A 72089-nucleotide genomic window follows, 5' to 3' on the forward strand; every position below is an offset into this window, starting at 1 on the left:
GAATATTGGCCCTCTTACTGTTTAGACTATCCTCCTCTCTCCACTCTTACTACCAGTTTTGATTAAAGTCGATAAGAGGTTATTTCATTAGTTGCATTTGTTCTATGTAAGCAATGGTCATGGCAGGATTATTTTGCTCTAGAAGTGAAGCAAAGCAATATTTTGAAATATTAATCAATGGTTTTCCCATGATATTTCTCATTATCTAACCCCTTCTCCTCATTAAAGCAAGTGGACATCTCGTCTTTACTATTACAGGAATGAGATAACGCAGCAAAATGCCTAGTTCAGTTTGTAGCTTTTGAGCTGTAAAAGTCTAGAAGGAAGAAAATCAGAGGGAATTGGAGAGAACTGAGAAGTGGAAGAGATTCCTGAGAAAAGCGCCCCCAGAAACACTCAAGTACAAGTACTGCGTGATACATGTTTGATACAGCCCCTTGCCCTCCCCCCCCCAATGTCCAAGCTTCAGAGTAGGCAGGACAAGCAGTCAATGGGGTTCCATGCTCCCAGGAGGGGCTCTGAGGCAGCAGAGAGTCAGACCTGGAGCAAAGGAGAGCACAGTAACAATCTGCAGGACTGATGACCCAGAACCAGACCAGATGACTGACATCACAGAAGACGTCCGCATGGACGGATGACAGTCAGAAATCAGACGTCGCTGTGCCCTACAACATGAGTTACAGAGTTTAGCCAGCATCCTGGGGGGAAGGGGCAGGACCTTGAACTGATTGAGATCTTAGTTCCTGTCATCAGGGGAATGAGGTCTTGAAACAGAATTATGTTGAGTTATAGAAAAACAAAGGTTCTGTTTCAGAAGAACTAAAACTTGAGGGTAGGCAACGATTCATACTCATTACTGAAATGTTAAAAACACTTTTTCAGAGTAATGGAAGCAACAAAAACATTTCAATCATTTATTTGATATTTACATTTGACATCATGGATCACCAAACTTAAGGTTTTCTGTTAAATAAAAAAACTCTTTTGTTGAAGACAGCACCCAAGTTTATGTCAGCCGTGGACTCCACAGCCCTGCGTCTCTTGGACTTGTGCCTGGGGATATTTCCTCTTCAATTTACCAGAGAATCCTCGATTCCAGGCTGGCAGAGCATAAAGGTTAACAAGCCAGAGGGAAGGCTAAGCTAAAGGTGGCCCACTCGGTATTCCTATCATACGACTGTCAACTCTAAACCCACCCACATCTTCAACGGAGTGTGGGCAGAACCCATCTGGATGGGAAGCAAGGCGTGAAGTAGAGGAAAGCAACTCCCTGCGCTCCAGGTCAGCATTGCCTACCACAAAGAAAAGACATCTTTGCTCTATCCAGCTATGATGACACATTTTCCTTTTCTTCATTTTAAGAACACAAAATAGGGGTGTCTGGGTGGCTCCGTCAGTTAAGCGTCTGCCTTCAGCTCAGGTCATGATCCCAGGGTTCTGGGATCGAGCCTGGCTAGGGCTCCCCGCTCAGGGAAGTGTCTGCTTCTCCCTCTGCCCCTCCCCCCACTTGTACTCTCTCTTGCGATCTCTCAAATAAATAAACCCTTTAAAAAAAAGAACACAAAATACGCATCAGGAGACACGCTAGCTGCTTTACGTGTGTCGTCTCATTTAATCCGCACGTCGGCACTGTGTGGTAGGTTTTATTATTCCCATTTTCAAATGAGGTGAGAGAAGCTCAGAGCGATTTAGTGACTGATCAGGTCATACAACTAATAAGGAGAAACTTGTTACAAGGTATAAATTGTGGCTTGATGACTTAGTATTAGCAAAAAATTGTTAAGTGCTATCTGTGTGATTTCCGCGAGCAACGCTCACCCTTACTATTCTTTGGTCAAGAATCCCCAGTCCCCACATATTCATACAGCTGGCTTTTCTCATTTTCAGGTCTAAGCCAAACTAAATTACTTCCTAAGAAAGACTGACCCTATGATGTTATCTAAAGCAAAAAAGTAGCCCCCAGTCCCCAGCCTCTATGACATCATTGTTGTTGGCCATTTTATCACTCCCTGAAATGATTTTTTCCCATCTATTTCCATCTCCTCCAGGTTTTTGACTTCTGTTCTTGTGTCTTTACCCTAATATCACAGTAGCCAGAATGATGCTTTGAAAATGTAAGGCAATGATGAAATTCCTCCTCTCAAGCTCCTCTGAGTCTTCCCACATCACTCAGAGTAAAATTCCAAGTCCCTGTTCAGTCCGATCTCTGAGCACCTCTCTCCACTTTCCCCAACTCACTCAGCCCCAATCACTGCTTCCTGAACAGACTTCAGAGTCTCAGCCTCTGCAATTTTTCTACTTGGGACAGTATTTGCTCAGGTCTCCTCACTCCTCGTTCTCTCATTTCCTTCAAGTCACTGTTCATTATACTGGTTGCCTAAAATAATAAAAAGTAACATAATATCTCTTCACTTTTAACCACGGTCCCTTTATAGGCATCTTGCAAGACTAATTACTTGTTTGAGTCTATTGACCTTGAAGGACACAGGCATTTAAAGGAAGAAGTAAGAATTTATTCATCTTGCTCTTTCTAGAAAAAATAAAAATTAAAAAAAAAAAAAAGATTTAGGGACGTGTGGGTGGCTCAGTCAGTTCAGGTCATGATCTTAGGGTCCTGGGATGAGTCCAGCATGGGCTCCCTGGTCAGTGGGGAGCCTGCCTCTCCCTCTCTCTCTGCCCCTCCCCCCACTCATTTTCCTTCTCTCTTTCTCTCTCTGATAAATAAATAAATAAAATCTTAAAAAAAAAGATTTAATCTATCCCCTAGTGGTCAAAGATTTAAATAATCTCATTTGGCTTTTTTACCTTTCTATTTGTCTTTCATTTCTGTAAGCTGCTGTCATATATTTCCTTCATTCGTTCATTTACTCATTCATTTACTTTTTTATTCAATGTACATTTTTGAGTACGTATGAAGTATTCAGCAATGGCTACAAAAATGAGCAAGACCAGGTTCCCGTCCTCAAAGACCTTGAAAATCTGGAGAGAGACATTCCTCCAGATTATTAGGAGGGACACTGCCCTATGCCACCTGGCGTTTCCAGAGGGGAATTCTGCATTAAACTATTCCAAAAACTCATTCTCAGTCTTACAAAGTAAAAAGGGCTTTCTGGAACCTCACTTTCAGGGGGCCAGTATAATAAAAGACATTCTACACTAAGGAAATTCATAGTATTCATATGGTAATGAAACCAACAAGAGTTCTTTTCTTGGTGAGTCACAGAAACTCTAGCAGGTGAGATGTCATACAAAGAAAACTTTATTTGTGGTAAATAAGGAGATCGTGAGGAATAGCTTTCAAAGCTGTGACTCCGCAAGAGAAGGTGAATGGGTACCTTTCGTTTAAGGTTAGAATGAATATTTAGACAGGGAAGCCTTGTCATTGGTATGCTGGGGCCTGAGCCTCCTCCTTGGGTGGAGGGTTTTGTATTCTAATGACTTAAAAGTAATTGCAGCCCAGGGGTTGCTCAATGGTCCATCGGCACCAGGCACCGGTCAGGGGTTTAGCTCAAAGGGCTGGGGTGGTCTGGGCTGGCTGGCAGTCTCGTCAGGGCAGTTGCTTCCCCTGAAGGGTGGTTTCAGGTTTCTTTTGCCTGCGTTAGGAGGTAAGCTGGAAAGAAGAGCTTAAGGAAAATCATAAGACAAAGGTTAGTGAATACAAGCAAGTGGGCTGTCAAGGTCAGGTCTCGGGGTCTAGGTGGTGACAATACCTAATAGCACACTCATCTTTATACTCGTAAGTTTCTCAATAGAGTTTTGACTATGGTGCCGTACGTTTCTGAATTCAGCGTTCAGTATTAACCCAGCCTGCTGCGTAATTGATACCTTTGATAAAACTGAAGGAGCACAGTAGGAGAGGGGCAAGAGCTAAATTTGGGCTCTTTTTGTTTGTGATGCTATGTAGCTAAGTGGTAATTCTCTTCCGAATCTCTTCCTGGGTAGAAAGAGCTAAGAGAGAGTAGAAGAAATTAAGGCTGGATCACAGGAATCATTGACACGTATTTTTCTTTCAATTGAAATTAATTTGTGACAAACAATTGCATTTAATGTCGGTGAAAAAGGACTGCAAGTAATTCAGAAACTCAGTTTATTTGAGTACGCTGGGTTATGAACACACAGAGGAGGCAATGCTTGGTTCTACTGGGGTAGAGTAGGCAGTAACTGCAGAATCTAGAATTATGAAGGTTCTGAAATATGGTTTCATTGCGTTGTAATTTCTGGGTGACAGGTTACTATAAAATACTGCCATATAAATAATAGTATATTGTGTGAATATGTTTATGGGTGTGTACACTGTGAAAGTTTACGAGGGTGCATTAATTTCAATTTGCATCCTTGGGACAGCTAGTTAGTACTTGAAGTACTGCAATCAAAAATCCACATTCCAAAGTGACTATGCCAGCATTTCAAATATTTAGTCTACATATATTCAAATAATACAGGTGTTAATTTACAAAAGACATGTTAATTTTCCCCCAGTGGTAAAAATAAGTGGCATTCACACCTCTTGTTGACTAGAAATATTTCACAAACTCCAATTCCTTTTCATGAACCAGATACAAAAACCTACCAAGCACTGTTGCTTGTGCTTCACGCCTTCAAAGCAACTCTTCTGGGCTAGAACTTGTTTGGGACCTGGGTCTCCCTGGCCTAATGAATATTCCTATGCCTTCACCAATTAGAAGGTTGTTGATGTGGAGTCCATTTCAGAAAGAACCGTTGGAGCATGGTACAGTGCCCGAGGTCATAGAGGGTCACATTACAAGAATGATAGTCTTTGTGTCTGCTCAGCAGTGAATATACAAGCAGTGAAAACATTTGGTAAGAGGCTTACGTTCTTGTGATAGCCCACAGACAGTGGGGTTGTGAACGAGAAAATATATAATAGCCGCTGTCTCTAACCTCAGGGCCTTTCAGGGCAGACTGCCTTACTGATTTAACTCAGCTCCCAGCGAGCCTCCCCAAGGGACCACTGTCTTTAATCTACTCTGAATATTAATTTAGGGGAAGAGGAGCTACAACAAACACCCGCTTCAACTGCAAAATGTTTTACAGTCTTAGAAATCATTTTAAACCCCCACAACCACCTGAGACAGCTCTGAGGGACCATCTTCCTTGAAAAGTGTCTGGGGTACGGTGGACATAACATAATCTAGATTAGACCTATCTCAATTATTATGCAAGAAAAACTAGTGTAGAAGGTTTGTGATTGGGACCGTAAGAAATGAGAGTACCAAGAGATACCCTTTTAAGGGTCTGTTAAAATAAGCTCAGACCAACCCACGGTTATTTAAATATGTAATCTCAGAGAAGCACAATTTTGGTTTAAAGTTTCTATAGAACAAACACCATCTATTTGTTGTCCCAATTTCATAGGCTCGATTAGTGGTGCTTAATAGGAACAAATGAATAAATAGAATGGAATTTCGAAGCACCTTAAATCTTTATAAAGTTTATCTGCTTCCAAAATGACATAATTAGAGGAGCTAAGGGCAGGCAGAAAGAGAATGAGATTGCTCCCTTAAGGTAATTGGTGTGTGATTATTACTTAGTAGGAAATTGTGTGTTGCGTAATTTTCTTATTTTTCATTGCTGCCACTTCATTTTAATCTGAAAAAGGTTGAACGAATTAAAAAAAAAACAATGAATTCCTAAAATGCCAAATTTTCCTAATGGCAGTAAACATCTTTAGATGTGTTTATAATCAGTAAAATATATTTTGAGCTTTGAAGGTGGGGGTTACATTGAACATCATCTCTAATGTGGGATTTAAGTTAAACTGAGTGTGCGGACGCAGAACAAACAAATAAAAGCACATTGCACCCACGAAGAGCACAATTGGTTAGCTACTGGTTAGCCAGTAGGTACAGTCAGTCTAGAATGGCAAATGGAAGAATTCCATTCTGGAAACTGATTTATTTTATTTATCTACAATGCTCAAATCAACTACATAATCAGGGAATCTCAACTTTACTGGAAAGCAGTGTATTAGGGTTCTCCAGAAAAACAGAATCAATAGGATGTATACAAATACATGTGAAGGGAAATTTGCTATAGGAATTGGCTTATGCAATTCAAAGGGCCGAGAAGTCTGCCATCTGTACACTTAACCAGGAAAGCCAGTGGTGTAATTCAGCTTGAGACCCAGGAGCACTGATATCTGAGGACAGGAAAAGATGGATGTCTCAGCATAAAGAGAAATTCTCCCCTCCTTTCTTGGCTTTTTTGTTTGTCAGGCCCCTCCATGAATTGGATGCTGCCCACCACATTGATGAGGTGGTCCTCTTTACTTAGTCTACTAATTCAAATGCTAATCTCTTCTGGAAACACCCTCACAGACTTAGGGGGAAATAATGCTTTACCAGCCATCTGGGCATCCTTTAGCCCAGTCAAAATGACACATAATGTTAACCATCACCGATAGTGTAAAGCCTAGAATGGATGCGATTGTCCACATAATTTAAATTTGAAAGAGAAACACAAGCACACATTTTAGCCTAAAATAATTGGAGATAGAGGTTCTAAATGTTTTGAATAAATAAATCGAATTTCTCTCTTTCACAGGCAATCAGAATAGTTTTTGTGATTATTCTGGTACAGTGACTTATTTAGACATTCAAAACAGCCATGCCTCCATTCATATGTAGACAGAGTTCCCAGATTCTATTATCTTTCAGATCCGGAACAATTGCTTTCAATCTTGAAAATTCAATTGCGGTAGTTTTAGGATGTTGAGACTTTTCCCTCTGTCCATGTTAACTTTGCTTTTAAATAAACTGAATCTTGTGATTAAAGGTGGACAATGAGAAGAGCTGCCAATCCTTCTGTTATGTTTGCTTTGATTATTGTTGTTCCTGTTGTTGTGGACAAAAATAGGGCCATACTGGGAGTTGATTTAGTGTTTTATGGAGCCTTTCACACGGATATTGGTGGTGTATAGAATATCAAGTGTCTTATTTACATGACATCTCCCAACCCACCCCCTCTCTACCCATTTCAGGGAAAAGTAAACCCTCGTTCTTTGAACTGTAGCAGCAGAACTACCATGGTCCTACATGACCGGACCTCTGCTTCAACTTCTTGTTCCAGGGAAGTAGTGAGACACATACTGAGCCAATCTGAGCCCTCACCTGGGATTTTTGGTATTCAGAAAGAGTGGTAGCTGCTGGCGGCAGAAGCTTAAAAACGTGAAACTCAGAAACTGTTGTGGCCATGTCAGTTATCACTCAGTAAAACTCTGCCTACAGTAGAAGAAAATGGAGCTCACCCAGTAGGAGAAAAGAGGAGAGAGAATCTTGAAAGTCAATGAGACTCAGTTCTATTCCTTCCCCAGATTTGTGTCAAAGCATTTTTTTTTGATTCTTTGAGCCAATGCATTTCCCACTTCAACCTTGAGTTTAGCTTGCTGATTTGCAGCTAAGCTAATACAAATTGACATACAATATCTGATTTTTTAAATCAATACCAGCATAAACCAAAGATAGCGCATTTATTACCACATGGAAAGAAATCTCCTAAATCACATTTCAATCTACTCTAAAGCTTACAAATAAACAAGATGAATCTTATTACATACCTCCCTCACCAAAAAATGGGCTATTTAGTACTCTATATCTGATTGAGCTAACCTATAGTCTAAATATGTAATTAGGATTTTCAAAATACTGTTGGTCTGGATTTCATTCTATAGTGTTTTAAATCTGTACAGGTTTAAAATCTTTAATATCTAGGGGTGCCTGGGTAGCTCGGTTGGTTGAGCATCTGACTCTTGGCTTCAGCTCAGGTCGTGGTCTCATGGGTTCTGGGAGTGGGCCATGCATCAGGCTCCGCACTCGGCGGAGACTCTACTTGGGGATTCTCTCCCGCTGCCCGTCCTCCCACTCACACGCTTGCTTGGGTGTTCTCTCTCTCCGAAATGCATAAATAAATCTTTTTAAAAAATCTTTAATATCAAGCTTGTTTTCGCCTCAGGGCATTTTCACAAGCTGTTTCCTCTCTCTGGAATACTCTTGCCCACATACTTTCATGGCTCATTCTTCCTCATTAAAGTCTTAGTAAAATATCACTGTCTTTGAGAGACTCTCTCTTATCTCTCCACAAAGTAGTAGATTTTTCCTATCTCTAGTTAAATTCTATTATGTTACCCTGTTTTGTTTTCATTATAGCCTTTTCTGAAATTCTGTTTCTTGTTTCTTTCATTTCTACTTTAACTAGAATATAAACTCCACGAGTAAAGAAACACATCGGCCTTGTTTATAAAGCACCCAGAGCAGTGCCTGGCACTGTAGTCATTCAATAAATATATGAAGAAAGGAAGGAAGGAAGGAAGGAAGGAAGGAAGGAAGGAAGGAAGGAAGGAAGGAAGGAAGGAAGGAAGTTAGGAAGGAAGGAGGGAAGGAAGGATCTGAATGCTTTTTTCTAAGCACTTGGCCAGTTGAAATCAGAGCATCACAAAATTAAACTCGGTTGATGAGTTTTTGTTCGTTGGGTCATTTGTTCTTGTTTCTGCTAAACAGAAATGACTTCCATATTGGGAATGCGTCTGGGAATATTATTCAGGATCATCAGCTGGTTATCAGCAAGGCTCTGAGGGGCAACACCTTTTGAAGCGCCACATTTTCAGTGTATGGATTTCCATCTTAAAATTCCAAAAGCTGCATTTCCTTATTCATCCTAACGTGATCCAATTTTCAGTGGAAACAGAACACCAAGTTAATCACACAAAACCATTTTAGCAACTAAAATGCTGCTGCATTGCCTAATAATAGATGAACATAGTGTTTGTATTCCATTCCAGCATCCCGTCCTCCCCCCACTGCATACCTAACCTCGCGTCCTACCAGTATATTAGTGTCGAGCAAGCCAAATGATTAATCAAGCCATTTCTTGATAAGCACAAAATCCAGAGAAACACGTGGTTGTAGGAAGCAACTGAGACCTCAGCAAATGCATTGTATCGAACTTATCTATAACCAGGAATAGCATACCAGAGATACACTAGCTTAGGTCCTTCTGATCCAGTATCTTCCTTTCCTGGGAAATACTGAATACACACTTTCAAACTCTTTTCTCTATGTAAGGCAATGTCTCACATTTTTTGCCCTTTTGTGTATTCATATTACATCCCTATTTGCCGCTAGCTCTGTCTTTTAGAGTTTAATTAACCTAACTAACTCCCATGGTATGGAGCACCCCATGACTTCAGTCTACACAAACTAATTTTAATAGTCACCTTTTTAAAAAAGCCTAACGAAGTACTTATGATCTTAGATATAATGGAACACAAGCAAAACCCCCCAAAAAACCAAAAGCCAAAATTCTAACACTAAAGAGATTTGTAACTGTATAGGTAACCTTCCAATTAGTGAGAAGAGGGTAATCATAGAATTGGAGAACTTCGAAATCATTGAATCAAGATTTCAGTTGTGTATATGTATGTGTGTTTGTGAAATTCTTCCTTGAAAGGGAGATTTGTATGGGAATATAATGTGTAAAACAAATAAAAATGGCTCAGAGGCAACATCAGTGCAAATATAGAGTAAGAAGTTCCAAAAATTTGTCCTTTCATAAAAGCAATAAAATAAATGGCAAAAATCATCAGAACCAACTTTTGAAGAACACTGAAAATTACCTAAAGCCTTATAACAACCCAGAAAACATTTATTCAAGAAAGACAACTGAATCCACAATTGGGTTTCTGTCATTGCATTATAAAGGGTCCTGAATTCATAAGTTGCCTGAATATAAAGGGTCCTATATACTCTGATGAAACTTTCAAAGACCTATTAGAGTAAAGGAAACAAAGCATAACCAACCAGCCTCATCAAGGTAGGATCTAGGGAGGAAGCATCCATGAGCCAGGCCTTGAGCATTGTATAAGGTGGGGACTTGTTTTTCTTTGTAAAGAGTTAAATATAATAACTCAACAGCAATTTATCCTCAAAAAGCATAAGCGATACTAAGGGAAAGGGAAAAGGGAGGTCCCCGATATCTCTCTACACTAATTGCTGTATTTCTTATTTCCCAATAATAGGGTTTTGGTATTTTATATGGTTCTTGCCAAGTCCCCACGGACTTAAGAAGGGATCCTGAAGTTCTCCATGTCAAAAGTTCTCTCCTACTCAGTTATTCAAGGTTGATCAGATTCTAGGGAACTAACTGATGCTAAGCAAACTCACTAGAGATTGATTAGTAACTTGAAAACTAATTTCTTGATTTATAATTAGAAACGTTATTGCTTCATGGACCATAATTTTCAAGTCAAGTGTAGAGTGCATTCTTTTCCTAGCAGGCAAGTTTTCTTGGGAACTGAATTAATATGAGAAAGTTGCTTGGTAAGTATGGAGATGAAGGAAAGGAAATATTATGATCTTAATGAATTTAGAATTAATTGCTTTCTCTTCTCTCTGTGGATAGCTCTTGACTTATTTGTTCATTCCACAAACAATTTACTCAGCATCTAGAAGTTGCTGAATAATTAGTTCCTTAGTCATGTTAAAATATATGAAAGCTGGCCTCTGTCATTAGTAGGAGGACAAATGTGGAACCAGCATTAATCAAGACGTTAGGATGTGCCAGGCCTTATACCAGGTGATTTATATCCATATCTCTTTGAATTTCCATAGCAAACTCTATGAGAAATTTGGATTTTATTTTGCCCTTTGAAAATGAGAAGTATTTTTTTAAAGGAAAAAATGCAATTTAAGCAACTTTCCCAAGATCGCAGAACTAAGTAGTTTCATGATTGTATATATTTGTCAAAACTCATTAAATCATACACTTAATTGGGGATTATATAATATATAAATTATACCTCAATAATACAGATTAAAGGAAACCATGCCAGAAGGCAGAGGATTTGGGAAGACAAATTTTTGAGAAAGGCTCTTACATGCTCTGAATTCCCAAACCCCCAAACAAGGGAAAAAACCCAGAACAGTACCTATTTTGCCTCAAGTCTCCTTAAGGTAGCTTCTGTGGCATCACTTAGAGAAAAAGAAATATATTTCTTGCAGTTCCCCCAGATGATTTGGTCTATGTGATGGTTAATTTTACTTGTTAACTTGGCTAGGCTATGGAGCCCAGTTGCTTGATCAACCATCAGTCTAGATTTTGCTGTGAAGATTTTTTTAAAAATTCGATTAACATTCAAATCAGTAGATTTTGAGTAAAGCAGATCACCCTCCATAACATGGGTGGGTCTCATCCAATCAGTTAAGGGCCTTAAGAACAAAGACTGAAGTTTCCCAAAGAAAGAATTCTGCCTCCAGACTACAACACAGAAATTCTGCCTGAGTTACCAGCCTTCAGACTCAAGACCAGAATATCAAGTCTTACCTGAATCTCTAGATTGCCACCTTACCCTATGGATTTCAGACTTGCTAGGCACCGTAGTCGTGTGAGCCAATTCCTTAAAATCTTTCTCTCTCTCTCTTTCCATATGTCTATACCTATATCTATATCTATATCCTATTGGTGCCGTTTTTTTTGGAGAACCTTGACTAATACAGATTTTGGTACCCAGAGTGGTTCTAGAGAACCAGAATGTTAAGGCTGAGTGTTCTGAATTGGGAAACCTAAATGCAATGGGGATAATTGTATCCCAGCATGCCAGGGGCTGAATGGAGGCATTTAATTGCTGAAGGCAAGATGAGTGTGGTTACTTTAATAGAAAGCAGAGTCAAAATAGTAATCAGAATAGTTTGACGCAGAGATACCTATGACATTGGTGAATTGATCATGGTATTCCTAGGAGTGAAATGTATGGGCAGTCCACAAAATTCTTACTCGATCTCTAAAAGTGGAAGAGTTCAAGGTCAAATAAACAAAAGTCTAACATGAATCACAGAAGCAAATTTGAACTATTCCCAAACATGAGCCGGTTTACAGATCCAGAACCCATGAATGAAGGGAAATCGAGGTTTCCTTGAGGAAGGACCCAGTATGCTGCCAAAGATTCATACTGTTAATCTCTCTCCCAGCTTTCCCCAAAGGCAAGGTCTTTTACCAAGGTGACTAGTGTATTGGGAGAAGGAAATAATCAGAATTTTTAGGGGTTACTGGACCGAGGCTCTGAACTGACACTAATTTAAGAAGACCCCACATGTCTCTATGATCCATTAGTCTGAGTAAGGCTTATGGAATTCAGGTGATCAGTGGAGTTTTAGCTTAGGTTTATCTCACAGGGATCTGGTGAATCACTGTGATTGTTCATTTTATGTGTCAACCTGGCTGGCCACAGTGCCCAGATAGCTGGTCAAGCATTACTCTAGATGTTTCTGTGAGGGTATTTTTGGTTGAGATTGACATTTAAATCCATGGACTTTGAGTAAAGCAAAGTACCCTCCACAGTACAGACGGGCTTCTGAGCAAGAGGGAATTCTGCCAATAGCCTGCTATCAGAGTTCATGTGCAAATCAGCTCTTCCTGGTTTGCCTGCAGACTGCCTTTGGACTTGAACACAACTCATACCTAAGTCTCCAGCCTGCCAGCCTCCCCTGTCGGGATTGGACTCACTAAGTCTCCATAATCACATGAGCCAATTCTTAAAAAAAAGAAACAAAACAAAACAAAACAAAAAAGAATCAAGATATTCTTGATTCTTTCTTCTTTTCATATATCTGACTTGTCAGAAAATCTCATTGGTTGCTATCTTCAATGAACATCCAGAATTCTCTACTCTTAATGTTTCTAGTGGAGTCTAAACCATCACCTTCTCTCACCTATATTATTGCCTCCTATTGGAGGCAGTATCTCCTATTGGTTCTGTTTCTGTTTCTCTGGATAACTGTAATGCAGTCCCCAAACCCACCCATCCAAATCCATCTTGTTTTGGAATACATAATTGGAATAGCAACTGACAGAATCCCAACATTAATTCCTTGATCTATGGAGTTCATGCTATTATGGTAGGAAAGGCTAAGTGAAAGCCACTAGAACTGCCTGCACCTATGAAAATAGTAAACTCAAAGCAATATCCCATGACTCGGGGAATTGCAGAGATTAGTGCTATCATCCTACTGGCTCTGTTTTTCTGGGAACTCTAACACAGTCTGACTCACACCTGAGAGTATAAAGCAGACTATATTAGCAGGATAGAAATGGTTTGGCCTGCATTTCCAATTTGTTGGGACAAGGAATGAATGTTTTCCATGGGTCAGAGGTGTACCTTGTGGTCATCTCTGTCCTAATGAATAGAGCTACATAAGGACAGAGGCATCACAGCAACAAGAAGCTAGAGTGGACAATGGATTGCTAAGAGTGCGAGAAGGAGCCAACAGCATCCACCCAGAAAACAGATCCATTTTCCAGTTCAAAGGAACTGTGGAAGAATAGTCCCTAGTAAGGGAAACTTTCAATATGCCTAAGAAAGTACATTACCTAATCCAATCCATAAATATTTATGGAGTTCCTAGACGGAGTTAAGTAGTTTGGGGTGCTACAGATACATAACACACAAGACAAACATAAATCATTGCCCTCATAGAACTTCTGCATTGTTGGGGGTGGGGGTTGGGGACACGTGATAAATATGAAAATAAAAGTAAGAACCAAGGGGATCAGAAATGCCAGGGTAGACAGGGTAGGTATCATTGAGAAGGTAATAATCTGAGCAAAAATGTGAAAGATGAGATGAAGTAAGTCACAGAGACATGAGCAAGGAAGAGACAGAGCATTCCGAGTAGAGGAAACAGTCAGTACGAAGACACAAAATGTGGAAATTTTTCTAGCATGTTAAGGAGTAAGAAAAAGGTCAAGGTGTCTGTTGCTAAGTTAGTGGGGAAACTTAATGATAGATCAAAGAGATAATGGGGTCCAGATTATGTTCGCCTTATAAGCCATTGTAATAACTTTGGCTTTTGCTGTTGAGTAAAACAGAGGTTTGTTTCAGGGTTGAACTGGAGTCACAGTGCCTACTCATTAAGAATAAAGGGGTAAGGGTGGAGAAAAGGAGACTAGGTAGGAGGCAATAATATAGGTGAAAGAAGGTGATGGACTAGAAACAGTAGGAGTAGAGAATTCCAGATGTTCATTGAAGGTAGCAACCAATAAGATTTTCTGATAAGTCAGATATATGTAAAGAAGAAAGAATCAAGAATGACTCCACAGATTTTGGCCTTATAATTGGAAGGAAGCTTTCTTGAGATGGGGCAAATGGAAGAAGTTTTTTGCAGGGGAGAGTTTTTTGTTTGGTTTTTTTGTTTTGTTTTGTTTTGTTTATAAAGGTTTTATTTATTTATTTATTTATTTATTTATTTATTTATTTATTTATTTGACAGAGAGAGACAGCCAGCGAGAGAGGGAACACAAGCAGGGGGAGTGGGAGAGGAAGAAGCAGGCTCCCATCGGAGAAGCCCGATGTGGGGCTCCATCCCAGAACACTGGGATCACGCCCTGAGCTGAAGGCAGACGCTTAACGACTGAGCCACCCAGGCGCCCCTGTTTTGTTTTTTTGAGAGAGAGAGAGACAGACAGAAAATCTTAAGCAGGCTCCATGCTCAGTACGGAACTGGATGCGGGGCTTGCTCTCACAAGCCTGAGATCATGACCTGAGCTGAAATCAAGAGTCAGAGGCTTAACTGACTGAGCCACCCATATGCCCCTGCAGGGAAGAGTTTAGTTCAGACTTGATGTCTTAGATTTAAGATGAGTGTCAGAAATCCAAATGGGCATGCTGAATAGGCAACTAGAAATATAAATCTAGAGGTTAAGGGAGAAATCCAAGCTAGTCATACGAATTTGGGACTCATTATCATAAATGTGATTTCACATGAAGATATCACACCGTTTAAAACTGCCTTGTGCCCTTAACCCTTCCTGCTGTTGTGTGAAAAACAGAAGAGGTGAGTGGAATAAAGGAGCAAGAGCTAACTACACCCCCATTCTTGAAGACTACCACTGTCTTTGCTTTGGGGTCACAGACAGGTGAAGTTGAGTCCTTCCTTTGAATGAAAATTGAAATGTTTAATTAATATCTTGGATTGGACTATCTAATCTCTGAATTAAAGCTGCTTGCAAATTCAGGGAGTCATAAATCTATTTATTATTTGAGTATACTGAATGAAGTCATGGGAAATGTTCAAGTTTTGATCTAAGGTCATAGAAATATTTCCCCTAGTGAATACAGTTGGAAAGGGCATTTAGAGAAAAAAACAAATTTCTCATCACTATTACAGCATAGCAATTGCAATAATAATTAGTTTGTGCATTAAAATCTTTTTCACGTATCCACTTAAGTTAATCCTTTTTTCTATAACCACATAAAGAAAGGTGTCTATTGGTGTCTAGATGAAAAAAGCTTCCAATTATGAAGGAGTTTGCTAAGGATGAAGCTTTTATGAATGTGTGAATGGGTGAAGCTTAAGATTTCTGTGATGTTCCCAGCTCAACACTGAACAAATTCTGATAACCAGTTGCTCCCCATTGATATTTCCATTTTTACTGCAACCACAGAAATAAATGCCCTTGATTAGGTGCTTCAAAAAATAGACCCAGTGATAAGGCAAGCTGCTTACAAAGGTATTTGACTAGCTTAGACCCTTACTTTTATGCAGACACAGCTCATCAACTCAGCCGATAAGCTATGGCACTAAGTTGTAGGTTGAAATGTCATGATGGTATACAACATCTTACTTGATGACTCAAAAAGCTCCCTGGCTTAATTTACTTCAATTTTCCCCTTTTATAGCATAGTTCTCTTCTGAAAAGACCATCAGACTTTATGACTGTATTAGAGGTGGAAATTATACACGTTGCTTTTACAAAGCACATAGAGAAAGCATCAGGTGTCAAGATCTAAAAAGGGCTGTCAGGATGATCTTGCATTAACTGGTGTTCTGGCTGCTTGAAGCAGCCTAAAAATATTCACCAGCATGCAAGCCCAACGGCCCAGACACACATAAGAAGATGAAGCAGAGCCAGAGGCCAGCTATTTGTTATTTAAATAGAACATGAACGTAATAGAAGGTATTTGCTTGTTTCAGCAAGACTACTATCATAAACTTTGCAGAGTAATACCTTGCCTTTAATAGCACAGCTCAGGGGTCATTATGGGCAGCAGCCACAATATGTCTAGCATAGTAATGGATGGCAGCTCAAGCCAGACTTTCCCATTCCATATTATCATTTTAGGAAGTTTCTAAAGGTGACCCGGAATGTTAAATATCAGGCACTCTACCATAGCACTGAGTTCAAAAACAGATTGAGACAGCAAGAGTGATGCACTCACCCAGGATAGCGTCAGCTCGCAGGACAGTAAGTTCCCAGGGTCTGGCCAGGATTTAGTTACTCGGTCTCATCTCTCCTTGGCCTCTGATTATAGAAAATGAGGCAAAGCCATTCCCTCAAGGATAGTCGAAATGTCTGCTTATGTTCAATCAAAGGTAAACGTGTGCAAGGTATGGAAGGCTCAGACAGGTATCAGCCTCGTTAAAATGTCTTTGTGCTCACTTGGTCCATGAGAATTGCTCCTACTCTCTTCTCTCTTTACAGAATGTTTGTTTCTTTATAGTAGCACATTTTCCTTAGAAAACATAAGCATTTAAAAAGAAAAAAAATGAAAGTTTCCCATAATGCCTCCAACCCAAGAAAACTGCCATTAGTATTTTGGTGTTACTTCTAGTATTGAATTATTTACTATAAATAAGAACATATAGTGTGTGTGTCTCACATAAATAAGGACATATATGAACATATATGCACACACAATAATGGTAAAACTATGACAGCACTGGGGATTTTTTCTACAAATTTCTCCACATTAAATACAAAACATTACTTCAAATTACATCCTATCCATATACTACACTTTGTCAAACCAAACTAAATGTTGCATATATATATATATTGGTCTCAACTTCTGATATTATAAATAATGCTGTAATAAATATCCTTGTATATAAATCATTGTTCACAGTTTTGCTGATTTCCTCAAATCATCAAAATTTTATAAATAAAATTGTCACATTCGAAAACACAAGTAATTTTAAACATAGAGACACATATAACTGAATACATTCCAGAAATGTATTACTAATATATCTTTCCAATAGCAGTGTATGAAAGAAATTATGGCATTGCCTCTAGACTAGCAATAAGTGTTATTTAAAAAAAAATAGTTTTTTGCAAATTTGATAAATTAATAAGGCATATTGTCTTATTTATGAATCAAAATTCATTTCCTTGATTACTAATAAAGTTGAGTATTTAAAATGTATTTATTAGATAAGTGCCAGAATTCTCTACTGTTGATAGTTATATAGAATCCATCAAGTTAAGAATATCTCTGTTACGATATGTGGAAATTTTCTTTCATTTGAAAGTTTATGAACAATCAAAATAATTTGTCAAGAACAAATTGACCCAAGCTATATAATATGAAATATATATGTGAAAAATACACATATTTGTACAATAACTATGGGAAACTACTAAAAATAACACCTAAAAATCCATGAAATAGGTATGACTATAAAATTCCATTAAGGCAGGAGTTTGGCATATTTGAAGAATTGAAATACTTATATCTGATATGAATGCTGGTTCCCACACGTTCCATCTATTCCTTTCTTGTTCTCTAATTGTAGTAACTATCTGAAATTCTCAGTCTTTGTGCACTTGCTTAGTTTTTTCACCTAGTTATGATTTCGGAAATTAGTTTCTTTTTTTTTTTTTTTAAGATTTTATTTATTTATTTGACAGAGAAAGACAGCCAGCGAGAGAGGGAACACAAGCAGGGGGAGTGGGAGAGGAAGAAGCAGGCTCATAGCGGAGGAGCCTGATGTGGGGCTCGATCCCAGAACGCCGGGATCACGCCCTGAGCTGAAGGCAGACGCTTAACGACTGAGCCACCCAGGCGCCCCTGGAAGTTAGTTTCTGTAGAGTGTTACCACTTTCAACTTTAGGTCTCTGTTATTTCGCACAGTTTTATGGAACTCTTTCTCTCCACCTTTCTGCTCTGTACTCCTGAATCCTATAAATGTTCCATAGGATTTGATGATGGGAGTGCAGTTTTAAATTCCTAATATTTTTTTGACTGGACTGGAATCCTAAGTGAAAATATCTTTTGTCTTGCTCATTGCACAGTGCCACGAAACTTTGATTATCACACTCTCCAGGTAATAGCTCGAGTGTCCCTGTGTCATTCCTCTATGCTGGCTACCCAGATACTGTTTGTTAAACAATTTCTGCAATGTCTAGTCATATGTTGATGAAAATTTCTGCAAATATCTCATCTAGACAAGTCCATAAGGTGTAAATTTGAATACCGCTAAGATAGTATTTGTGGATATTCCCAGAATTGATTATTCAAATATGAATTAGAGAAGGAGGAAAAGGAAGGAAGCAACAGATTTTTAAAAATATCTGTAGAACAGATCTATTTATTGTTTTTTTTATGAAGTAAAACCTGAATTAATCTGTTTGATGGGGAGAATGGAAGAGAAATAAAATTCATCAAGCACCTACCAAGTGCTAAGCTAAGCATATTATTATCTATTTGACGATTAAGCTAGAGAAAAATAAGCACTGCTGCTTTTTTTTAAACCCAGGCACTGTGTTAAGTACTTCATGATTGCTATTACATTAATCCATACAGCAATCTTATTATATATGTCTGTGCGTTATAGAGTCCATTTACAAATGAGAAAACAGATTTATAAGTTTTCAAGATCAAAGACCTAAGATTACGGACACAAATCTGTCTGACTCTAAATTACATGCATTTAATTAGTATATTTTACTATTTCTTTGTGAGGTATATTTAATTACTAACTTTATAGCTTAGTAATTAAGGGTCAGATCCATTAAGTAATATACCCAAGGACATTCAAACCCAGATATGTTTTGCTCCAAAGCTCTAAATTACCCAATATCAAGAGAAATAACAAACACTCAGTTGTTAAGAAGAGATCCCTTGGGTCTGAAAATATGGATGGCTAAAAAAAAAAGCTATCAAGCAATGTTAACTAAGTGTATAGGATAGGAGGCTCTGATTATAATTCTAGGTAAGGAAAGAAAAGGTCCTCAGGAATTCCAAATTGTAAAGATTTTTTTTTTTTTCCATTTCAGAAAGACCAGTGCTGAAAAAACACCTACTCTTTAGGGGCAGGATGTTAAATATAATTGATTATCTCTGCTTTGGTGTGAATAATTAAAACACACACTCATCAACAGGGCAAGCCACTTGAAACAAATCCTTTGGAAATGTCAATGATACAAGGAGGAAATTCTGCTCAGAGCAGCCCTCTGAATTTCCCTAATTCCCTGAAATATCAATCCCTATAACAAGTAATCGTTCCACCATGGAAATTCTGACTTGCCAATTTTAGGACAGCTACAGAATATGTCAGTATAAATACATGCCAGACTATCTCTTCCAACAGTGAGTCAGAAAAATTCTGTTTAAAGGATATTACAGAGATGTAAAATATTCAAAAAGTCAGAGGTTTTGTCAAAGTGTAGATTTACAGATTAGAAGTTCCATGATATCTTTCTTTTTTTTCTTTTCTTCCTTCTCCTCCTCCTCCTCTCCTTCCCCCTTCTCTTCTTCACATTTTCCTTCTCCTCCTTCTCCACCTCCCCCTCCTCCTTCTCCTTCCTCTTTAATTTACTCTCTCTTTCTCCTAGGTTTTATTAAGTCAAGTGAGTGAGGCCAGCTTCACTCCAGAACTTGCTTTTCTGAATTCTTAAAAGACTGTCTTAGTAATAAACTCTACCCCAAAAGTGAATAAAATCTAACCAAAGGAGTATGTAGATTTAATGGCAATCCTCCAGATTAAAAATATATTTAAAAATAAAAACGTTCTTTGGAACTGAATTGGTTGGGGGACATAGCTCACTTTCTACCTAGAGCTGACATATTCCTAATCTTGAGCCCTGATTAATAACTAACATACAAGAATGGGTTTCATCATAAGTGCAACTTACATTAATTATTAATAGCTATCCCTAATGTCTCCAATATAAATTTCTGCAGCATTAGAAATGTTCTGTATCTGTGTTGTCCAATATAGTAGCAACCAGCATGTTTACTTATTGAGGATTGTCCTCAATGTGCATTAGCATGATTGAGAAACTGAATTTTTAAATTGTACTGAGGTTTACTTACACTAAATTTAATAAACAATTTTACACCACCAAGCAAAGCTCACTCAAGAAGAAATAGAAATCCAGAACAGCTTTGCAACTATTAAAGAAATTGAATTTACAGTTAAAATCCTTCCCACAGAGAAAACTCCAAGATCAGATGGCTTCCCTGGTCTATTCAACATTTAAAAAACAAAACAGTGCTAGTTACACATAATTTTTTTTCCAGAAAATTGAAAAAGAAGGAATACTCCAAACTCATTTTATAAGACCAGCATTAGCTTGATACCAAAACCAGACAAAAATATTATAAGAAAACAAAATCACAGACCAATATTCCTCGTGAACATAGATGCAAAAGTTCTTAACAAATTTTTAGCAATTGAATCCAACAATGTTAAAAATGAAAAACACATTATGAACAAGTGGGGTATATTCCAATGTAAAATTGGTTTAATATTAAAAAATCAATCAATATAATTCACCATATAAGCAAACCAAGCCAAATAAAAAGCACAATTATATCAACAGATATAGAAAAGTGTTTGTCAAAATTCAAAACCCATTCCTTCCAGATAAACTCTCAGGAAAATTAAAATAGAAAGAATCTTCATCAACCTGATAAAGTACATCTTTGAAAAACCTACAGGTAACTTCATCCTTAATAGTGAATCACAGAATGCTTTGCAATAAAGATCAGAAATAGGGAAAGGATATATGCACTCTTTTTTTCTTTTTCTGGAATTTGTACCTTTTGATCACCTTCACCCATTTCCCTTCACCTACTCCCCACCCCCAACTCTGACAACTAGCTATCTGTTCTCTATTTTTATGAATTTGTGGTGTTTTTTTTTTAAGATTTCTACAGGTAGGTGAGGTCACACAGTATCTCTCTTTCTTTGTATGATTTATTTAACTTATGATAACGCCCTCAAGCTCTATCCATGTTGTCACAAATGGCAGTGTTTTCTTCTTATTTATGGCTGAATAATATTCCATTATCATTTCAATGGAATAATATTTCACATACACACATATACACACATCATACATACATATGTATATGTATGACATGTACCTCACGTTTCCTTTTTCCATTCATCAATAGAAACTTAGGTTGTTTCCATGTCTTGGGTATTGTGAATAATGCAGCAATGTGCATGACAGTGAAGATATCTCTTCGAGATCGTGATTTCAATTCCTTCAGATATATATCCAGAAGTGAAATTAATGGAACATATGGTAGTTCTTTTTTGAATTTTTTTGAGGCACTTCCATGCTATTTTTTAAGTTGATGTACCAATTTACATTCCCACCAACAGTGCCCAATGGTTCCCTTTACTCTCCATCTTTGCAAACCTTGTTATCGCTTGTTTTTTTGATGACAGTCATTCCCACAGGTGTGAAGTAATATCTCAATGTGGTTTTGATTTGCATTTCCCTGATAATTGGTGAGGTTGAGGGCATCTTTTCATGTACCTATTTGCCGTTTTTATGTATTCTTTGGGGAAAGAATCTATTCAGATCCTTTGCCAATTTTTTAAATTGAGTAATGGGGGTGGGTTGCTACTGAGCTGTAAAAATTCTTTATGTATTTTGGATCTTAATCCCTTATCAGATAGGTGATCACCAAATATTTTCTCTCACTCTGCAGGTTGCCTTTTCATTTTGTTGGCAGCTTCCTTTGCTGTGCAGCTTTTTTAGTTTGATGTAGTCCCACTTGTTTATTTTTGTTTTCATTGCCTTTGTTTTTGTTGTCAAATCCAAAAAAATATTGCCAAGACTGATGTCAAGGACCTTACCGATTATGTTTTTTCTCTAGGAGTATGGTTTCAGGCCTTAGGTTCAAGTCTGTAATTAATTTTAAGTTGATTTCTGTGTATGGGGTCCAGTTTTATTCTTTAGCATGTAGCTGTCCAGTTTTCCCCAGATCCTTTATCGAAGAGAATCTCATTTTCCCATTGTATATTCTTGACTCTTCTGTAGTAATTTTAATTGACCATCTACACATGGGTTTACTTCTGGCTTCTCTATTTTGTTTCATTTATGTGTCAGTTTTTATGTCAATGCCATACTGTTTCGATTACTATAGCTTTGTAATATAGTTTAAAATCAGAAAGTGTGATACCTCTACCTTTGTTCTTTCTCAAGATTGCTTTGGCTATTTGGATCTTTTGTGGTTCATATAAGTTTTAGGATTTTTTTTTTCTATTTCTGTGAAAAATGTTTTAGAACTTTAATCACATTAATAACATTGAATCTATAGATTGTTTTGAGTAATACAGGCATTTAAACAGTATTAAATCTTCCAACTCATGAGCACAGAATATCTTTTCATTATTTGTGTCTTCTTCAATTCCTTTCATCAATGTCTTATAGTTTTTAATGTACTGATTGTGCCTCCTTGGTTGAATTTCTTCTTAGGTATTTTATTCTTTATGATGCCATTGTAAATGGGATTGTTTTCTGAATTTTTCTTTCTGAGAGTTTGTTGTTAGTATATAAAAACACCATTGATTTTTGTACATTGATTTTGTATTTTGCAACTTTACTGAATTTGTTTATTAGTTCTAACAGGTGTTTCTTGCTTTGTTTTTGGTAGAGGTTTTAGGATTTTCTATGTAAAATATCATGTCATCTGTAAATAGAGACAATTTTTACTTCTTCCTTTCTGATTGGGGTGACTTTTATTTCTTTTTCTTGCCTAACTGCTCTGAGTAGGACTTCCATTATTGTGTTGAATAAAAGTGGTGAGAGTGGGCATCCTTGTCTTGTTTCTGATCTTAGAGGAAAAGCTTTCAGTGTTTCACTACAGAGTACAATCTTAGCGGGCTTGTCATATATGGTCTTTATTATGTTGAGGTACATTCACTCTCTACCCAGTTTTGAGAGTTTTTATCATGAATGCATATTGAAATTTGTCAAATGATTTTTCTGCATCTATTGAGATGATTATATTATCCTTCATTTTGTTAATGTTAAGCAATAATTATGCTGAGTTTAAAATTGTACAGACTCTTTGGCTTAATTTACATAAAATTCTTCAAAAATGTATTCATCTAAAGAGATATAAAGCAGATGAGTGGTTGCTGGGGAATTGGGGGCAGGGTAGGGAAGAGCGAGAGGGAGAAATGGGAACAAAGAAACTTTAGGAAATAATGAGTATGCTCTTCATTTTACTAATATTTTCTGTGTATATATATTTATATTTATATATTTATATATATTTATACATATATTTATATATATATTTATCAAAATGTATCAAGTTTTAAACCTTAAATATATGCAGTTTATTGTATGTCATTGAAACCTGAAAAGGCTGTTAGCATTTGAAATTTAGTCACACGTGGCAAGTGGGTACAGCATTGTTATGTGCGATAATATAAATCTAGACCATTAAAGCATTCAAGGTTATTTAAAAAGTTATGAAGTCAAGTGCCATGATCAAATATGATGTCAGCTCTGGATATGAGAGAGGAAGTGGAAGTACATATGCTACGCTTGTCAGTACTCATTTCTATGTGACTACTCCTAGGATTCCGATCACTCGGTTATCTGATCCAGTCAAAGCAACATGTAGCAGAATTTCCAGGCCATTCAGAAGGATAGGTGCCTGGGTGGCTCAGCTGGTTAAGCATCCACCTTTGGCTCAGGTCATGATCCCAGGGTCCTGGGATTGAGCCCCATATCGGGCTATCTGCTCAGGGGAGAGCCTGCTTCTCCTCCTTCTGCCTGCTGCTCTGCCTGCTTGTGCTCTCTCTCTCTCTCTGTCAAATAAATAAATAAGATCTTTAAAAATATATATTGGGGGGAAAAAAAAGCTAGGTTAGGGCACCTGAGTGGCTCAGTCGGTTAGGTGCCTGCCTTAGGCTCAGATCATGATCCCAGGGTCCTGGGATGGAGTTCCACATCTGGCTCCTTGCTCAGCAGGTAGTCGGCTTCTCCCTCTGCCCCTCCCCACTGCTCATGCTTGCTCTCTCTCACTGTCTTGCAAAAATAAAATAAAATCTTAAAAAAAAAGGATAGGTTAATGTCTTTTGTTGGGGTAAAAACTGAAGTCTGGAGAGGCAGATAATGAAATAATTATATTCTTATCCAGCTTGGATACCTTCCACAGCATTCCATATGTAGTCATTTTGCAATAAATCCTTCTTGACTTACGTCATAATTGTCATCATTTTATTGAAAATTTTATTGAATTTTATCAAAATTGGTGCCCAGTTAATTTCAATATGCTACAAGTTTTAAAGAAATGACCCTACCTACCTAGAAATAGGCTAACATATTTTTTTTTTCTTCAAGATTTTATCCTTATCACCTAAAACATATAATTGTCCACCTCAGAAAAGGTGTTATGGTTATTAGAATGAGAAACACTAATATAAGGTTATCTAGCAAAAGTTGTATCTTGTTTCTCAGTGTTCATAAGAACTGAAGTGTTCGCGCTGCAGGTAATACAGGAAGAAGGGACAACAAAGGTAAAGTGCACTCTTTATATCAATGAAAGATAATATTGCTTTCTGAGAGTTAAAACTGTAATATAACTATACGGTTAGGAACACTGGTATACAATGTCAGTATGGAAAGGAAAATATAAGAATAGCTTCCATGACAGCAAGACAAGAGTGTAACCTAATTTAAGGTATTAGGATAGCTAGAGAAACAATGTCAAGTGTTAAGGGCATTAAGCAGTGACGAAAGCATAGAGAAATGAAAGTCAGGAAAGATATACTTGGCCTGTGTCCCTCAACCATTCACCAGGGGAGAGAGTGCCCTGTCAAGATGACAGAAGTATCCTCCCACCTCTTAGGCTTTCCTATCCCTGGGGTGCATGTAAGAGCATCAGAGTGTCAGAACTCAAAGAAAACAAGTTGTTTTCCTATCCAACAACCATTGCTTGCCTGCTTTCTTCTTAAAAGAAACTGATTTTACTCGAGTATCAGGCAGCCATGTGTTTAGAGAAATTGAAGCCTGTTTCAAGCCCAAGTGGTGAACCATAATAGCTTTAAACTAATATTGGCAGAGAGGTTTGGAAGCCAAGGAAAGCATTCCCTATTGTCCTTCTGAGATATCGTCATCTGGAAGTGACACCTGGAGCTGTGGCAGCTCTCTTGACATTATTAGGTTAGTTCACTTGAGAGGATAAGCCAGGAGGATTGACAATGACAGTAAGAAACTGCATTTTTGAGGATATCATGCAGCCACTGAGTTTCCCAACTCTGGATCCCCACTACCTTTAGGCCAGGATTACTCAATCTCATCACTATGGACATTTTGGACTGGATAATTTTTTGTTGTGGGGGGCTGATCTGTGCATTATAGGACTATAGAATGCTTCGTAACATCCCTGGCCTCTACTCCAGAGATGCTAGTAGCACCTGTCCCTCAGTGGTAACAAGCAAAAATGTCTCCAGGCATTGCTAAATGTTTCCTGGCTGCCAAAACTGTTCCCAGTATTGGCCTTGGTTGAGAACCACTGCTCTAGGTTTATTGCTATATGAAATAATATGTGTTTCTCATTGTTTTAAACATTTTAATTAGGTATGCTGCCAGAAGCATCCTAATCCAGAACCTGATGGCATCAACCATACAATTTATTCATTTCAACCTCTGTATTTTTGTCCTTGTTTGCTAAATTAAAAAATCCAAACCAAAATGAAAAACAAAAACAAAAAAAAGGGGGTGCCAGGTGGCACAGTCAGTTAAGTGTCTGACTCTTGGTTTCAGCTCAGGTTGTGATCTCATGGTCATGAGATCGAGGCCTGTGCTGGGCTCCATGCTCAGTACAGAGTCTGTTTGGGATTTTTCTGTCTCCCTCTGCCCCTCCCCCCACCCTGTACTCTGTCTCTCAAATAAATCAATCTCTAAAATAAAAAAGAAACCTTATCCTTCCTTTTTTTGTTTTTTTGTTTTTAGATTTTATTTATTTATTTGACAGAGAGAGACAGCCAGCGAGAGAGGGAACACAAGCAGGGGGAGAGGAAGAAGCAGGCTCCCAGCGGAGGAGCCTGACGTGGGGCTCGATCCCAGAACACCGGGATCACGCCTGAGCTGAAGGCAGATGCTTAAGGACTGCGCCACCCAGGCGCCCCTGTTTTCTTTTCCTGAGTTCTTTTCTTCTTGCTTTAGACTATCCTCTTCCCCCCCTCTGCTTTTATTCTGTTCTTCCTCTTCTCTCATCTTTTCATTTTATCCGGCCCTTCACTCCTTCTTGCGCTCTTCCTTCCTGTCTCTTTCCTTCTTGCCTCCCTCCCACTTGCTTGCTTGCTCACTTCCTTCCTTTCTTCCTATTCAGAAAAATCATGAGTCTGAATAAAATAACTGTAAGAGTTAGCTTGGGTAAAGTTGAGACCATTATGATTCACGCATTAAATCAAAGAAGTTGGAATGACAAGGCCACTTATCAACTGATGGTTGAATAGAATGGCAACCAGTGCACTCCTGCGTCTGCTCGTCTTTCTCAGAGACACTGTCAGGCATGAGTCATGCGCACTGATTTTGAGGGTGAGGTGTAACCAAATATTCTGCTCACAAACTGGCTTGAGTCACTCCAGGCAAATCCAGAATAGCTACACGTATTGCAGGAAGAAACCACACACAAATGACATTGCCCTGGGATCATGTGTGAGAGGCCCTAACTCTTCCCTGCTCCTATAGACATCCTTTCATGACAACCATTACCTTTATTTTTACATGCTTGTGGCAAAGAAGTTTACAGGAAATTATGATGAAATTTAGCATTACTTTAAAATGAGTTAGCTTAAAGTGAGTGTAAGACATGCATTAAAATGGCTGTGTTACAAATTAGAGAATATTCTTTTCCCCCAAAAGTCTTCTATGGCAGATATAATGTAGATATAATTACAGATTGTCAGGATCAAGCCTTGCTTCAATTTAACATAATTAAAAGTAGTTCTACCAAATTCAATGTTCTTTTTTTGGTAGCAAGAATAACTTAATGTCTTATTCCTGTAGTTACAAAACCACACGTCTAATGGAGCATTTCTGTTTCAGAATTCAAGTGCCATGTTTGTCAAAGATGCATCTAAATCCAACGCTAAGGCTTTCATTAGCTATGTTATGACAATTAAATAACAGCTTTACAGTCTAGGAGGCAAGCAAATACCACATCTTGAATGGAATTTCTCAATAATTGAAATCTTAAAAGACATATATAGCCTTTCAAATACTGTGTATGATTACACCACCTGGCAGATTCGATCACCCAGACAATTCTCAGTTCCACTCCGCAACAGTTCTAGTAAATGGTTATTGACCCAGGGTTGCAATACTTTGTTGCAAAGGACTTCATTCCATTTTTGGAAAACCCCGATGCAATTCCTCCCTCTCGTCTTCTTTTTTCTTTCCTTCCTTCCTTCCATAAATCTTACTAAATGCTACTCTGGGACAAGGTCTATGTTGGGTTTGCGCAATGATGAACAAGATACAGTCCCTCACCTCCAGTAGCTCAGAGTCTACATGGAGGTACAGTAAAGTTAAAGGCAACCAGGATGAAAGTGCCAAGACAGAGGTATGCTCAGGTATTGGCAAAGATTACCCAACACTTCCTGTGTCATGTGCACTGTTCTTGGAGTTTGGGAGCCCACAAGATCATTCAAATTCACTTTAGAGTAAGGCAAAATCTTCCTCTTTGCAATTTTAATTCACTCAGTCTAGTTCTGTCCTCTAAAAACATGCAGAATAATTTTATCTTTTGCCATGTTCAGTAATCTTGACGAAGACTAGTTTTTCTTCTTTTCTTGGGAGGCACTTATGGGCAAACTCAATCTATGATTATTCCCAAAATGAGTCTTTGAAATTTTCCTATGATGGGAAACTTGAAGGAAAGGTTGTTTGGAATTTTCCACTGTTGTTAATTCTGGTTAAGAAGACAAAGCACTACAGGTTGTGGTCCTTCACGATTTCACTTTCTCAGAATATGTTCTAGAAACAACGGTATTTATGAGTCATCCTCACCATTGACACAAAAGTCGGATTAGCATTCCAGGCTGCACTTGCATTTCAGATGGTGAAAAAAGCCCAGGTCCTTAGAGGACCAAGGTTATCAAAGCTGAATTTTCTAGATGGTGTGTAATAGAGACTAGTTTACCATCATTTCCTTTCCTTTGGTAAAGGTTTTTAAAAGCATAACACAGAATTTAGGATTTAGTATATAAATTGTTAAGAAATGTGAATTAAATGAATAACCCTTGGTTTATGAATTAGGAGCCTTGGATTCTGCTCCCCATGTGGCCACTAATTAGCTGCGTGACCTTGGAAAAGTCATTTAATTATTTCAACTCTGATTTCATCAACTATGATAAGATGAACCTAATAGTCCCTAACATCTTCCTATGATTTTGAACTTTCTATGATTTTGAAAGGACCTTACTGAAGTAGTTAAAAAGTCCAAGAATCATTTGAAAAATTGGGGGTCTCCCCACCCTCCACCAGCTGCACTGTCACACTCAGTTAATCTAAAGAATCTTGTATTTCCCTCACATAAGATGTGTCTGTTAAATTTGTAAACCAAAAGGTGAGGGTGAAAATAACTGTCTTCTAAGCACAATATAATATACCAGATTCTTGAAATAAATTTGTTCATTCAATCTTGTAATCATTCATGTTGTATGTCTTTGTCCCATCTTTATCACACCAGTATTATTGTGTTGAATTAGAGAGACAGGGACGGTGAGTTTTTTTTTTTTTTTTTAATTATGTGGGTTAGTAGAGAAGCTGAGTTGAGATTCGCTTACCTCCTGCCCTTTCTTTCTGCTGACTCAGTGATCCCAAATAGACTTCAACTCACCCAGAAAATGTTTTATGACTTCTTCTTGATTTATCTACAATCAATACTTGTTTTTGTTTTCAAACACTCCTATGATGACTGCCTTCTCCTCTGATTCAGGAGTTATAAAATCTTGCTGTGGATCTGTTCTGACTGATGACCTAAGAAAAATGAGTAATAATTCTTCAGGTGAGGAGTTTGAGGGCAGCTGGCATGAATAGACCAAGGAAGAGAATTAAATGAAGTGGAGCTCTCTTCTGGAATGAAAATACTCTGACCTCATAGGAAGGGTGGTTTAGAAGCCACTGAGAAAGACTTGGCTCTAATGAAATTTGAGATAGTATAGAAAACTGCTCCAGAGTTTCTTTGTTACAACAACGAGGACCTATTACTCTGGGACCCTGAGTTCTAGAGTCTTGGAGTACTCTAAAGACGGACAGTCACCATTTGCTTGAGAGAATACTGAAAAATTACATTGATCTTATATTATTCCTCATGCTTAAGGAATTAAGCAGTATCTTCTTGGGACCAGCCTTAGACGGAAATCTTGATTAAAGATTTTATAGTTTGTGGTGGGGGGTGCCTGGGTGGCTCAGTTAAGCCAAAATTCAGACTTTTGGTTTCAGTTCAGGTCATGATCTCGGGTGTGAGATTGAGCCCTGAGTCGGGCTCTGTGCTCAGCACAGAGTCTGCTTGAGATTCTCTCCCTCTCCCTCTCCTGCGGCTCTTCCTCTTGCCCACCCACTCATGTGTGTGCGCTCTCTCTCTTGCTCTCTCTCTCAAATAAATAAATAAATAAGTACAATCTTAAAAAAATGATTTTATAATTTTTAAAATTACAACAAATTTCCAAGTGTCTCCCAGCTAACACAAGCCCCTTTTCAATGTAACCGTATAGTCACAGAAGTAGTTAGGAAGGGAGTATAAGAGCAAGGGGATGAGGAAGAAAAACTAGTCACTCTAACTTTATCCTAGTCCTGAGAGACTTTATCTCATCCTTTTAAATTCTGACTAAGCTGTGCTGAATACGAAAACCCCCAAATTCTTCATTTTGTTTCCCAAATTAAAGGAAAGAGAGATTCTTCACCTTTCTACTTCTAATTTTGTTCATAGGGGGTGGTGCCTGGGACCAAAGTTTGAAAGCATATTTAACAGGTGTAATCTAACTTGATTAGCTCTGAAGGAAAGGAACAAAGAAAAGCCACTGTGCAACAATGTGGTCATTTAATGCTGTTCTGCATAAAGATGACATTTTCTAGGCCCCTCTCAGCGTGCTAATAACTCTATCATTAGACTTCAATATGCTTGATTATCGCTCAACATTATTCTATTTCAAAATAGTAGCAGCCCATTTTTTTTAAAAGAGGACGAACTGTGAATATGGAGGTTGACGGCATGAAAGGGGTATTCATTAGGCTTTCATTTAGGAATAATAATGTCAACAATGGCTTTATTCTCTCTTGTTTTCCCTGATTGTTGACTTCTCTCTTCCTCCAAACCAATAGTATAACCCAAAGTGTGTGAGCCAAACGAGGCCAAACCAACTCTTGTTTGGATAAACACTCGGGAAAAGATTTCATCTTCTCCAGAGAGAAGATGACTCATTTTTGGAGCTTGGTTTTCTAGAAAACCAAATCTTTACTTTCATCCTATATTTTCAAAGTAAAGAAAAAAATGACAAATGATTTAATTTATTTTTGACAAATGCTGATGAGAAATAACTAAATCAGGGTTAGGAAAAAGCAAAAAGGGAAAGGGAAACCGGTCCCAAAGGTGCCTCTTTCCTGACCTATAGTTGAATGTGTCCAACCAGTATTCCATAATAGTCTGCCACACTGCAGGTGGGCTGAAGGTCTGCCCCGGTGCTGATCCCTGCAGCCCTCTTCACGGCCAGACGTGGCCTGGGAAAGCCAGAACTGATCATCTTTTCGACAGCTATACCTGTTAAGTTTCCCCAGTCCTGCCTAAAAGTGTTACCATTTTTTACATATGCCATTACAAGATAAAAGTTAAAACTGCTTGCCTATAGGAATCCTACTTAAAATTTCTCACAGAACAGACCATACCAATCTAGCCAGTCTATGTGTGAGAGAGTGTGTCTACTAGCTTTCAGAATTAGCCTAAATATTTTAAACACACCTAACATTCCTTGAGGGCAACAAATCAGGATGACAAAATTATGCTACCCCATGTTGCCTGGTACCTTGCTCCGCTCATAGTGAGATCTCAGTAATCAAATGCTGGTTGACGTAAGTTCATTCTGCGTCCACGTTAATACGGCAGAATACATTACCCGGTCACTCAACTGAGCCAGCGCTCAGACAAATCCAGATAAGGCAATGATTCTTACTTTCAGCATTTAAGCCACATTCCAAATGCTAGCCAAAGTTCTAGAAAAAACTTTGCATTCCATGTTTCCAGTTATATACGTGATGATTGGGATAACAATATTTTATTAAACAAGTAAAAGCAATGCTTAGTATGTAAGATACAACTCCAACTGGTGACCGGACAGCTAGAAGCTTGTTGCGGGTCCTCCAAATTGTATTAAAATTTTTTCCATGCATAAATTAAAAAAAAAAAAATCTATTCCTGTAGTTTTAAGTCACACAGTCTGTGGGTTCCCCCTGCTGGCTCTTTAACTGTTAGAATCAGAAGCTTAAAAAAAAAAAAAAATACTGATGATACCTGTCCACTGAAAACCAACGCCAGAGAGTGGAAAGCCATCAGAATGGTGCCTGATACTGGAAGACTCTAGTTCAGAAGGGCAAAGAGATGTGAAGATAGACCTGTTTACTTAAGCCAAGAACTAATGAGACTTTTATTTTATTTTTTTTATTTGACCTGTTCATCCACTTAATGTTTTTGTAAGTTGGTTGCCAGTATTTAAAATCCAGATCTATAGTTTCTCTTAAAAGGCTGCTAACAGTGAGCCAATATTGCACATGGGTAGGGGAAGGAGGGTTGGACCTTCTTGGCTAGAGCGTGCCCACTAAAGTTTGCTAAAGGTACCAGTGTTTCCTATGACCTGATCCACACTGATCTAATGTTAGTGGCCCCTTATCATCAGTAGCATGAGTAGTTAGTTTTTGCATACTTGATCCTTTTCACTCGTTACTGTTCTGTGTCCACATTTCACCAGATGTTTGAGTCTTAGAATTCTCCTTTGACACATAATTTGAAAACCACCCTCTCAAAAAACTACCACTGATTCCTCCATATCCTCCCCACCTCATCCTCTTTCCAATAAGCGTTTTTGTGATTTTGACATAAAGAGGACTAACAGGCCTGGGGGAAAGTATGCTATGAAAACCATAATTCAGGCTTACCTGCTTATAATGAGACAGCTCTTACCACTTTGAGTTTAAATATGAGAACAGGGCATGTAGAGAGTTCTCTCAATGGCGAAAAACTATCAAAAGAATACAGTTTAGAGTTACTGTTTCATGTCTGAATCCATTTCTATGGCTGCAACAAGGGAGAAGGGAGAGAGTGGGATCCAGAAAAATTTATCAGTTAAATAGCAGAGGAAAAAAGGCACTGTGACTAAGAAAGGGATAAAAGGAATATTTGAGGTCTTTCAAGAAAAGACCATATAATCTTATCAAGACCTGCTCAAGACAGGCTGGAGGTCAAGAAACCCAAACCTCCTTTTACACTGCATTTGGATGAAAGCAAAGCCTTATTTGGTACATTATAATTACGTGCCCCCAAGAAAGCTGAACCTGCCATCTGGACTCACTGCTCCTTGATAATAGACATTCCAGGCGCTGACGGGTCACCAAAGTGGTTGTTAAGTCTACTCTGCTTATATATTTGGCACGAAATGAGAAGTTTGGATATATATATTTCTTTTTCCACTGGAACAGTTAAATAACAGTGTTCTGAGAACTTTCTGTTGTGAGGCTCTCCCACCCAAGTTCAGTGTATTTCCTTCGTCCACCTCTCATTCCAAATACCTCTTTTCCCACATCTTAGTAGTTTTTTTATTAAGAGATGACAAAATGGAGCGGTATGAAAGTACCTGTCTGGGTTTCAGGATTTCTGGGTCCAAATCACATCTCTGCCACTGACCAGTTTCTGGGCTGGTTTCTCCCCAGGGCAAAATATAAAATTTGGAATGCAGTTAAATGCTTTTTTTTTTTTTCCTTTGGTGACTACTACATAATTAGATACCCGTGCACATAGGCTTACTTAGTTTAATATTTTTAACTGAACACAGAGATGAGTCAAACGGTCCACAGTGTGTGTATGAGAATGACGCATGACTCAAACACAAGGAAAGTGAATATGGAGAGCTTATCACTTTTATTTTCCTTTTGGCAGGCATCTTTCATAAGGATCCCTGTTGCTTTGTGATGAATGTTAATAAAATGAAACCTGAATGGTTCAAAGTGTATAATGAATTACTGTCCGTGTCAGATAAAATGATTCATTGATCCAACTCAGTTAACCGGATGCCCAGCCAGTCCGTGTTGTGGAGAAACAGATGGTGAGGTCCCAAAAGAGCATGAGTAGTAATCATGTTTAAAACAAAAATTCCCCAGACCCCCAGGGCCAAGCAGACCACATCTGGCTTATAGTGTGATTAGTGGATGCCAGGTATTAGATGAACATTAGTAACTTTTTGCATTCGAATACTCCCTTCCCGGTCTTTCTTCCTAAAGCAGTATTTTTCAAAGACCATTCTATGGGATCTCACTTGGTGTTCTAACAAAAAACAAAGAGGGCGGGGGAGAGTGAGGTAGATTCTGAGGTTCTGTATTTATTTAGGATATACTGAATTGAGGAGTGCCTGGGTGGCGCTGGCGTTAAGCGTCTGCCTTCAGCTCAGGGCGTGATCCCAGCGTTCTGAGATCGAGCCCCACATCAGGCTTCTCTGCTAGGAGCCTGCTTCTTCCTCTCCCACTCCCCCTGCCTGTGTTCCCTCTCTTGCTGGCTGTCTCTCTCTCTGTCACGCTGGGATCACGCCCTGAGCTGAAGGCAGATGCTTAACGCCAGCGCCACCCAGGCGCCCCTAAAAAGTATTTTTTAAGGGAGCTCTTCTCAGAGTCTTTAACATACCAATACACAATATGATCTGTGAGTTTGGTGACAGCTATACTTGTTTTCCATGAAATTTGGTACGGCCCAGCCAGGGTCATTTAGAAATATAATAGTTCTTGTTTGTTTGTTTGTTTTTGTTTGTTAAAGAGAGAGAGCACAAGGGGCCAGGGAGTGGAGGAGCAGAGGGAGAGGGAGAGAGAGAAAATCAGAATCCCAAGTAGGGTCCACATCCAGTGTGAGCCCTACACGGAGCTCAATCTCATGACCCTGGGATTATGACCTGAGCCAAAATCAAGAACCAACTGAGCCACCCAAAAAAGGCGCTCCCAAAAAAGAAAAAGAAATGTATTAGGGCATTTTGGTTATCATGACGGTTGAGGACCTCTACTTGCCCTTAAAAGCCAGGCAGCACGAATGCTAAACACCTGTGGTACTTGGGACAGTCCCACAGGGCCGCCAAGAACTATTTGGCCCAAGATGCTACAGCCTCTCATTGACATTGGCGGAGAATGCAACATTCCCCAAAGGAATTTGACCACAGAACCTTTCATTTGGAGAGCAGCTTGCGAACTCGTATTCCCTGGGATTCATTTTGGGAAAGTTAGCCTAAGGTGTGTACTTGAAGACCTAGGTTGTACCACTAACCAGCCTCCCCACCCACCCCCACCCACCCCCACCCATGAATTTCCCTTTTTAACTGGGACTTGTAAAGACTAAAATGATTTCAATTCCTTTAATCAAGGTGAAATGGAAACAGTAAAAGGGGGATAGGGATCTGTAAGTAGACATTCTGTCTTGAATCCACCGAGTCAGAAAGCCAGCTTTGCCCTTTAGGGCATTTATGGCTTGTTCCTCTTTCCTCAAGTATTAGGATGACTTAGGAAGCAAAACCTTTCCACAGAGTACGACAACTTGCCGACGTAGAAAGGAACCATCATTTAACTACTGGGACTGCTGTCAGGACTTTGACCAAGAAAAAGAAGATACAGAATTAGAAATGTGTTGTTGGTGTTGTTCTTTTTGAAAAATATCTGAGTCTTATATGTGCCTACACTGTGGCATCTTCCCTGCCTCTGCATCAAGAAGTCTGTCCCTAAGTGCTGGCGAGGATGTGGAGAAAAAGGAACACTAGTGCACTGTTGGTGGGGATGCAAAGTGGCACAGGCATCAGGAAGAATAGTATGGAGGTTCCTCAAATATTAAAAATAGAAATACCATATGATCCAGTAATTCCCCTACTGGGTATTTACCCAGAGAAAGCAAGAACCCTAATCCAAAAAGATACAGGTACTGGTGTTTACTGCAGCACTACGTACAGCAGCCAAGATATGGAAGCACCCTCAGGGTCCATCGGTAGATAAACAGGTAAACAAGACGTGGTATGTATATGGCACATATATATTGCAGTATTATAACAATACTGCATATATTTTGTATATGTACATATATAATATATATAATGGAATATAATATATGTATAATGGAATATTACTCAGCCATAAAAAGAATTCTTGCCACTTGTAACAAGACGGATGGACCTACAGAGTATAATTCTAAGTGAAATAAGTCAGAGAAAGACAAATACTGTATAACTTCATTCATATATGGAGTTGAAGAAACAAAACAAATGAACAAAGAAGAAAAGAGACAAACAAAAAACTAGACTTAAGTAGAACAAACGGGTGGAGGCTCGAGAGAAGGGGAGGATGTGTGAAACAGATAAAGGAGATTAAGAGTCCCTTTATCTTGATGAGCACTGAGTAATGGATAGAATTGTTGCATCATTATATTGTACACTTGAAACTAATGTAACCCTGTATATTAATCATATTTCATTAAAAAACAAATTTAAAAAAGAAGTCTGGGGGTGCCTGGCTGCCTCAGTTGGTAAAGCATGGGACTCTTGATCTCGGCATGGTAAGTTCCAGCCCCACGTTCGGTGTAGGGATGGCTTAAAGATAAAATTAAAAAAAAAAAAAAAAAAAAAGATCTGTTCATTTCCACTTTCGCACAAACCTTCTCAAATTGCTACCCTTTTGAGACTTCCCCCCACCGTCATTGTTGCTTGGATACAGTTCATCATCTGATTTCATTTCCAAATGTTGAAAGCATTTTCAGGAGAATAGAGGAATGATAAGCAAGGGACAGGATGTCCATTTTCTTTAAACTCTCCTGAAATAAAAGTTATTAACTTCTTTAGCCATTACAAAAACACTTAGCTGGGTCATCTTGGGCAAATCGTTAATACTTTTGTGGGAGTCTCAGTTTCCCTGTCTTTAAAATAGAATGACTAAAAATACTGACTTAACAGGGCTATACGAATGGACTGAGATCATGCAGCCAAAGTCCTTGGCCCTGGCATATAGTTAAGTGCTCAGTGCTGGTAAAACTGCTGTGTTATTATAAATAATAATGAAGCAGATTTTCCGCCTCTTAGTATTTGGCCACCCGCAATGCTCAAGAGGACCCCTGCTGCTTCCAGATGTGACTGAGAAGGTGGCTCGGGCAGGACTGGTGCAAACAGACAGCAGACAGTGGCTTCAGCTTGCCAGTCTGGGGCCTCGCTCACTTCCCCAGGCTTCTTTTTCTTTTTCTTTTTTTTTATTTTTAAAAAAGATTTTATTTATTTTTAGAGAGAGAGAGAGCACAAGTGGGGGGTGGGGGAGGGGCAGAGGGAGAGGGAGCAGCAGACTCCCAGCTGAGCAGGGAGCCCAACTCGGGGCTGGATCCCAGGACCCTGAGATCATGACCTGACCTGAAGGCAGACGTTAAACCACTGAGCCACCCAGGCGCTCCCCCGCGCCAGGTTTCCTTTTCCATCATTTAAATTTCAGTCAAGAAAGCAGCAGAGACCACCAAATGAACAACTTCTCTGATATTCAGTTCTGTGAGATTTACTACTTCATTTTCAATCAGACTTGATGCCTAGGGTAATTTCTAAATACCGTTTTATTATTTTTTTAGTCTCGAGTAGTTGGCTCAATTGGCCGCTCGTGGTTAATATTTGAATAGCATGACAATATGAAGGGTGAGAGGACCCACGGTCATCAGAACTGACCGCAGCTATATCTGACAACTAGCAGCCCCCCCTCCCCGCTCCATTTTTACAAAGGGGAATTCTAGGCCTGGAGGGGGGCAGTCACTTGTCTGGCCTCACCGTGGGTCCACTTCAGGTCTGCAACTGGAATCTGGTTCTCTTGGTGGCTTCAGACCTCAGAGTACTGTTTTAGCTCAGTGCTTCTTACAGCAATAAGCCAAAAAAGCCTGAAAAATTCCGCTGTAAGAATCTTAATAAACTATCGAGGCACTTAGCGTAAATTCAGAACGTAGGTATCTCATGGCGGGGACCCTTCCTACGTGTATTGGACTAAATAGTACTACTTCTACAAAACAAAACTCAGACCCACCAATACCGGTCATCAGAAGGAACATCCGGAAGTGGAGCTTGCCTCAGGGCTCTTTGGGGTGGCGGTCTCTTAACCAGCTGCCTACGGGCATCCTGCCTGGAAGCCCCAGCTCTCACACCACCTCCTGTTGAACACTTTGGCTTAAAAGCTATCTCCGATGGGGCTTAACCCAATGGAGACACAGGAGGGGAGGAAGTTTTAGTCTTTATCTAAGTAGTTAAGGGAGGCTAGGAACAGTGAATCTCTCTTCCCAGAATGCATCACAGAGCCCTTCTCCTCAGAGGTGTTGTAGCCTCTCCAGGGCACTTCCAGGGTCAGGCACTGGGTCCCCACAGCCCCATGAGCCATACAGCGGCCTCACTTTCCTTTTAGCCCTGGACTGAGAGAAGCCCACTTCTGCCTTCCATTTCTCCTGTCCTCTCAGCTTCTTTCATCAAACCCTAGCATTCCTGGGGCACCTGGGTGGCTCAGTTGGTTTGGCATCTGACTCTTGATTTCAGCTCAGGTCATGACCTCAAGGTCACGAGATCAAGCCCTGCCTAGGGCTCCTCTCTTACCTTGGAATTTGCTTGGGTTTCTCTCTCCCTCCCTCTCCTTGGCTCCTCCCCCTGCCTCAGTGCACAAGGTCTCTCTCTCTTCCTCAAATAAATAAATAAATAAATAAATCTTAAAAAAAACCCCAAACCCCTAGCCTTCCCTTGCATTTTTCTCCATTGACCTTGGTGGCTCATTAAACTCAGATCCTAAATTGTTCTCCTTTCTTTGAGGGAAAAGAGGACTTAATTTTCAAACCATCCAGGCAGTGAGGAGAAACATTTACATTCAATTCTTGCAAACAGCCAAGAAAGGCAAGAAAAGCAAACCAGTTAGTTTTCCTGTTAAGATGATCTGAATTTACATTGTGTCCTGATTGTAAATGTGAGGAGGGTGGAGGGGGGCACAAACTCTTAATCCAAATTCCCCACTACCAAAACTAGCTCTCTGCTCTCAGTTGCTGGTATGTTTGAGAGAGTTAAAAACTCTCACCTTGTGTAATCTTTACTTTCTTCCTTCAGTATTGCTTCTTAGGTTGATCGAGTCCAACTCTTGGAAGCTTATAGTAGGCCAAAAAAAAGGGGGGGGGATGGGACATGGATGCGTGGTGTCTAGGACAGGACAATAACCAGAGCATCTTCTCCAAAACGGGGTTAATGATGAGATCGGCGTAGCATCACTATGAGGACCAAAAGGAGATACGTGGTATGAAATATTTAGCACAGCCCTTGGCACATTAAAGTGTCCAATAAATGTCTATTCTTATTAAATTTTTATAAGAAAAGTTTCCCCAGAAACTAACCATTATGGCTCCTCCCTGCAGTGAGGAATTCACCTCCATAGTACATTCCCTCCCTGGTGACACTTTGCACTTGGCATTATCAGAAGAGAAACGTATCAGTTAATCCCTGTGCCTCAGTTCCACCAGCTATGCATTTAAAAAGAAATGAAAACAGAGAGTCTCTTCCATTCACTTAATGAGGACCTATGTTTAACCAAGTATTGCTCTAGGCCCAGGGGTAGAACAAAAGAAAACCATAAGCAAAATTCTTGAGATCAAGAAGCACGATGCCGCTAGAAAGTGAATGATGCTTAAGTTTTGGGATTTTTTTCGGAGGGGGGTGCCGCTCGATGTTGACTTTTCCCTTTTCTTATGTGTCATTTATATTTATATTCAGCAAAACTCCAGGAAAAGTATTACTTATAAGCCTCACCTCCCTAATGACTCTTGCTGAGAGTGTGGCTTCCTGTCCTTTGACTGATTCACGAGGTAATTGCCAAATGCTGATTTATATTGTTCCTGTTTCCCAAATGATCCTGTCCAAATGGAATTCGCCTGAGCTGTAAGGTTGCTGCCCCATTAGACATTTCCAAAAAATGTGTTTTTACTAAAAACTGGAATTAGACAACCGTCCTCAAAATATATTACTAGACTAAGAAGACCACACAAATAAAACTTCGTCAATTTCATTGAGCACTTAGACATCCTTCAGGAGACATGTATGTACGAACACTCTATAAAGTACTGTGTAAAGCACTATGTAAAATTTAGCTCTTTTATTCAATGCTCATTGTCAGTGTAAATGAGAATAATTATGATGAAATATATCTCCAAACACTTATCTGTAGTCAGAGTGCCATGGCAGAAAGCTCCAAGAGAAAACAAACAAAAAAAAAAAACAAAAAAAACCCCCTAAATTCAGAAGAGATGTTTCTAGAAATAAAATCCCTACCAAACAATTATGTATTTTGAGGAAGAAACAAGGGAGATCGTCAGAGAACCCAACTGGGGCCTACAGAGAGCATCCGATTGAGTTCTCATTTTGAAAACAAATGTAGAAAAGAGGGGTATTAAAGAAAAATCTCACTGGACAAGATGAACAGATAGAAGTTGATTCTATTCCAATACCATTACCAGCAACAGAAAACTTGTCATTGAATGCTGTGCGTAGACCTCAGTGGGGTTCACAGAGCAAATATGGATACCCAGCTCCTAGAAGGAAAAAGCTGGAGAGTTTTCAGGAGCTGCAGTGGGGGGTGTAGGCCATCTGAGTTTGCTCATTGGCCTTACCCAAAGGAAGAGTAAACTTTCTCATACCTTCATGACAGGAGCTAGTTTTGTAATTTGGAGCAAGCTGAAGTTAAGCTCTTACCCTCCCAAAGATACTGGGACACGGGGGCCCTATCTTCCTTGATAACTACATTTCGAAGAGATGATTCTCAAGTCCTGGAGAAGGTCGTTCTTGGGTTGTGAGACTAGCAAAGCCTTTTTAAATTTATATCTCCAGGGAGCAGGGAAAGGATTTGGGATTACATGTTTTCTGAAGCAAGTACTCCAAGTAAAGGGTGGTTGGGGCCTACAACCAGGAAGATGCCTGTCCAACATTTAGTCAAGTTGAGGGGAAGATTAAGGCCTTCCTGATCAAGGCCTGTTCTTTTGCACTTATGCAAGCTCATGTCACGGTGAGAGTAGTGTCAGAGAGGTTAAATCCCTGAGAGAAACAACCTATGTCCTCTACAGTTAAGACAGCTAATGTATTGGAAACACTTTTGACAAGTTGCAATAGGAAGAGGGTGAAGTCTTGCATTAGATTTGAAAAATGAACCCATTTTCCAGAAGGTAGACATTTTACCTAGCATCATTTCGGGTAGCTAAAACTTAGTGTTTCAATGGACTGGAATTCACTGTAAGCCAAGAGTTTTACTTGGCTTCTGAAAATAACTAAATCCACACTAAGTAAATGGAGGTGTAACGTGAACCTATTGCAAACTGCAGTTGAACTCTGCGGTCACGGGTGAAGGGGTATCAGACCCGAGGAGAGGCAGGAGTGCTGGGGTTCCTGAGAATGGAATGAGCACAATCACAGAAAGTTCCAAACGCCTCCGTTTGCCCCATAGACTGACTGGTAGCCTTCATTCAAGAAATGATTACTGAATGGGTAATATGCCCAACACTCTTGGTTTTCTGACTTCTGTTCGCATGGGGCTTGCATTTATTGGGTGGACACACAATAAAACAAGTATATAAATATATATCAAACGGTTCTAGGTGCTGTAAATGAACACAGCGTAGGACAAGGAAGAAGGACAGAGGCAGAAACGATGGCGAGGGAGCAGGACCCACTGGGCTCGTTCTCCATAGAAACAAATTCATCCAGGCTGGGTTTTCATCACAAGGAACTAGTTCTATATTCTGTTTGTCTTTCTGACAAATTAATTTTTGCCATGATCCTAGAAAGTGTAAATAGCGTACAGATAATTGATAAGATGATTCAAAAGTGACAGATTATGCGCCACAGGGCCCTAAAATAGAGGAAGGCTTGCACACATTCCAAAACGAGAGCAGTGACTTTGCGCTCCGGTAATGCTGATTCGTACCAATTTATAGCAAATACTGCGTAGATTTGCCTTAAATGCTGCCTGTTTTCTTTGGAAGTCGGCATTTCTAAAAATTGAATTTCTTGGGGCGCCTGGGTGGCTCAGTCAGTTAAGCGTCTGCCTTCAGCTCAGGTCATGATCCTGGGGTCCTGGGATCGAGCCCCAAGTTAGGCTGTCTGCTCAGCAGGGAGCCTGCTTCTCCCTCTCCCCCTGCCTACTGCTCCCCATGCCGTGCTCTCTCTCTCTCTCTCAAATAAATAAAATCTTTTAATAAATCAATCAATAAAATAAATAAATAAAAACTCAATTTCTTTGCATAAAAATAAAGCCTTTACTCAGTGCTTAGAATTATCTAGGAGTTTTCCTTTGAAATAATGAAAACAATCCTACTCCTATTGCTTTTATCTATAAGTATACAGTGTACTCATTTTTATTTTTGTGACTTGGTAGTATACCACATTTTGAAACTACTTTTCTAGTTACTAATTCATTTAATCCTCACAACAATCTTATAAAAAATTATTATCCCAATTTTATAAAGGAGATAAGTGAAGGTCACTGAGGATGGTGCCTGGAGTCCTACATCTAGCAAATGTCAGAGCTACTAATGGAAGAACGGGAGAAATCATTTACGGTCTTGGCTTAGAGAGACCTCTAGCTTAACAGAGTTCTCTTTCCTAATTTAGAAATTAGGAGTTTAGACTCAGCGAGGTTTAGGTCCTTTTTATCTCAGAGTTTTTGGTTTTGTTTTGGTGGGTTTTGTAATTACAACTTCAACTCTGTGTCTATATGGTACATTATGGGGTAATATATTTGCATTATTAAAAGAGTTATGAAGACAAAGTTGTTTCTCAAAGGAAAAACCCAACTTTCATGTTCCCCTCGTGTGAAATTAAGGGGATGGATGAAAATATATCTAAGATGTTTTCCTGTTCTCTTACTCTACAACGTGTTTTCCTAGAACTGCAGTTTTTGTAAAATTTTGTTGTTTTTTTCTTGTACAGTATTTTTGTTTTACTTGTCTCTTTTTACCATAAATATGTTTTTCAGTACTTGGGCATTTTTTCTGTAAATTCACAAGAAAATCTGTTTGCCTTCCCTACACACACATGCACAGCAATGTTTGGGGGCTCAGAAGCAGCCAATCTGAGTCCACCAACTAGTGATGAACTGGAAACCTTCCTTTCCTGGGCAGGGCGATTTAAATACAGCTGATTCAAAAATATTAAAGTATTCCTTTCCCAACCTCAAGTGACATTTCATTCATTTCACTGAAAATTTATTTCCCATCCGAGCACTCAAATGAAACCACGCTGAAAGGTTTATGCTCTATGGAAAAGGTTGTACCTATATTGCATGTACCTTCAGGAACTTGGCAAAATTTCCAGACCCTTCTGCACTGAGAATGCGATTTGTGGTGGCATTATAAAACGAGGGTAATTGCTCAAATCCATATCCTTCCCTTACGAAAATGATGTAACTACCCACTTACAAATATAAAAGTCAGATTTATAGTGCACAGCTAAAGAAAGAAAACAAAAAGGAGAGAAGACGCGCTACCACTGCTGAACCACTGCGCAGCTGTACCGAGGAAGCAAACCATGAAGGAGGCCTTGAGGGTCTGCAAAGGCCTCTAGGCTCCTGCAGTCCTACCCAACCCTGGCTGCCCACTGCCTCCCGGCTTCTGCCCAGCCACCAAGAAGCAGCATTTCCTCAACGTGCACCTGTCTATAGCCCTCTACCCCTCACTCTCATCCTTACGTGTGCAAGTAAGCAGCCCAGCCACGCTGGTATAGCTTTTGCTTTATAATTGTCTGTCCCTTCCACGCTTGTCCCATAATGATCCCTTTCCCCCTATCTTAGGAACACTCCCAATCGACTTAGGTAGGAATTTCTTGACTGTAATTAATAAAGTATTTGATTCAACTAGCGTAATGATTTAAAAGCCAGGTTTTGGAATCAAACCAACTACTCTACCACTTACTGTCTGACATTAAGTACCTCACTTAACTTCTCTATCCCTTCCTTTCTTCATGTGTAAAATGAAGATAATATTACCTTCTTCACTGTTTCTTTTTTTTTGAGTACAGTTTCTGTAACATTGTTTTTGTTGCCATCACATCAAAGAGAGAAAATCCTTCCAGAAGAATATAATTTGGGCGAAAAAACAATTTTCAGTTGGATAATGTCTTGGTAAAAAAAAAATGTTTATATAATTCTGGATTGGGTATTGAAAGATGGGACCTGGTCCCATCCCCTCATTAGTAAGCTTAGGCAAGCCCCTTACCATCCCAGACAGTAAAATAAGCTATCATATAGCTTTTTTTTTTTTTAAGATTTTATTTATTTATTTGAAAGACTAAGAGACAACCAGCAAGAGAGGGAACACAAGCACGGGGAGTGGGAGAGGAAGAAGCAGGCTCCCAGCGGAGGAGCCTGATGCGGGGCTGGATCCCAGAATGCCAGGATCATGCCCCGAGCTGAAGGCAGACACTTAACGATTGAGCCACCCAGGCGCCCCTCATATAGCTTTAAACTTTCTCCAGTTGTCAATTTCTTCTCAGGTTCAAATTTATAAGTTATTGCCAGCTGCGTGAAAACGGACACGGGTGTTTACACCTTTTTTCTTTGCCAGCTGGCGCAATGTTAAACATTGTCAGTAGAGGGCGCCAGAAAGACATAGCAGAAGGAAGGGAATTTTCCTCCTGTAAAGCTGTGCTTGCTCAGCAAGCTTCTGCAGCACGCGCGGCTTGTGTAGCACCCAGCTGCTGCAGCAAGCACAGCTTCCCCAGCTCTTGGCTCCTGTAGTGAGCAGTGGACAGGAGAACCTAGCGGCAGCAGCTTCCTCCAGCAGCCCTTCAAAAACGCAATTTTACACAATAATGCCTCAGGTAAGACCGTTTCTGTGAACTAACTTTCCCTAGCCCCTTAACGGTCAGTTTCCTGCAAGCTCTGAGGGCCGATTCCCAGCAAGCTCCGCCAGTGAGACACCACAGCAATTTCTCTACCATCCTGTGAGCCACAGCAGAGCCTCCTCCAAGATCTGGATCTCAGCCCTGGGGTTAGGGGGAGGCTCTCCTTTGGGTGTCCTATCTCAGCCCTAGAGGTGCTAGCTGGTCCTTGTATGTGCTCTGTATTCTTTGGAACTCTCTGTACTTCTTCCTCACCAAACCCTCATTACTTGAATCCCATTACAGTTGATAATTCTTTAAATTACATTTTCCCTGTTCAATACTGTGTAGTTTCTGTCTTCTGATTGGTCATCGACGGATAACACAGCTCTAAGATTTTGATACATAGAAATACTGATTTCAGAGGTGACGATATTAGGAAAGGGATCTTCTAATCTCACTGCTAAGCCTCCCAGAGTGGCATTATTTCTGAAGATAGATGTTAGCAGAGATTAACAAGGCCTTTGGAAGAAAACCACATTTGAAGAGCAGATAACCTTCACTTCTGATGCCAAAAAAAAAAAAAGATAAGCCTTGTAGAGTCCAAGATCATCTACATAGTCAAGAGGGGCATTCAGAAGCTTTGATTTGGACCTACATCATTAGAAATTGGCTAAACTATGAGGTTGAGGGCGCAGTCCTCCAGAAGGCCAACTTTGCTCAAGACTTCTGGCACCAAGTACACATTTGGGGGTTCCAAAACCACACTTGGGTTTTGTAATTCACTAGAAAGCTCACAGAACTCACTATTATACTTAAAATCACATGTATTACAGGAAAAGGATACAAATTAGAACCAGCTAAAGGAAGAGATACGTAGGGCAAAGCCTAGGAAGCCCAAACACGGAGCTTCTAGTCATCCCTCCCATCACCCTAGTCCGTGGAGTCATGGACAGAGAGTGTTACCTCCTCGGAGCCATGATGTATGACAATACGCATGAGTATTGCCAACCAGGGCAACTTACCTGCGCTTTGGAGGCCAGAATTTTTCATTGGGATTCATTACACAGGCACGATTGACTGAATCATTATTCATGTGGTTGAGCTCACTGTCTAGTACCTATTGCCTCCCTGGAGATGAGCTAAAATCACATGACCGGAAGGGCCCACCATGAGCCATCTTGGTAGCGCAGCATAAATTATCAGGTGAGGTTCCAAGGGCCCATCATGAATAACAAAGATACTCCTATCGCTCAGTGAATAATGAAGGTTTTAGAGGTTACCTCCTCTGGAATCTGGAACAAAGCCTGAACGTCTCTTTGGGCAGGTCAAATTCCCAGCTACACATGCACCAAATACATTGGAAAGCTGAAGTAAAAGAAGGTGCAGTCGTCATTATACTAAAGCCAGATTTTATTGGAAACAAAAAATAACCGCTTACATAAGGTCAGTCTCATCAAAAAGATAATAGATTGCATATAAAAAGGAAGAGGCAGCAGCAAGATGTTATAGGATTTGCTATCTCACCATTTTTTACCTGTTCTTTTAGCTTCGGGGCTCAGGGTTTCGTACAAGGGCATGAAAAATTGATTTAGAAGTGAAATTAGTCACATGAAATCCCCATTTCCTTGCTTTTGCATAATAACATTTTCATCTGTATATACTAGCATGCTTCATCTCACTTTTTTTTTTTTTAAAGATTTTATTTATTTATTCGACAGAGATAGAGACAGCCAGCGAGAGAGGGAACACAAGCAGGGGGAGTGGGAGAGGAAGAAGCAGGCTCATAGCGGAAGAGCCTGATGTGGGGCTCGATCCCATAACGCCGGGATCACGCCCTGAGCCGAAGGCAGGCGCTTAAGCGCTGTGCCACCCAGGCGCCCCTTCATCTCACTTTCGATTTGCCTCCACACGCCTTCTGAAAGCAGGAAGAAACCACTCTTCGCCTCTTTCATGCCTCCCCACCCTCAGGAAGGGTTAGTATATCGAAATGTCACTGCTACATTAGATACCGGGGTCATGTGCTTCTTTTGTCCTCTTTCTTCTTGTTCTAAATGGCTTTATATGCTAAATGGTTAGATCCCTGTTTTACATTTGGTGGCTCCAGGGGATTTCAAAATGTTAGATAGAGTGAATGTTCAGAACACCGTCCAAACTGTTTGAAATAGACATAAAATTTTATTTCCATGCTTGCCTTCTTATTACGTTTGTTACAGCTGAACTGTATATGGAGGCAAAACGAAATAAAGGTGAGTCAGTCAAGGAGAGCAGATTGGATGCCCATAAATCCATGGTAACCAACCCTGATATACAGTCAACACTGACAGTCTCTTCTCCTACATTTGTCTGGTCAACTTCTATTATTTTGACCTAATCCTCAAATCTGAACTCTCCTTTCTCTTTCTCAAAATTAAGCCGATGACGTCATCATTTACTTTACAGAGAAAATACAAGATTTATGTATATACAGGCACACACACACACACACACGCGCACACACACACACACACACACACACACCTGCTTCTCTTGCCATCAAACATTCGAACTTGCCATGTATACCGAAGTAAGCTAACAATGTTCCTTCCGGGTTAGTGAAGATGTGCAGCCCCTTTGCCCATCCAATGGCAGTACTCCTTATATGTTTTCAATCTTATCATCTTCAGTCTTCTCTGGAAAATTGCATTATTGATTATCCCCCTTCTTCCTTTTTTTTCTTATACATTGTGACATCTCTTTGGATTCTTCCATTGGTGTTCAAACATACTCAAGCCTCTTTTATTTAAAAACTGAAATCCTTTCCTCAAATGTGACCATCCTGCACCAGTTAGGAGTCTCTCTCTCTCTTCACCTTTAAGGGCAAACGTATATAAAGAAAAAGCTCAACTCATTTCCAACACACTCTTCTAACTACAGTACTCTGGAGTTTGGACTCCAGCATTGCACAGAAACAGGTTTCACAAAGGGCCCTCAAAACCTGCTATTGCTAAATCCGGTGAATATTTGTAGGCCTCTTTTAACTTAACTTCTCAGCATTATTTGATTCTGCTGACTACTCCTTTCTTCTTGAAGCATTTTCTTACTCATTATTACAGGATCCAATACCCTCTTGATCTGGTTTTGGCTATGGCTGCTCTCTTTAACCTCTTTGCCTTCTTTTCTGAGCCATTTGACATTGAAGCTACTAAAAGTTCTATCAGAGACCCAGTTGTGACTTTGCACTGTCTTTCTTGGAACCATCATCTACACTCATGTCTCCATTGCTCCCAAACATAGATGACTCCCAGATCTGTTTCTTCAGCTTGGGTAGCTCCTTTGCATTTCAAGCATGAATTTGCAATAGTCAACTTGAAAAGTTGTTTCAAAATCTCTTCAGACATAACACATCCAAACCACATTCATGATTCCCCTTCTTATACCAAAAGCTGTATCCTTCTTGTGATGGTCCATGTCTCGTTCATTCAGTTGAATAAAACAGATATTTGGGGGTTATCCTGGACACCTTCCTTTCCCATACCTCCTGTATCCAATCTATCACCCAGTTGAGTCAATTTTGTCCCTTTAGACTTAACTACTTTTCTGTTTCTATGAACAAATCCCGGCCCAAGACGACATAATCTCTCTACCAGACATTAAAATATCTTCACATATGTATCCCTGTCCATGTTTATACTTCTTCTTGCTTCCGCCACCCTAATATATTCACCATGCTATACCAGAGTGATCCGATGATGTTACCTCTGCTTAAAACACTTTGGTAGCTGTTTATTTTTCATAGATACAGATACACGGATGTAGATACAGATCAGAATCCTTGAGTAGTTTACAAGGCGCTGTTTGTCCTGCTCCCTAGTCATCCCATTTCTTCCCTGCCCTTTGCTTTCCTTGTTTTAGCCACACTGACCATCTTCAATGAATGGAAGTGCCATGCCGCTGCTTGCCTTGTGTTCTGCACAAAATATTCCGACTTCTTTGCTTTACCCTGGTAACTCTTATCATCAGATCCCACTTCACTCCTCACCTTCCCTAGAAAGCCTTCCTAATATTCCTGTCTGGATCAGATTTTCTTATTATATGATCCCATGGTAGCATTTACTTCTTCTTTGTGTAGTGTATCACCTTCAGAATGTTATATTTATTCATGTACTATTTCCTTAATCTTTATCTTCCCTGTAGGAATATGTACTTATGGAGAGGAGGGAACATATCAATTTATTGTACCCCCAGAATCGAGCATAATGTCTGGTTGTCATTAAGTATTTGTTAAGTACATAAATAAATGAAAGGAATTTTACTCATTTTTGAATACAAAATCACTTACAGAGAGCAAACTTCCTGCATTTGAGGATAACATTTAACCACTTACGGGAAGGAGGCATTTTGTAAATTTTGTAAATTTCCCTTATTGGTCAAAATGTGCTCCTCAAGGGCTTGGAAAGCCTCAGAGCTGATCCAGAGGTCAACTGGGATTAAACCAAGGGAAGGTTACGTGGCAGGGAACCAAAACCCCTGCCAGCCTCTCCCTTCCACTTGAAGCAGATTAACTTTGATTTTCCCTATATTTACATTAGACTTCTGTGGACAGTTTTGTTTGAATAAGTGTCCACTCTCCTTCCTCATCAAAAAGGTTTGAAAATGACTGAACTAGGGGCACCTGGGTGGCTTGGTCGGTTAAGCCTCTGCCTTCAGCTCAGGTCATGAACCCAGGGTCCTGGGATCGAGCCCCACACTGGGCTCCCTGCTCAGTGGGGAGCCTGCTTCTCCCCTCTTAAAAAAAAAAAACAAAAAAAGAAAATGACTGAACTAGTAAATTTCAATGGCCAGATAAGAAAATGGAAGCCCATGTTAAGTAAGTGAAATAACCCCAAGTTGCATAGATAGCTCATGTACAATCCTTATATTCGAAGAAAAGATAAAGAATCCCCAAGAGGAGGAAAATACCCTGGAAAAAATATAAGTAGTCCTCTAATAACAAAGAGAAACGGTTCCTCTCCCTCTCCTCCTTCCTCCTCATTGGTAGTTCCCATTTCCTCCTGCTGCTTTTATTCCCACAGTATTTGTTACATTAGCAAGAAGCAGACTTCACAGACTGAATGCTAATATGTCACTATCTGGCTTTGTAAAGGAGAGCCATTCTGGTAACTAAATTTCCCAGGCTATGTTCATTCTGTCATTTGCCAGCTGGAGATGGCAGATATTTTTTAATGGCAGAAAAGATGGAGATGGCAGATATTTTTTAATGGCAGAACTATCCTCAAATAACTAATTGACTCACTCATTTGTATTTCTGAAGTGAACTTGAAAATATTCAAGCGTTACCTCTATGTACGGATATATACATATAAATCCATTCCCGCCAAGGAATCCTTATAAGCAGAAAACGAATTAGAGGCAAAATATATTGTTATCCCTCCTTGGCAAACACCAGAGGGCACTAAATACTGAAAAAGAAAGAAATGTTACAAACTGCACATAAATAGATTTTCTCACTAGAGGGAGCAAAGGAAAAGTGACAATAATATACAGTACATACTCTTGAAAAAGTCTATGTAGAATATTTATGCTACTTTAAGATAGGGGAATAAATATTTATTTTACTCTAGAGAAACATATTACTATCAGGAGAATTATAATAAAAACCAACCAGAAAAGGTCATCTCTTCTTCAGGAATCTTGAATGGAAAATCTGTATGAGATACATCCCTGCTATCCTCTCCCCTTCTCTGTGTCTCTCCTTCTCTCTCCTTTCCCTCCTCCTATACTTACGTCTCTATTTCTATCTCCATCTCCAGCTATAGGACTATCGATATGTTTATCCATATACGCCTTTATGTCACATAAAGTTAACAGTGAGAACTAGAACTTCTCAATAGAAAAGTGAGTATGGAGTGCCTGGGTGGCTCAGTTGTTAGGCGTCTGCCTTCGGCTCAGATCATGATCCCAGGGTCCTGGGATTGAGTCCCGTGTCGGGCTCCCTTCTCCACTGGGAGCCTGCTTCTTCCTCTCCTACTCCCCCTGCTTGTGTTCCCTCTCTCGCTGGCTGTCTCTCTCTCTCTGTCAAATAAATAAATAAAATCTTTAAAAAAAAAAGTGAGTAAAACATAAAAACAGAATTCACAGAAGTAACATGGCAAAAAAAATATAAGGAAAAAAGTTCATCTAGCAAAAAGCAATAAAAGATAAAACAAAAAACAATAGTGTTAAAAGCTAGTAAGTATATAATACAATAGGCACTTTTATATAACACTGGCAGGAGTATTACATTGGTTAAAAAAAATTCCGAAAAGCAATGTGGCAATCATATGTGTAGATAGATAAATAGGAAGATCTTTCTTTCTTTTTTTTTTTTTTAAGATTTTATTCATTCATTCAACAGAGATAGAGACAGCCAGCGAGAGAGGGAACACAAGCAGGGGGAGTGGGAGAGGAAGAAGCAGGCTCCCAGCAGAGGAGCCTGATATGGGGCTAGATCCCAGAACGCCAGGATCACGCCCTGAGCCGAAGGCAGACGCTTAACCACTGTGCCACCCAGGCGCCCCAGTAGGAAGATCTTTCTAACCTGAAAAACGTCACTTCTTTAAAGCTTCCTTAAGAAAATAATAAGTGATAAGTAAAATATAAATGTAGAAAGGCACTTGCCAGAGCAATGAAGCAGTAACAAAGTGGAAGTAAACTTAATGTTTTACAGTAAAGAAAATGTTATAATAAATTACTATTAGAGTCAGATGATATTATGCTTTCATTAAAATATAGGTCTTCAAAATTAGTAAGTGATATTTGATAAAATCATAATATGTACGTTAAATTAAAAAACAGAAAATATAGTTATTGACCCAGTATGTTTCCAATACATTTTTAAATATTTCTTTATTAATGGTGGTTAGATTTATGTAGTAGGATTACAGATACTTCTTATTTTCTTCCTAAACTTTTCACGCTTTCTAAATGTTCTAGACTGGGTAGCATACTGATCTTATGATTAGAGAAAAGAACATTCTTAACTTGTATTTTGGAAAAAAACCACAAAGTTTCCAGAAAGATGCAAGAATAGTAAAAGCAGATTTTATTAGGATAGGTTTAAAGAACTGAAAATGGTCAGGTTAAACATGTGTTGCCATCTATCTATCTATCTATCTGTCCGTCCATCCATCCATCCATTCATCAAAACACACACATATGGATAGTACGTGAGAGTACTTACTTTGCAATGTACTTACCAGCATTGAATAATATAATTTGTTTTTGTTTCATATTACCTTGTTTGGCTATTGTTGAAGCTGAATATAGGTCTTATGATATTTTTGGCCATTAGTAATTCTGTTACTGCAGTGAATTTTCTACTCTATAATGTACAGGCCATATTCAAATTTCACCTCTATACCAAAAATTTCCATTTCAGAATTTTTTTTCTTCAAACAGGAAACCAGTTCAGGATTACAGAATGCATTTACTTGCAATATTCCCTTAGTCTCTTTTAATCTGGAACAGCTCTTCAGGCTTTCTTTGTCCCTGGTGACACTGATTTTTTTGAAGACTACAAGCCAGTTATTTTGTAGAATATCTCTCAACAATTTGTGGGTATTTTTTTTTTTCTTATAATCCAGTTCAGGTTATGCATTTTTGTCTGGGACAACAATGAAGTAATGTTTTCTTCTCAGTGAATCACATCAGATGTCCCATTCTTGGAGATTAATAACTAATTTCTGGAGAAATGCTTAGAGATAATGTACATATCCTGTGTCTCATCAAAATTTACACTATAGTTTTATCATCCTTTGATGATTCATGCCTGAATCAATTATTACTAAGTTAATCACAAGATGGTGATTTTTTGATACCATTGTTCATTCCACTTTTAATAGTTTTCTTCTTCTGTTATAAAAAGTTGTCCTTTCTCTTCATGTATATTAGCAGTATAGGCACATGGATTTTTTTTTTAATCAATGAGTTATAATCCATTACTACTATTTTTAATTTTGGTATTCTAATTGTGCCAGATGTGACTACTGGAAGCCATTCAGGAGAGCCCTTTGTCCTATTGACATGCTGCCATCAGTTTTGTTTTGTTTTGTTTTGTTTTCCCAACACTTCCTTACTTTGTGGCCCCTCAAAATGTTCCCAACTCATCTTGTACTTTTCCCGTCTCAACCATGGAAAATTCCAGTCCAACAGTACAGGGTTCTCTGCAGCCTTCTCTTCCATATTTGTATCTCCCTTCCCTGAGAGTGAGAACCCTGACTCTGAACGTCACCAGTGTCTTTACTCGTTCACTCAATACTGCAATACACAGAAAATAGTTTCAGATTTGCTATACTCATACAACTGTGAAAACTACCAAGTAGAGTGAAAGCTTAGTTTACCATTCTTCTTGTGTTTAGAATAAAGATATAGCTCAAAAGTTTTTTGAGGTTTAAAAACATTTTTAAAAATTATTTGGTTAGTCCTTTTATCTTCTTCATTGTGGTTATGTTATTTGAAAAATTATTTTTTTTACAAAGAAAGTTATATTTGGTTAAGATTAGCTTACTTGAAAAAGTTCAGTGGGGGCGCCTGGGTGGCTCAGTCAATGAAGCCTCTGCCTTTGGCTCAGGTCATGTTCTCAGGTCCTGGGAACGAGCCCTGCATCCAGCTCCCTGCTCAGTGGGGAGTCTGCTTCTCCCTTTGCTGCTCCCCCTGCTTGTGTTCTCTCTCTCAAATAAATAAAATCTTAACAAAAAAATTTAAATGGAAGGTTCTTATGGGTCTATTAATGCATTTCCATTCAATGCTAATTTAGAAACATCTTCATTTATTTCATTTTTATGATGTTTATTTTTGAGGATGAAAAGCAGCATATAACCCAAAGCATAAAACAAATTTCAATGAGTCCATACTGATTCAAGTAAATAATTGAGTAAGTAAACAAGGAAAAAGAGATGACTCTTCCCTGTAGAAGAATTCCAAATAATTTATGGGGTTATTTTGTTCTCAAGGAGGTAGAGCATAACTACTCTCTAAGTGCGGGCTGTGTGTTGTGACTTCCTTCCAAAGAGTAAAAAGGAGCTTAAAAAAAAAGAAAGTGACTTTCCTTACAGTAAAGCAATCTACCACATACTACCTCATCCAATTAATCAAGGTTAACATCACCAGTGATAAGTCATGTTGATTGTGTTTACCCTTGATATGTTGGGATGAAAGTGGCACTTTACCTCTGGTCTTCCTGCCCAAAATATATTACCCCGGTCTAATCATAAGAAAAACATCAGAGAAATCCCAATTGAGTGACATTCTACAAAATATCTGACCAGTACTCTTCAAAACTGTCAAAGTAGGGGCGCCTGGTTGGTACAGCGGTTAAGCATCTGCCTTCGGCTCAGGGCGTGATCCCGGCGTTATGGGATCAAGCCCCACATCAGGCTCCTCCGCTATGAGCCTGCTTCTTCTTCTCCCACTCCCGCTGCTTGTGTTCCCTCTCTTGCTGGCTGTTTCTATCTCTGTCAAATAAATAAATAAAATCTTAAAAAAAAACAACTGTCAAAGTCATCAGAAATAAGGAATGAATGAGAAAATATCACAGCCAAAGGAGCATGTGGAGACATAACCATGTAATGTGGTATCTCGGTGGGATCTTGCAACAGAAATAGGGCATTAGGTAAAAAGTAGGGAAACTTGAACAAATATGAATTTTAGTTAATATCAGTGTATTAATTTTGGCTTATTAATATAATAAATGTACTATACTATTGTAAGACATGAATAATAAGTAAAACTGGTTGTGGGGCATATGGGAACTCTCCCTACTACCTTTGTAATTTTTCTGTTAGTCTAAAACTAAAGTAAATATTCTATTTTAAAAATTAATACATAATATTTGGAAAAAGGAAAGTGTATGGAGGGGAAAACTTAAATCATCTTTCCCATCATTCCTGCATAAATACCTTTAATATTTTTAACATATTTCTCTCTTTCTCTTTCTCCCCCCTTTCCCCCTTCTCTTCTCTCCTCCCTCCTAATTTATCTTTATCCCTCTATTTCTCTCTCCATTTCTTTCAACAGTTTTAGTACACTCCCTTTTCTCTCTCTTACATGCCCTGACTCTCTTTGGGTAAGTATATGTGTGGTTTGACCAGAATCCCAAAATAAAATAGATGTGAAATTTTAACTGACTCTTGAAAATCTCAACCAAATTGAGACTGTAGTAGGACTAGAAAGTAGGCAGAAGAATTGGTGAAGAGATGTCCTTAGAGAGAGCTGTTTCCACCCTGTGAGTCCTTACTCCACCCCACCCCAGGCACTGGGTAAACCTTTACCTGCAGCTTATTGAGGCAGGGTCATATTTTATAGGACCACTCCTAAGATTTAAAATGTGTTTTTATGATAGTTGTCTTTCTCTGCTTGACTTATTTCACTTAGGATGATCGGTAGGGGAAGAAAGGGATAAAGAAAGGGGGGGGGGTAATCAGAAGGGGGAATGAAACATGAGAGACTATGGACTATGAGAAACAAACTGAGGGCCTCAGAGGGGAGGGGGGTGGGGGAATGGGATAGGCTGGTGATGGGTAGTAAGGAGGGCACGTATTGCATGGTGCACTGGGTGTTATATGCAACTAATGAATCATCGAGCTTTACATCGGAAACCGGAGATGTACTGTATGGTGACTAACATAATATAATAAAAAATCATTAAAAAAATAAAATAAAATAAAATAAAATGTGTTTTTGCAATTGAGAAAACCTGAGGACCAGTAACTGATTTGTGTCTGAGAGTACCAACATAGTCTATGGCAGCAAAGCCCTAGAGGGAGCTTTGCTGTCCTCATTGGAATAGGCCTGAACTCTCAGACTTTGTTGAAGCAAGAGAAATGAGAGAGCTTTCCACGAGCCAGATGGAACGCATTCAGGAGCAAGACGCAGTATTGGGTTATCTTAGGTCTTCTCCAGCAAAGCTGTCTAGAAGTGCAGAGGAACCCTGGCTGCAAGGATCTGGCTCTAGTCAGTAGATCCCTGGGGGCTAAGGAAATGAACTATAAGTAACCATTGGAATAATGGAGCATCCACCCAGGTCAAGGGAATTGATGGAGAGAGGTGCTCAATGATGGTGATTGCTAAGGATCCAGTAACGTTCACAGGCGTCTGAGATCCCGAAGCCGTTCAGCCTCGTCGGGATGCCTCTGTCCCTGTGATGGGCTGGATGCATGTCTGTGTCCCCAAAATTCATATGCTGAAGCCTTGATCCCCAATGTGACTGTATTTGGAGGTGGGGTTCTTTGGGAGTAATTAGGTTTAGAGATAAGGTATTTATTTAAGGAAATAATTAAGTTAAAATGAGGCTGATGAAATGGGCCCCCATCCAGTATTATTAGTATCCTTAAAAGAAGAAGAAATTTGAATACACAGAGACGCAACACCGAGGGGTGACCATGTGAAGATACAGAGAAAAGATGGTCATGTGTAAGCCTCAGGAGACACTGAACGGAACTGAGCGGGAACTGCGGATACCTTGATCTTGGGCTTCTAGCCTCCAGAACTTGGAGAAAATAAATTTCTGTTAAGTCACCCCATCAGTGGTGTCTTATTATGGCGGCCCTAGCAAACAAATACAATATCACTTATCTGTCTTTGACATATCACACTTAATTTCCCTTCCTGTTCTCTGTTTCTGACCCAGGACTCATTCCTCAAATCTAATTCATTCTCCTTCTCGGTTATTGTTCTTGGCTTCTTTCCTTAGTTGTAATTGGCATCTCTTCTCCTATATTAGGTCTGCTTTTAGCCTCTATGGCTACAAAATCGATCTAAATGGATGCTGGCACTTTTCCTGAGATCTCTTTCACAGGGCTAATGGACCACCGAATCCCATCCTTTCTATTCTCAACCCAAATTCTGTGGTTGAATTGAACCAAAGCCAGGAAACTCTACCTTATAAACTTCTCATCAACGAATATCCCACCAAGACTTGGAGAAGTGAACTTGCCTTCCTCTAGGTGGGCATTGGAAACAGTGACACGTGACACTAATGAAGGATAGTTGGAAGAAACGCAGCTAGGGACAGGGGGGCCTCTCCCTAAGAGGAAACCACCCTTGAAGAAATTTTACACCGCCCTGGAAGGAGCCCTCCACCCTTTCCCGCATGATAGGTAGATGACAGAAACCTGATTGGATGACAGGCACGTGGAGGGTTAGTCAGATTAAAACAGCCTGCCAAAAGCCCATAAAAGCCCCTGGACTTAGAAACTCCAGTGGCAACCCTCCCAGGTCCTCTCTCTCCTCCGGAGTTTTGTACTATCGCTCAATAGACCGTTTTGCTGCCCACCGCTCTTCGTCTGGTTTGCCTCTTCGTTCTTCGAAGCAGCGTGACCATGAACCGCGGCACCGAAGAAAAAGAAACCCTGTACCAACACAAAACCTGAAGTACAAGTTCAAAGTTGTCGATGGCTCTTCAGCTCAATAGGCGGAACCACAGAAGAGAAGCTGTTTGTCTCTGACGACCTCAGGCTTGCTCTGTCCCAACGATCCTCTCCTTCCCGTCTCCTTTCTCCTTGTGCAATGGGGATGTTACCTGGAGTGGGGCAGTGTGTGGTTAGGTGACATTCCTCTCTCTTGCCAAGGGTTCTTTTTACCTAAGTTGTTATACGTGGGGTTCATGGTGCTTTGGCTTTGGCTGAAGGAACAAAGCTTATTTTCCTCTTTTTTTTTTTTTTTTTAAGAAAGGGGTGCCAAGGCAATGGTAGAGGTGGAAAGAGTAGGGGCAATGGGATGATGTTTGCCACCCACCAAATCCCTCGGGTCACATGAGAGCTTCTGGTCAAGAGGGAGTTAGGACCTGAGCACGCCTGACGGACCCGTGTCCTGAGGGACCAAGTGCGAGTGTAGGAACCCGCGCTGCTGCCATGGGACTCAGTCACCCGGAAGCTGAGCAGAGGATCAGTCCCTCTTGCCTAAAAATGCTCTGCTTTGACCTCCAGGAACATGAGGAGCTTTAGCTTGACTGGATGCGTGTATTATCCCAGGCCTGCTGAGGTTCCTCCAGGCTGCTGTGAGCGGCTGGGACCTGACGGGGAGAGCGGAGCGGGACCCAGCAGGTGCTGCACGGCGGTTCGCTGGCTGGGGCCGAGCGGAGAGATGGAAACTGGGGGCATGTTTTACAGATGCTCTTTAGAGAACCCTGGAAAGGGTGAGGGGAGAGACTTCACATGGCAAGACAGTGTGGGGGGACATTGGAAGTACTGACTAGGGCAATTTTAAGGTGGGGATTTACTTTCTTTTTGCCCCATGTTTCCATGTAGAGGGACCTCTAAATCCAGGATGATCTCATCCCACAGTAATCCACTTAGTTACTTCTACAAAGACCCTATTTTCAAGTAAGTTCACGTTCACGAGGGTAAGGACTGGGACATATCTTTTGGGGGGCACCATTCGACCCACTGCACTGCCTTAGTGAAAGAAGTGTTCCTTCCATTGAAAATCACTCTATTTTCTGCTCATTTCAACCAGGTGGGAAAATTTGGTCCAGCTTTATTTTCTGTGCAGTTTGCATTATCAAAGCTTTAGTGTTTTTCATTTTCTAGGAATAAAATCATATGTACTTGAATGTCGTTTTTCAAAATATATTCTGTCTTTACTCCCTTCCCATCCCTATGAAGTAAAAAGCCCCAAATGCTTGTCAGTTACACTTGCTCTACTAAAACCCACCGAGAGGCAGCCTCGGGCGATTCACGACACGGGCTGTGATTGATTAAACCATTTCTCTTTATTTTTGGGCACCATCCAGACTGCATTTTCCACTCTGTTTTGCAGTTTGGTAACTAAATTCTTCCCAAAGGGACATGAGCAGAAGTCCTTCTCATCTCTTCCAGCTGGCCCATCAATCCTTGCATGAGATCAGACGTTCTCTCCCCAAATTCCCTAACCCACCCCCAGTCTGGATATCTGCATTCAGGGCAAACTTGAAAGCCACGTGTGAAAGATGGTTCATTTTTTTTATCAGTCTAGGTTTGTGAATGATTAAGTAAAACAGAGCTCCCAACACCGATAAGGTACACTAGTTTGGAATTTAATGGAGTAAGAAATATACTTCTCTTCTTGTTAGTATTAAGTCAGGGAGATTTTGAGGGTTATCTGTCAGAAGAATAAACCCTCTCTTGATTAATACAAGCAATTTGGGTGATGAGTAATCTATTCAATTAAATCTTTCCTAATTAGGAAAGTTGAAATTCAGAAACACATTATGGGAGTGGGGGGTGGGGGAGGAGATTCCATCAAAAATGAAAGAATAAAATGTAAATATTACGGTGACCCATTAGGTTCCAACAAAGCAGCCCCTACTTCTCCCTCTTAACCCCCCTCTTGTAACATCCACACCTTCCTCGCTGGGTTCCCTTCACTCTGGTCTCTTTCCTAGAATTGAACACATCACAGGGTCTTTGCGTATGGTACTTTCTCTACCTGGATTACTCTTCTTCCACTGCTTTGTAAGGTTAACTTCTTTTCATTATTCAGGCCTCAGCTTAAGTATCATCTTTCCAAAGAAGACTTCCTAGATGTTCCTGTATAAACTATAAGAAAAGTAGCCTCCCACATGCCCCCAGCCCAATAATTCTTGATTATATTACTCTGTTGTTATTCCTATCACCCTTTGAAATAATCATTTTAAATTGTTTACCGATTTGTTTATCTCTCCTCCAGACACTAGAAGTTTCATTAGAATCGGGACCTTATTCGTCTTGGCTGTGTTGTGTCCCCAGAGCCCAGAATAATGCCAATCAACAATGAAGATGCTCAGTGATGTTTGTTAAATGAATGAATGAGGAGAGAGAAGAGGGAGAGAAAAAAAGGAGAGAAAGAGATAACTGGTAGAACACCCAAGAAGATCACTTGTTATGTCCAATAAACTTTCATTAGTTAAGTCCTGAGTTTACCTCTTGTTCTGTAGAAGGACCTGCTATGTACTATACTATATCCTTAAAGAATAATATTCTTTCAAGTTACTTACCTATATTTTTCAATGTACCTCACGTAGTAACTGGCGCATTTCACAAAGAGGAGAATATTTAATTTGGATCACCAGTATCAGAAAATGCTTGAGACAAAAGTTTTCACAGTTTGAGAACAATTTGCTGTTTCTGGTTGCAGCAATAGAAGGGGACTTAGCGAAGGACTATCAGGGCTCACAGATTCAACATATCTCAGGAGGTCTTGGGCTTAGGAAAGAGGCAGAAATCAAAGCAATTTCAAAGGGCTCAGGAACAGGAGGGACAATAACCATCTTATGGTAGGAATGCTCTAGGCAGGATACCGGCCATCCTAGATGGCGCCACCACCATCTGCTGCCACCATGACGTGCCTGAGCATGGAGCCTCTGTGAGATTCCACCTGTCACCACACGGAATACATTCAGATCTTCTTTTATTTTTGTGTCATTTGCTTACATTTCAATGAATCAAATGGGAGCATCTGACTGGCAAAGTCTAGGTCACGTGACTGTTCCTTAGCTGCTACTCTATCAGTTTCTGTGTTAGGAGAGAGGGGAGTAACTGAGATGAGAGACACAGGGAAGAAAACTGTACTTACCAAGGCACAAAGGCAAGAACTGGCATGGTGAGTAGTTGGAAGTTCTCAAAGGGGGTCAAGGTGAGGAGAAGGAGAGTGTTTTGAGAGCATTAAGGTCCAGTTGGGAAGAGCCTTTTATGCTGGGCTCAGAGATTTAGGCTGTATCCAGGAGAAAATGTGCATATTATTTCTCTAACCAGATCATAAATTCCTTGAAGGTTTAGAAGGTAAAATATTTCTCTCTCCAGCCCACCACCACCCCACGCTGCTGAGTACGAAAGTACATAGCAGCAAGCACAGTACTTTGTGCATCATGGGCGATCAATAAAGTCCTTTCAAGTAAAGCAGAATATAGAGGATAACACGTTGACATAAATTCATAATCAAAGAATATAAATAGAAAGAGAGTAGGGCAATCTTAAAAAATGAGGAAGAGGCTTGTTCATCCCCATCCTCTCCTATTTCCCTTTTTAGGACCCTAAAGTAAGTATAGTAAGTATAGCCCCTTATTCTCCCATTCCCTAAAAGCTACCTAGGGTCATGGAGGAAATAGCACTTAAATATGGTGTCAGGTAGACATGATTTCCAATCCATGCTCTGCTGCTTACCAGCTATGTGACCATGGGTGAATCTTTAACTTCTCTGCTGTTTAGTTTCCTCATTCACAAACAGGGACTCCTGGTAATGATATCACAGTTGTCCTAGGTTACCTAATAGGGAAGTCCCTTTCTGTCCCCTCTGCCTTCTTATTGAAGCACCAAATCCAGTTCTGACCTTCCCGCAGCTCTCCAATGCCCCGGGATTCATTTCTCTCCGTTTCGCCTCCAGTATAAGCCTTAGGTTCTCATCCACCTTAAAGGAAGTAACTTGTGATGCAAATAAATGGAACTCTAAGGGTGCACTTAGAAGCAGTTAGAGAGTTATCTTTGTCCGGGCATCACCGAGGGGCATCTTCATAACAGTAATTGGTAATCACTTTTGCCTATAACACATCTGCTAGTTAGTAAGAGTTTTCAGCTGTAATGTACAAAAGTAATAAACCATTAGGAGGAAGAATAGTGCAGAGAGGGAGAGCACGATCTCTGGAGTCTGTTTACCTCCATGAAAACTCTAGCTCCACCATTTATGGGCTATATGACTTTGGGCAAGTTACTAAAACCCTCTGTGCCTCAGTTTCCTTATCTGAAAAAGAGGGAGGATAGTATCTGTTATATGAGGTTGTTAAAAAGAGTAAATGAGTTAATATATGTAAAGTCCTTAGAACGGTGCCAGAGATAGAATTGAAATCAGTTGATTCAAATGATTAAGAGGAATATCCCTAAATGTAAAGCAAATGACACATATTCCTGTCCTAGTAACCTTCTATTATTCGAAACAGCTCAACTTACAGTGTGAGCAGACTTGCAACCTCTGGCCCAAAGATGAATATTACAAGCTCCTACCAAATGAAGGTAAGGCACACAGAGATTTATGAAATATGACACATGCTAGTCATTCATTCATGCATTAAGAAAAAAAAATAAGTGACCTGAGCCAGGCCTCCTTTTTCCCCCATCTATCTTTTAGACTAGGTCCATATCTTCTTGTCTGAAGGATTATTAATTTTTTTGCAAGTTGAATTTAAAACCATTATAAAAACTATAGTATAGTACTGTATGGTATACTACGGTACAGTATAGTATAGTAGTTATGAACATGAGCTCTGAACCGTACTTAATTTCCTTGTATCTTCTACTTGTTTTGCAGAGAAGCAGATTGAGAAAAAGAGATATTAGGATACTTGCACAAGAATATTGGGGAGTGGAACTACTTTTACTGAGCTATTGTAATGGGCTAGAGTTTTCAGCTCATATAATCTCTACAACCCTCCAAAAAGAGCATTATGCCCATTTCACAACTGAGGAAGCTGAGCTCCAACAAGAATTGGAAGCTTGTGCAAGATTATAAAGATAGTAAGCAGCAAAATTATGATTTAAAGTTCAGCTTGCCCACCCAAAATGTCATGGTTTTTCTTGGTTTTGCAACTTTTATCACTCTTCAGTATTTAGATGGAATCCATATAAAACAAATATGAAATTAAATGGTCAAATTTGGGAATTTCATATAATTCGATGTGTACTTAAAGATATGCTATACAGAGTCATGACAACTCCTTGCTAGTCCTCTTGCCTCCCTAACTCTTCAGATTTACATCTTGACAGCTTAATCAGTAGGTATTGACACTGATTTGAATGAAACGCCATTGGGAGGGATTTGGGAGGAATATGTGATATGGTCTCTGCTCTCCGATGACTACAGTCTAGTTGGGGAGATAAGACAATCAAGAAAGAAACTAGCAGAGAGCAAAACAATGATGGAGAAATCACCTGGCTATCCATCCATGAATATTCACATGTCAAGTGCTGTGCTTGCCTCAGGTGGATGGGGTGATGAGTAAAAGAGACATGGTTCGTGTCCTCATCGGGTAATGGAGAAGACGATAGTGAACAAATAATTAAATACTCACAGATGTACAAAATGCTTGGGGTTCCCATCAGTTCTTTCCTCTTCTAGTTAAACACTCTACTTACCTGGACAAGTCGTGGTTCTTCAGACCCTGCTGTGGGGTCCATCGTCAAGGCCTTCTCTGACCTCAGGGGAGTGGATATAGTACCAGTTAACTTTGGAAGCAGACCTGTTTTTATTTTACAGACTCCCATTTCTCTGTTCTTGAAGAATGACTTTTCTGGCAATTCAGATTAGAACCATCCCTTCAATGTAAAGCAAATATGTAATTAAGGCGAGTGGGCTCATTTTTCTGTGACCTTGCAACAACAAATAAGTATCTAGCTTGGGGGAACTAAATAAAGAATGTGATTAAAAACTTTCTCCCGAAAACCTGAAATTACAAACCACAGCAGGAGCAGTTGAGAGTATGCTCATGATTTGGGGAGAGTCAAATATATTCCTGATGCTTCTTATGCTACTAGTGGAAACCATGTAGCCACTGGGTGGGGTACTTGAAAGAGGATTTAATAGGGTAGATAAAACCTCAGTTGTAACCACCGAGGCAGTGAAACTCTTTAATCACATTTCCTTTGTACTCATGGTTGGAATTGTAACCAAATTAGACACTTGGAAAATAGACTATGTTTTTATAAACATATTTTCTAAAGACCTCACTAATTTTAGCATACGTAATTGTATGCTTTGACTAACTTAAAGCTCCTGTATTTCAGTCAAGTTTGGTTTTCTGTTTAATCCAAGTTTTAAGGACTTCTTTAGAATTTCAGCAGTGGGTATAAAATATTTTAGGGAACGCAAATTGGCCGACAGCATATTTGAATCCAAGCATTAAATCATCTTTTAATGGGAATCTGCTGTTTCCCAGAAGCTTTTATTTCATTGTCACAGCACAAAAGATCAGCTGAATGCTACATAATTGAGCACTTTAATCAATATGTGAGTCCATTGGGTCTTAAGAGTTCCTTCTATCGCTTCCAGCAATATTTATATCGACATTTTTATGCATCGTGCTCTTGATTTCAAAGTCCAGAAATCTTTGGGTTTGCTTCATAGATTACTAGAAGTGTTATAGACTCATAAAAATAAATCCTTCCATGAAAACCAAAGGGATGAATAAGCATTTAACAATAAAAGGCTCTAGCGTCTCCAGAACCCTACCACTTAAAATCAACTCAACAAGAATAATAACAAATGTGATAAAAATGAATATGGCAAGCCAAGGTTTAATATTTAGACAAATGAAAACATATGTGTTATTATATTACTGCAGCAAACAACCCTGTGAGTTAGGGATTATTTTCTCCATTTTACAAATAAGGAAAGGAAGGCTTAGAGAGGATAAGAGCCTCACCAGATACCACAGTTAAGAACTGAGAGAGGGAAGATTTGAATCCATTCTAGCAAACCCCAAAGCCAATACACTTATCTCTATACAGTATTGCCTGAGGGGAAGGAAGAAAATCAGCTCTCAGGCCGTCAGAGGAATCTAAGAGGGAGGCTGTAAAGTGACAGCAGCAGGAAATGACCCCTCGTGCCTTCCAACCAGATGAAAGCATTTCAATAACTGATGAGTGAGACATTTTAAAAGAAGAAACGACAGAAAACTGGTAAGTTAGATAGACATAATAAACATATTGGACAAAATCAAAGCTAATTTTAGTGTCCACCTTGAAAAGCGATATAGTGATTAAGAGCATGAACTGTGGAGTCAGGCTGTTCTGGATCCAGGCTCTTGCTCTGGGCTTTAATAGTCATGCAGTTCTGGGCAGTTAATCTTCTTCATCCTCCTCCTCCTCCTCTTCTTCTTCCCCTCCTCCTCCTCCTCCTCCTCCTCCTCCTCCTCCTCCCTCTTCTTCTTCTTCTTCTTCTTCTTCTTCTTCTTTCTTTCCCTCAGTTTCCTAAATGCTTTTAAAAAATAGAGATACAAAATTGATTCTATCTTAGCATGGGTTTCCCCTAATGGCCTGAGCTAAGACTTATGAACAGGACCATTATTTTGGGAAGTGATTCTAAGGAAGTGGAGTGGGGAGGAAGGGAATGCTGGGAAGAGTCACACATGAAAGGAAGGAAAAGACGATTCAAGGGCAAATGGGGGGTGGTCCCTCTGGTATACCCTTGAAGAGCTGCATTAAATGCACCTCAGAAATGCCCCACCAAAGATGGCAAGGACCCTATTGGTTAGAGCTGATCCTGTTGTGCTGACTTCCTCCTTTTTTTTTTTTTTAAGGATTTTATTTATTTATTTGATAGAGAGTGAGTGACAGAGAGAGATCTATCATGAGTGGGGGGGGAGGGGCAGAGGGAGAGGGAGAGGGAGAAGCAGGCTCCCCGCTGAGCAGGAACCTCTATGCTGCTTGATACAGCTTGGTCTTAGGACCCCGGGATCATGACCCAAGCCAAAGGCAGATGCTTAATCAACTGAGCCACCCAGGTGCCCCCAGCTAACTTCCTTCTTAAAGGTCTGCACATGTGTCAGAGTGGCAGCGTTGACACCCTTAGGAACCCCACTTCATGGTGGTAAAGAAACCCTAGGGCAGAAAGCATGAGATACTCAGTGGAGTTCAGGCAAGATCCTTTCAAATTATACATGTGGACAAGTAATTGCCATAGTGAAAACTGGAATGGAAAGGAGAGCTCCGATACTGGTGAGAGAATATCAGTGATTGCCAGGGACCAGGGGGTGGGACAAGGGGATTGACTACAAATGCATGGAATAGTTTTGGGAAATAGTCTGTGTAGTGAATGTGGTGATGACAACATACCACAAAATTTATCTAATTGCACACTTAAAATTGGTGAATTTAATTATTGATATAGTCATCATTATTATAAATTATGCCTCAATAAAGTTGATTTTAAAAGAAAGGGTGAGGGACACCTGGGTGACTCAGCTGGTTAAGCGTCTGTCTTCAGCTCAGGTCATGATCCCAGGGTCCTGGGATGGAGCCCCACATCAGGCTTCTTGCTCAGCAGGGAGACTGCTTCTTCCTCTGCTTGTGCTCTCGTGCTCTCTGACCAATAAATAGGTAAAATCTTGAACAAAAAATAAAAGAAAGAGTGAACGAAGATGTGCAGGACATACAAGAGGTGTCTGATAATAAGTACCTACTCATATCATCATGCAAAGTCAATGTAGTAACATATGCAAAGCACATTAGTTAGTACATATTTGAGTAATAGTAGCTATTGTAATTATCACTAGCTCAAGCTATCTCAAGAGAACCCTGATAACTTGGAAATAAGTAGGAGAGCTGGGAGTTGAACTAGTTTGAAGGAAGGTTGATCTGTTCAAATAAAAGTAATGTTAGAACACACAGGTGACATAAATTTTGTGGGGAACTTAGACATTTTCTTTCTTTTTAAAAAAATATTTAATTAATTAATTTATTTGAGAGAAACAGTGTGTGCAAGCACAAGCAGGGAGAGCAGCAGAGGGAGAGGGACAAGCAGACTCCACATGGAGCATGGAGCCATCATGGGGCTCGATCCCATGACCCTGAGATCATGACCTGAGTCGAAATCAAGACTCAGATGCCCAAATGACTGAGCCTTCCAGGCACCCCAGGAACTTAGAAATTTTCAATGGGAAGTAAGTGTGGCACTGGATATTTGAGAGCCTTAAAGAACGATAGTTAAGGGGGAAGAATAGTAAATGACAATAAAAGGACCTTTTGCTGAGAGATGACAAAGCCAAGGAAATCACTGAGTTTGTACAAAAAGAAGATGAAACCTCACACTTATTTAATGTCTCCCATGTGCCAAGGACTTGGCATTATTATTTAATTTTCATCACCATACCTTTTGGTGGCTACGACTGTTTCCATGATCTGGATGAAGAAATTAAGGTTTAGAGAGGCAAACCCACAAGCTCAAGATTATGCAGCCACTAGGTGGCCGAGGGAGGATTCAAACCTGGGACAGGTCTCCCTGATCTGGAATGTTCTGACTTTAATGTGTGCTTTAGGTGTGGGAGAGTGAGAATTATGGAGACTTGGAATGGCATAGGTCTTGAGAACCAACTAGAGGATTTGGAAGGAGGCACTGGATATAATGACTGACACAGAGCAGTAAAGGATAACCTCTAAGGGTGGCTTGAAAACCTTTCAGAGGCATAATCAGGTTCAAAAAAAGATGTGATGGTAAGGAAAGTGTAGAGTAAGTGAGTACAGACTCATTGATGGAAAACTTTGTGAAAGATGGAAGAGAAATACAGTAATAGAGGTATATCCACTCAAGGCTCAAGGTCCTGATTCTTATTTGATGCAGCCAGTGTAGACCACACGGGTTATTTTATTTTTTATCCCCTATTTATGTGTATGCCAAAGGAAAATAACAATACAAACATCTGCCATTTTAAACAAGAGAATGTGATTATTTCATACTAAAGGACACTTATTAGTACGGGAAGATAGTAGCCCTAAAGCACAGATGGGTCTTAGCTTGTGTCTTCTCGTTATTTGCTGCCAGTGTTTGCCAAAGATCCAGCATCTGTGTTCAAAGAGAGGCCAAGAGATTGGTGCTCAGATGGTGAGATGAAGTCCTGATTTACTGTCTGTATCTGTGCTAATTCCAGTAATTTTTCTAGGTAAATTTTAGCTTCCTCAGAATTAGAAATTATTTCTCAGAATGGCATTTGACATTTTAAAGCCGCAAGCCACTTTAAGTGTGTAATAAGATTATTTTCCCAGCTGCTAGAAAGCATAGGGCATTGGGGGAGTCAGCTACTGGCTGGACTAAAAGAATAGGACATTTGATGATAAACCTTGGTCATATCATTCACTCAGGAAATATTTATTGAGAACCTGTCCGTGTCAGGCACCATTCTAAGTACCATAGAAACAACAGTGAAGAGAACCACGAACCTCAGCTTCTAACGAGCTTATACACAAGTAAATATGCATAAGCAAATACATTTAGAGTCAAGAGGAGATACCTGCTATGAAGAAAAATAACACAGGATAAGAGTATAGTCATGTGAGGTTGTTGGCTTGGGGTGCTCAGCAAAGTTCTTTCCAAGGAAGTGACATTTGCATAGAAACTGAATGATGTAAGAGAGTCAACCATCAAGGATCTGTGTGAAGAGCTTTATGTGAGAAGAGCAAATGCAAAGTGCTTGGGGAAGTAATGGGTAAGCGCTTACTGTGTTTGGGGAACAGCAATAAGACAGCATGGCTGGAGCATGATGGGAGAAGTGGGAAATAATAGAGATTTAGCCAGGCCGGGATGATGGAAATATAACATTGCAATCCTACAGACAAGAAAAGCATTGACATTTTCCCTTATATGTAATAGAAAGCCATTCGCAGGTTGCAAGCTGTGGAGTGTCATTTCTTTTTTTTTTTTTCCCCAAAGATTTTATTTATTTATTTGACAGAGATAGAGATAGCTAGTGAGAGAGGGAACACAAGCAGAGGGAGTGGGAGAGGAAGAAGCAGGCTCCCAGCGGGGGAGCCTGATGTGGGGCTTGATCCCAGAACGCCGGGATCACGCCCTGAGCCGAAGGCAGACGCTCAACCGCTGTGCCACCCAGGCGCCCCTGGAGTGTCATTTCTAACCTCAATTGCTGTCCCAAGACATGCTGTCTCAATTGCATGAGAGAGAATAACACAGCTCTGGTCCTGATATTCTGCTGAGACCCTTCCCCATGATCTCTTCAGTCTGGGAACCAACCAACGCAATTGTCCTAGTAACAAGGCAGAGTTGACATGGCGTCGTAGGCATTTACAAGCATGCGTGTTGAGTGCTAAGTATTAAATCATTTTGATGATCACAATGTTCCAGAAGCCAGCCTGTGCAGTGAGATTTTTCTAGGAGAGGGAAGAATGCAAGATGATAGGTTGTGATGAAGGTGCTAGTAAACAGGACTAGGGCTCATTGTAAAAGTCCGGGACCTTAAAAAAAAAAAAAAAAAAAGAAATCAAGATTCAAAGAGGTTAAGTTCTGCAGCTACAGAGATGCGGCCCCTCCTCTGAAACCAAGGAGTAGTGAGTGAGGAATCTTTATGGAGTCAGAAAGTGCCTGCACCTTCTGTGGAGACGGCTGAAGCAGCATTTTGTGGGGGAAGGCAACACCCAGGACTCTTGTCCCTGCCTACTGGCAAATCTGTAACATTACTTCTGCCAGTCAACAGAACTTTATCAGGTTTGTTACATTTTTATTGTTTCCAAACTCCTTCCAGGCATGTCATCTGTTTGACTTTCACAACAACTTTGGGAGTTGGGCAGAACAGGTAAGAGCTTTAATATTCACAGATGGGGGACCTGTGGCTCAAAGAAGCAAAGTCATCAGTTCAAGGTCATTGGGCTGTTCAACTTATTAAGGAACAGAGACAAGGATAGAATGTAGGTCTTTTGACTCCTGATTCAAAGCTCCACACCTTAGAGCATGCTATTGTATGAGGATTGTAGTAGTGATGTTAAAAATACAGTTGATCCTTGAACCCCACAGGTTTGATCCACTATGCACGGTCATTTTTGATAAAAACAGTAAATGCATTTTCTCTTCCTTATGATATTAATATTTTCTTTTCTCTAGCTTAATTTATTGTAAAAATACAGTATAATACACATAACATACAAAATATGTGTTAATTGATTGTTTATGTCCTTGATAAGGCTTCTGGTCAACAGTAGGCTCTTGGTAGTTAAGTTTTGGGGGAGTCAAAAGGTATATGCAGATTTCTGACTGTGTGAGGGTTGATGCCCCTAACCCGTTCAGCATTGTTCGAGGGTCAACTGAACATGGAATCAATGAAATTTTGGGGGTTAAAAAATAATAAATGCCTAATAGCCCCAAAGGAGGAAACTTATTCTAGGGGATAAAGTCTTAATATGTAGAAAAATTGAGAAAGCAGACTGATCCAGAACATGGGCTGGAGGTGCCACATTTTTTCTTTAGACACCAGGAGAGTGGAAAATTCATCAGATGACTTCCTAAGGCCTTTTCTGGCCTCCAGAGTCTAGCTCATGAGCTTGTCCTCTTCAGAGTTAGATCCAACTATTCAATCAGTTTGCTAGAATAAAAAATTACTCATATGCACGTGTTGCTGAAGTATATATGTTTAACTTCCATACAGCTCAAGCTTTCACACATTTTATACTGACACTTCTAAAGTGTTTTCCAACAGCAAATTCATACTTTTACTTATAAGTTGGCAAACAATTATTTCAACCTGCCAGTTAACAGTTTAATTTTCAAAGTATCGCCATTTATATATATCTTTACAGCTGTGTTTCTATTATTATTTAAATACTTTTGCATACCACCCTTAATCTAGGAAACAAAAGGCAAATATTTTTTAAGTTTTTTATTTATTTTTATTTTTTATTTCTATTGACCTCCACGTCCCATGTGAGGCTCGAACTCATAACCCTGAGATCAAGAGTCAACTGCTCTACTGACTGAACCAGCCAAGCACCCCTAAGTTTTCATTTTAATCATCACGACAAGTACATTCCTTAATCCCCATCAACAAAAGGCCTTATTTATTTATTTTTTTTAAAGGCACTACCAGATGATTGTAGTAACATTGAAACAAAGACCAAATAATCTTGCAACAAAGGCAGAACTCATTTGGAGTGCTAAAAAAGACAGTTTTGTTTTTTTTTAGACGACTTTTTGATCCTAGCCCAATACTTAACTGTGTATTCAATTACATTAAAAAAACATGTATTCATTATTCAGAACAAAATTCTGGAAATGATGATTCTGTTGAAATATGCAGGATGTAGCAATGGAGGAAATGAACAGATCCTAAAATTAAAAATGGAGAAGCAATATAAAATATTTCAGTGATAAGGATACACAGAAAATTTCCAAGGGCTAAATGAGTTGTGGGTAAGATAAAGACCTTTATCAAAGGAACAAAAGGGGCCTTCAAATTTTTGTTAGCGACGTTCACAAGAAATTGATAAAATATCAGCAAATACACCATCAAAAATTCCATTTACTTTTGTGCAAAATCATCAACATGAGATGTCTTCTCACATGTGTCACTTCAAATATGGTACAGCATCAAGAAATATAAAACATAATTTTATAAAATTATAAAAAATAACTATTACATTTATTTTTATTTAATCTATGAAAACAAAGATTGTAGTCATCTGTTTAATCACATATCCACAGCACCTAGCAGAGTACTGGTATACCAGAAGGACAAGAAATACATCATGCTGTTCCACATCTTACTGGAATCAAACAACGATTAATAATCAAGAGGCAAAAACTAAACACTCATATCATAACTAGTGATTTATTATGATCACATTTAAGACTATCGCTTAACTTATGTACATTCATATTTCAAACACAATTCCAAAAATGCATCAAGTAAGGAATTGCCTCTAGTCTCAAATCACTTGACCAGAACTGATGCCATTCCTATAAGTTTAAATAGGGAACACATAGCATGGTATAGAAAAGGAAAGAAAGGTGGGGCGCCTGGGTGGCTCAGTCGTTAAGCGGCTGCCTTTGGCTCAGGGCGTGATCCCAGAGTCCTGGGATGGAACCCCACATCCGGCTCCTCTGCTGGGAGCCTGCTTCTTCCTCTCCCACTGCCCCTGCTTGTGTTCCCTCTCTCGCTGGATGTCTGTCTCTCTGTCAAATAAATAAATAAAATCTTAAAAAAAAAAAAGGAAAGAAAAGAAAGGAAGAAAGGAAGAAAAGAAGAAAGAAAAAGAAAATGAAGAGAGAAGAAAAGGAAAAGAAAAGAAAAGAAGAAGGAAAAAAAAAAAGATTTTCGGTCTCACACTGAACCATGACCTTCACCAAAACATTTCCTTCTAGGCCTGTTTCCTCACCTGTAAAGGGTAATTCTCAGTTCCAAAATGTCAATAGAAAAAAAAACAAACAAACACGAATAGCATAAAAATGAAGAAAGGTCGAGTCTTTCCTGGTCATCTCCTCCTTATTCTTAAATCACCCTATCCCTGCCCAAACTCAGTCACTCCCTTTTCAGCACCGTCAAGGCCTTCAGCTCAGACCACTACCGCACCCTCCATTCACCGGCACTCCTCTATTTCCCCCCCTTGGACGGTAATTCTTATCTCCCAATGATTGGGGAGCTGGCAGTTGATAGGGTCTCAACCACATAGAGCCAGTTCAGAGGAGCCTGTGAAGAGTGGGACCATTTACTCTCCTAAGGGACACTTTGAGGTGGCGCAGGGCTCAGTGTAAAATGGCTGAGTTTAGAGAGCAGCTAAATTTTAGTACATTACGCTACCGCTCTATATTCCTCACAATACCCGGGGAGGTGGGTGCTGTTCTTATTTTGAAGATGCGGCAACCGAAGCTTCTAGAAACTCGCCCGATGCCGTCCAACATTTAAGGGGCACTGAATTCGAACTCAGGTAAAAAAATGTCTGACTTGTCCCCAGCTGTATTACAGAGAGATCCGGTTTAGCCCCCAGGAAGGAGGCCCCGCCAGGAGAAAACTTAAGACCCGCGCGGCAGGTGGCAGAGACGGGAGGGAGGGGCTGTGGGATCCTCGCAGACCCGCCCACCCGCCGTACTTAAGGCAGGGGCCCCCTTAAGGAAGGGGGGCTTTTCCTCAGCCGACAAAAAATAACTCCTCAACTGGGAGGGGGTTCCCTCCGAGTGCCACCCGCGGAAGGCGGAGGGCTAGGCAGATGGAAGAGGACCAGGCCAGTCGGCGGGGACCGGAGGAGGAGGGATCGGAGAGATGGGAGGAGGCAGCCGGGGAGGATCAGCTGGCTTGGGGGTGGGCCAACCGGGTGGAAGGGGACCAGCAAGACCTGTTGATGCGGCTGAGCGGCCAGGAAAGCCGGGAGGTGGCGGGGCCCGTGGGGGTCCCGGAGGCGGCGGGCCCCGAGGAGGCGGAGGAGCCGAGGCCCACGGGCTCGGGCGGCGGGAGCAGAGAGGGGCAGGCGGGCTGGGAGCCAGCCGAGCCGAGGGGCGGGGAGA

Source organism: Ursus maritimus, unplaced genomic scaffold, assembly GCF_017311325.1.
Source record: "Ursus maritimus isolate PB19 unplaced genomic scaffold, ASM1731132v1 scaffold_23, whole genome shotgun sequence".
Lineage (NCBI taxonomy): Eukaryota > Metazoa > Chordata > Mammalia > Carnivora > Ursidae > Ursus > Ursus maritimus.